The sequence below is a fragment of the Cyprinodon tularosa genome, unplaced genomic scaffold, assembly GCF_016077235.1.
Source record: "Cyprinodon tularosa strain WSP-4 unplaced genomic scaffold, ASM1607723v1 ctg122, whole genome shotgun sequence".
Classification (NCBI taxonomy): Eukaryota; Metazoa; Chordata; class Actinopteri; order Cyprinodontiformes; family Cyprinodontidae; genus Cyprinodon; species Cyprinodon tularosa.
In genome coordinates this window covers 1,539,722-1,611,810 of record NW_024038026.1, presented here as the reverse complement: position 1 = coordinate 1,611,810, position 72,089 = coordinate 1,539,722, and the positions used below count along the sequence as shown (strand labels likewise).

The following is a 72,089-nucleotide window of genomic DNA, read 5'->3' as shown; positions in this document are numbered from 1 at the left end:
CTTTTAGAAAGACTTGAACATTTTGTTGGAATTAAAGGAACAGCATTAGACTGGTTTAAATCTTATCTATCTGATCGATTTCAGTTTGTTCATTTTAATGATAGATCTTCAACATGCTCAAAGGTTACCTGTGGAGTACCACAGGGATCAGTGCTAGGACCAATTCTATTTACTTTATACATGCTCCCAATTGGTAGAATTATTAGACAGCATGGGATTAATTTTCACTGTTATGCTGATGATACCCAGCTATATCTGTCTATAAATCCAGATGAAGCTAACCCATTACATAGATTACAGGCATGTCTTGAAGACATAAAAACCTGGATGACTCTTAACTTTCTGCTTCTGAATGCAGACAAAACAGAAGTTATAGTCTTTGGACCAGAGTCTTTGAAAAATAAGCTGATTAGTCAGTCACTTCATTTGGATGGGATTAAACTGATTTCAGATAATAAAGTAAAAAATCTTGGTGTTGTTTTTGATCAGGACCTGTCATTTAAATCCCATATCAAAGAGGTTTCTAGAATTTCCTTCTTTCATCTGAGGAACATTGCAAAAATTTGAAATCTCCTGTCCAGGGGTGATGCTGAGAAACTAGTCCATGCATTTGTTACTTCAAGGCTGGACTATTGTAATTCTTTACTATCAGGAAGTCCACAAACTGTAGTTAAAAGCCTTCAGCAGATCCAAAATGCTGCAGCCAGAGTTCTAATGAAAATGAAAAAGAGAGATCATATCTCTCCTATCCTGGCTTCTCTTCATTGGCTTCCTGTTAAATCAAGAATAGAATTTAAAATCCTCCTTCTCACATATAAAGCCTTAAATGGCCAAGCTCCATCTTATATCAGAGATCTGATTGTTCCTTATGTTCCTAACAGAGCACTTCGCTCTCAATCTGCAGGTTTACTAGTGGTTCCTAGAATTTCTAAAAGTAGAATGGGAGGCAGATCTTTTAGTTATCAGGCTCCTCTCCTGTGGAACCAACTACCAGTTTTAGTCCGTGAGGCAGACACCCTGTCTACTTTTAAGGCTAGGCTTAAAACTTTCCTTTTTGATAAAGCTTATAGTTAGAGTGGCTCAGGTTATCCTGAGCTATCTCTATAGTTATGCTGCTATAGGCTTAGACTGCTGGAGGACATAGGGACCCCCATTTCATCATTCTGCTTCATTCTCTCTCTGTTCTCCTATTCTGCAGAATCTGTTAGTTCAATCTCTAACCTTCTGCTCTATCTGCTTTTCCTCAGAGTAGCTTTGCCTTGTCTGTTCCTGTTTGGCTGTGACGTCATCCTGGAAAGAAACATCAGCTGTGCTGTGACTGGGTGGATGTGCTTTCTTCGTCCTCTGACATGGGAGCTGGCTCGGAGCTCGTCTGCCTGGCTGTGTGTTTCCTGGACGGGGCCACCTATTACAGCTGCTTTTGTGTCTCTGCTTCCGTCTTCTTGAACCCAGTCGGCCTCGGCAGATGGCCGCTCACACTGAGCCTGGTTCTGCTGGAGGTTTCTTCCTGTTTAAAGGGAGTTTTTCCTCTCCACTGTCGCTACAAGCATGCTTAGTGTGAGGGATTGTATTGAGTCAATGAGTCGATGCAATCAACTGGTTTTCCTTAGATGGAGAACTTTGTATCAATTTGACTTTATGATCTGGTTGAACTGTGAAGTGCCTTGAGATGACATGTGTTGTGAATTTGGCGCTATATAAATAAACTGAATTGAATTGAATTGAATTGCATGTGTCCAGATATAATTAGAGGGAAAATTGCATACTTATTATATTTTTTTTAATAATCACATTGCAGCCATTTCTAAAGACAATGTATAAACATTGTCTTAAGTTTAGACAAAGTTTTTGATTCAGGTTGAGAATGCAGCCAGACAGAGAAAGACAGGGACATAATTCACCTATGTGTAGAGAAAGTGGAATGTAGGCACAAGAAAAAAATATTTGACAGAAGGACCTTTTGTCTTTTTTTTATAGACTAAAATGGTAGTTTTTTATCTGGTGCCTCAGGACAACAATGCGCAGTTAGACCACTGTTGTTTGAACAATAACATCCTCATGGATGAAGATGTGCGGAGATGCATAGTTATCGCCATAATCTTTTTTTATTTTGCTGTTCTATCTACAGTACCATTACTAAAAGAAAATGGATGCACACATATTTATGGGTGTAAAGAACGGGCTCAAAGAGTTAGACTTGTTCCCTCTGACAGTGAAGACAATGAGTTTAAGGAGAAACAATGAGGCAAAGTGAATCTCAGAATCAGGATTGAGGGAGAGTTAAGAGATAAGGGTTTAGTCCATTAAAGTAGAATACTGTATGAAATGAACGTCTGTTTTCATGTTTTTTTTAATACACTATAGGGCCCATTTTCCCCATTCAGAGGAATTGCTTTTTTAGGGTCAGGGGTCACATTGATGACTAAGGTGTGAATTAAATTTAGGTTGGGGTTAGGGTTATGTATACACCTCTAATGGTTAGGGTCAGGGAAGGGTTTTGGTTAGGCTGTAGAAATCAATGTAAGTCAAAGGAAAGGCCACACAAAAATAGCGAGACAAGTTTGTGTGTGTTGGTGGAGGCGTGGTCGAGGGTTGCCGTGGGGGGTAGGGGGCTGGGATTATATTCTCCTACGAGGCGAGGATAATCTTTTGTTGAACTGCTGCATCATGGGGACCAACCGTCCTTATGGAGACCTCCAGCAGGTCCCCTTGGGAGATATTATTGTTTTATGCTACATTCACACCACACGTGCTTGCTGCTTCATTTTGGAAGCTTGTACACATTAAGGTCAGACACGCATCAAGAGCATCTTTGGCGCTTCAAGCAAAGTGTGTCCTGATGCATCTGATTCTTCTGCAGCTCACGTGTTCAGTGTCAGAGAGCAGCTTTGCCATATTTGCTGTGACAAGCTGGTAAAAAGTACTTCTAATATCTTTTTATGTGAGAAACTACACCTCAGAACATCGTCTGTGCAGTCAGTTCACCAAGATTACTGTACAATCCTGCCTCCAAATATTATTTCTCTGTCGGAGCCGCTCAGATCCCCACATACCTGCGGCGAGCTTTCACTGGGAATCCCCAGCAGATGAAGGGTTTCCTGTTAATTTTTGTTGCAGCTGGAAGTAGATATTAGTGTTTTTCAGGTATGTGGTACAATCTGAAGCTTCCAGAATAATAAAAGCGACCATATTTTGCCGGCAGGTTTTGACATTTTAAGTTAATTTAAGCGTTTATAAATTGTTTCAGAGGGGTAATCATAGCGCTCTGCATTAGCAATTCTGTATCTGTCTCCCTGCCTGCCCCTCAGATCAGCTTCTCTGATGTGACGCGTCGAGCAGCAAAAGTTAAATTTTTCTAACACCATCAGCTGCTGCATGTGAAGCGCGTCAGATGCTCAGAAGGCGCTGCTTCAGCTGATCAGATGCGTCAAGATGCGTTGCTGCTGTTCTAGACACGCAGCAGGACCTTTTTATTTATTTATTTTTTTCTGCACTACGACTCGTTTATTGTAAAGTGGGCAGACAGAAAAACGGGTGCAAGAGAGGGGGAGAGACATGCAGCAAAGAACCACAGGCCGGATTCAAACTCTAGTCAGCCACGTTGAGGACTAAAGCCTCCATATATGGGTTGTGCATGCTAACCACTGATGCGTGTCAGCCATAGACTTTGCATGCAAACCAGCTGATTCTGCTGCTTTAATCGCTTGCGGTGTGAACAAGGCATTATGCTTAAGTGTTAGGTTTGAATGAGTTTAAATTGAGTCTAAGGTGTGAATTGAGTTTTGGTTAGGGTTAGGTATGTACCTGTAATGGCTAGGCTACGGGCAACTGTTACGGTTCGGCTGTATAACTCACCCTAAAATAAATGGAGGTCAATGGAAAGTCCCCACCGGAATAGTAAAACCAGTATAGTGTGTGTGTGTGTGTGATGTAGGGTGTATTTATTATATGTCGGGGACCCTTTTCCATAAAATCTTAGCACATGGTTAGATAATGACTAATGTATGTCATATAATGCTCAATGAATTAGAAATTGAGTTTTAAGAAAAAAAATGTTATAATTCCTGTCAGCCATGAAAAACTTTTTTAAATAAATGTACATGGCCAAAAGTAAAGAAGATTAAATGTTGAATGTCAGTGGAAGGAGTCATTGATTTTAAACTGGAATAATTTTAAGGTAAATAAGGAGGTTATTGTAAAAAAAACATTTTTTTTTTACTTTTACAGTCATATTCTATGAATTACAATTCACTTAAAAAGTTTAGTTATTTCAATCAGTCAGTTTACTCAGTGGAGCACTCTTAGATTCATTAAACACAGACCGATGCTTTCAAACCTTTATTTCTGCTATTTCTGATGATTTTCCATTTACAGGTAATAGAATAAAACAACATTTAACATCTGATATATGGGCATGAAAAAAAAAATTTGATATCTTCTTAAAGATTATTAGTTTCAAAAATACTTTTTAAGGGCAGGCGTATATATGTATTAAAATAATACTACAAAAATTTACAAGAAATACATGGAAAACAATGCCTTATTATACATTGAGGAGGAGGATGAAACAACCCTTCTACTGCAGTAATCTAGTTGCTATAAAATTCTAAGCATACCTGTAAAACACTTGGAATATAGATAACATATTTAACTGGATGTATAGCATTGTTGGGGTCGCATATAACACAAAATAAAAACAATTAAGTTATGAATACATCTGATCTAACAAACATCTTGACAAAAAGAAAGAATCACCCTATAGCCTTTTTTAATTGCTGCCGGTTTTCACCTTGGCAAAGACAACGGCACTATAAAGCTGAGTGTCATCAGGGATCTGAGAAAATATTTTTAAAAATTAGTTTGTATTTTTAATATTTGGAAGAATTTGCATGAACTTATATAATAATATCTTACCCATTTTTTGTGCATTATACTAGGGTCTGATTTTGCATTTGAGAGGTCATCATTTAAAAAAAACATAGAATGATTTTTGGTTACCGACAGTGTTTTCATTAATCTAAAAAAAATTACAGCTACTACTCTAAAGAATTAGTAGGATTTCTTACCTTTGAGAAAATTACGCTTTGAGTTTGTGATGTAAATCATTAGGGCAATGAACAACAAAACTGTCGGCATAACGGCGCACAGCACAACAGTCAAAGTCCTCTGTAAGTTAAAATTGAACCAGGGGTCTGGAAATTAATTGAATACAACAGAAGTTATGCAATATTGTATTAATATCAATATCTAATGTTAAATTATAATCATTATAATATTCATATGTACAACAGTTTTTTTCCTACCTTTTATTTCCAATTTGGTTCTGTTTCCAAACAGCATCTGTCCACATTTGGCCACAGCACAGTAATACGTTCCGGCATCAGAGGATGAAGTTATAAACCAGTGAACCCTTGGATGATCTGAACATGAGAGGCTGTCAGCATCAGAGATAACTGAACACCTAAGGGTCACAGAGTCTCCTAGAAGCACTGGAAGGGATGGAAGCTCTTCAACAATCGTAGATATTTTAGCTTCTGGTTCTGTTAAATAGAGAAACAAAAGTTTAGTTTATTCTTAAAAATCAACATAAAATGCATTGAATATCTACATCATCCATTTAAAGTGAGAAATCAACCAGATTACATCAGCAGCACTTTGCTGCCTCAGGAACATATTAGATACTAAAAACTGAGCTTCAACAATGGAATATTTATTTTAATTACCTTCAACACTCAAAAATATTGTAGTTAAAATGGTTTTTCGTAGCTCAATAACTTGTTCGCAGTAGTAGAAAGCGGTATCACTCATTCTTGTTTGCTGTATTTGGAGAAGAAAAGTTCCTGGTTCTTGTTTGGTTATAATATGTGGAGTTCTATTAATGGCGAAGTGGTTAAAAGTGAAAGTTGCTCCTAAAACCTTGGGTGAGTTTCCAACATCAAATTTCATCCAGTAGAGAAAACCTGTCAAATTAGCACTTCGGGGACATGTTAGAGTGACATCTTCTCCAGCGGTCACAGTTTTTGCTGTATATTTTTGTGTATATCCTGAAATACAAATTAAATGCATTTAAAATTTCATATCGAACACCAAAATAATGCAAGATTGACAACAATACTCACCTCCAACAGGAAAGAGGAGAACTGTACATATTATGATCATCATTGTTCTGGTATTTCAGCTGAGGCGTCTAATTAACATTTTTATAAGCTTATTTAATGGGAGGAGCTCATATGGGTGGCCGCTTCTGAAAACAACAAAGTTCTGTCCAACCCTCTTCTATTGAAATATACCACAACTGTGGAAATAATCATACTTCACACATTGTGGGGTCCAGTAACTTTACTGGTGTAGCAGTAAAAATGGTTTCATGTTAATATGTGTCACTGCTAAATATAGCAAATTAAATATAGCAACATGAAGCAGAAATAGAAGAAGATATATCTTGATTTTTTTAATATTGGTTATGTTAATTCAATTTTTTTGTCAGATATTAAATATGTTTTCAATATAAGGAGACCAAAATACAGTGTTTTGTTTTAAACCTTTGAAGACACTGTCAATTTCAATGCAATGTATTAATGATTACATTTTGGCTTAGTGTAGTTATGTCAAATAAAAAACAAATTACAGTGACCTTAATGTTTCCTAGTTCTATTATGATCTGCTGTTTTGTTTAAAAAAATAATCGACTTTTAAGTAGAGTAATATTAATTAACTTTGCATAATCCCTGACCCAAGCAAGTTTTGGTGAAAAAGAACTAAGAAATGGCCTGGAAACCCAACTTTATTCCAGAATTTACAAAAATCTCTAAAATGTATTAACCAGGTCTTGTTTAGAATCTATATACATTTTGCTCTGTGACACCGCCTTTATGCTGTTAGCCTGTATTTCTCTTTTACTTTGATTTGCTGCCACCGTTTGGTGAAAATGTTACACAGGCGATGAGAGACTCAATTAGTCGTGTGTAACAGAGGGCCTTTATTATGTGAAAACAGATCAAGATTACAGAATAATGGCTGCACTGTGCAGACTTAACTGTACAGGTTCGACTATATCTAAACTGAGCTGCTTCTGCACTTATGCTACATAAACTAATATCTCAGTAATTACCCTGTTTTATGCAGTTTCTGTTATTCATTTGCAAAATAAAACATGTTTGTCTTAAAACAAACTCAGAAGCGTAGTTTATCACATTTGTCAATTAATAAAGGTGAATCTGCAGTCTTATGAAGCCTAGTTGGAAGTCCCCCTAAATAAACTGAATTACTTACCCACATTCAATCAGGGCCAATCAGCATAGAACCTCACCTCCTTGAATTTCAATCAGCATTCTAAGTCCAACTTAAAAGACATAAAATCCACACCTCAGTCTCCTACCTAACCGAGCTCCTGCACAGCTGGATTGGATGTCAGGTTTTTACTATGGTGATCCTGATTCAACATAATTTCTCCATCATCGTCTCCAATCTTTGATGGATTTCATTTGGGCTTTTATCTCAGCCTGTTGAATGCTGGATGGACAAGCAAGCTTTAATGAATAAACACAATCTAGTTTTTCTGGCTCATGATCTAGCTAAGGGGTGCTGAAGTACAGTCCCCAAGAGCTACCACCCTGTAACTTTTAGATGCATCTCTTCTGTAGCACACCTGAATCTAAAGCCTCAATCCCCTTATTTAGCCCAGCAGAGGCGTGGTAACGAGCCACTCATTTGATTCAGGTGTGTTAAAAATGGTTGCATCAAATAGTTGCAGGATATTAGCTCTTGAGGACTGGACTTGAGCACCCCTGATCTAGCTACTCTTCAATGCCAGTTTAAAATGTCAGTTTCATAATGAAAATAAATACATTTAAGAGTTGTATTTGGATTAATATTTTTAATAAAATAACTGTCATTTAAAAAGTGTTTAGCTAATGTCCTTATATTCGCAATAAAAACCGCTACAGGTGCATGATGGAAAAATCCAACAGGAAAATTAATTAAATTAATTACCAGTCTAGGCTTCCAGAACAATAAAACTCACCAATGATGCTATCCAACATGCACATAGTTTAAAACACATTTGTTCACCGTGCAGCACGATTCTCTGTTTTCTTTCTTTCTTTTTTTTTTTTTTTTGGTAATTCAAGTACATAACGAAGCAAACCTTAAAAGGGGTCATCAGCACATTCTCTGAGATGATGGCTGCAGCCCTTACGTAGATGTGTGGAGCTACAGGAAATCTGACAGTTTGTAGATATTTAAGCTACATTTCAAGCCCTTTTGCCCTTTTCGGGCCGACTTTCCAGTCCAGCGAGAATTTTTCGGTCAGGATCAAAGAGTTAGACTAATTCCCTCTGACAGTGACGACAATTAGTTTAAGGAGAAACAATGAGGCAAAATAGGACCTCATAATCAGGATTGAGGGAGAGTTATGGCATAAGGGTTTATTTAGTTCATTAAAGTAGAATACTGTATGAAATGAACGTTTGTGTATTCATGTTTTTTTTTTATTTTTTTATACACTATAGGGCCCATTTTCCCCATTAGGGGAATTGCTTTTTTGGGTCAGGGGTCACATTTATGGCTAAGGTGTGAATTAAATTTAAGTTGGGGTTAGGGTTATGTATACACCTGTAATGGTTAGGGTCAGGGTAAGGGTTATGGTTAGGCTGTAGAAATTAATGTAAGTCAAAGGTAAGGCCACACAAAGACAGCGAGAAACGTTTGTGTGTGTGTTGATGGAGGCGCGGGGGGAGGGGTGGGGTTTGTGCGGGGGTTGGGATTATATTCTCCTACGAGAATTTTCAAACTCCAGCAGCTGCTGCCTGTGAAGCGCATCAGATGCTCAGAAGGTGCTGCTTCAGCTGCTCAGATGCATCAAGATGCGCTGCTGCTGCTCTAGCCACGCAGCAGGACCTTTTTATTTTATTTTTTCTGCACTACGGCTCATTTATTGTAAAGTGGGCAGATAGGAAACGGGGTACAAGAGAGGGGGAGAGACATGCGGCAAAGGACCACAGGACGGATTGGAACCCAAGTCAGCCATGTTGAGGACTAAGGCCTCCGTGTATGGGCTGTGCACGCTAACCACTGATGAGTGTCAGCCGTCGACTTTACATGCAAACCAGCTGCTTCTGCTGTTTCAGTCGCATGCGGTGTGAAAAAACATTGGGCTTAAGTTTTAGGTTTTAATTGAGTTTAAATTGAGTCTAAGGTGGGAATTGAGTTTTGGTTGGGTTAGGTATGTACCTGTAATTGTTAGGCTGCGGGTAACTGTTATAGCTCAGCTGTATAACTCACCCACAAATGAATGGAGGCCAATGGAAAGCCCCCACTGGAATAGTAAAACCAGATTAGCATGTGTGTGTGTGTGGTAGGGTGTATTTATTATATGGTGGCAACCCTTTTCCATAAATCTTAGCGCATTGTGGGGATCAACTGGATTTATATATATATATATATATATATATATATATATATATATATATATATATATATATATATATATATATATATATATATATATATATATATATATATATATATATATATATATATATATATATATATATAATTAGTTTATATATATATATATTATATATATATATATATAAACAAACTTTATATTTTTAATATATAAATATAAAATTAGCTTATTGATTTAATTATTATTATTTGTCCTTTAGTTTTCTTTAGGAGAGGTTTGTCGCTCCAGGTAATGACTAATATATGTGTATATAATGTGTGTCATATAATGCTCGATGAATTAGAAATTGAGTGTTAAGAACATTTTTTAGAATTCTTGTCACCCATGAAAAAGAAAATTAAATGTTAAATGTCAGTGGAAGGAGTCATTGATTTTAAACTGGAATACTTTTAAAGTAAATAAATTCAGAAGGTTATTGTAAATAACTATTTTTTTTTACTTTTACAGTCATATTTAATGAATTAAAATACACTTAAAAAGTTTAGTTATTTCAATTAGTCAGTTTACTCAGTTGAGCACTTTCAGATTCATTAAACACAGACCGATGCTTTCAAACCTTTATTTCTGCTATTTCTGATGATTTTCAATTTACAGATAACAGAATAAAACAACATTTAACCACAGCACTTAAAATCCGATATATGGGCATGATCAAAGATAGATTTAATATTTTCTTAAGGATTATTAGTTTCAAACATACTTTTTTGGGCAGGCATATATGTATTAAAATAATACTACAAAAATTTACAAGGAATGCATGGAAAATAATGCCTTATTGTATATTCAGGATGAGGATGAACAACCTCTCTTAGCCAATCTGTTAATCTAGCAGCTCTGGGATTCTAAAGCATACCTGTAAAACACTTGGAATATAGAACACATATTTAACTGGACATATAGCATTGTTGGGGTCGCATATAACACAAAATAAAAACAATTAAGGTATGAATACATCTGATCTAACAAACATCTTGACATAAAGAAAGAATCACCCTATAGCCTTCTTACTTGCTGCCGGTTTTCACCCTGGCAAAGACAACGACACTATAAAGCTGAGTGTCATCAGGGATCTGAGAAAATATTTTTACAATTAGTTTGTATTTTTAATATTTGGAAGAATTTGCATGAACTTATATAATAATATCTTACCCATTTTTTGTGAATTATACTGGGGTCTGATTTTGCATTTGTGAGGTGATTATTTAAAAAACATAGACAGATATTTGGTTACCCACAGTGCTGTCATTAATCCAAACTACTACTTTAAAAAATGTGTAATATTTCTTACCTTTGAGAAAGTTGCGCTTTGAGTTTGTGATGTAAATCATTAGGGCGATGAACAACAAAACTGTCGGCATAACGGCACACAGCACAACAGTCAAAGTCCTCTGCAAGTCCAAATCTGACCAGGGGTCTGGAAAATAATTGAACACGACAGACGTTAGGCAATATTTTATTAATATCAATATCTAATGTTAGATTATAATCATTATAACATTCATATGTAAGGCTTAAAAAAAATAAATTCATGATTATTATATTTATGATAATTATGAAAAAGTAACATGTAAAATGCACAACTGTTTTTTTTTTTTACCTTTTATTTGCAGTTTTGTTCTGTTTCCAAATAGCATCTGTCCACATTTGGCCACAGCACAGTGATACGTTCCAGCATCAGAGGACCTGATATTGCTCCATGAGAAGCTGTAGAGACATTTCATTGCAGATGGAGCTCCAGGAAGCTGCTCACACTTATCACCAGTGTTTCCATGAACATAAATCACATTGGGTTGAGATTCATCAGATGAAGTTTTAAACCAGTGAACCCTTGGATGACCTGAACATGAGAGGCTGTCAGCATCAGAGATAACTGAACACTGAAGGGTTACAGAGTCTCCTAGAAGCACTGGATGGGATGGGAGCTCTTCATCAATCGGAGTCATTTTAGTGTCTGGTTCTGTTAAAGAAACAAAAGTTTAGTTTATTCTTAAAAGTCAACATAAAATGCATTGAATATGTACATCATCTATTTAAAGTGAGAAATCAAACCAGATTACATCAGCAGCACTTTGCTGCGTCAGGAAGATATTAGATACTAAAAACTGAGCTTCAACAGGAGAATAATTATTTTAATTACCTTCAACACTCAAAAAAATTGTAGTTAAAATGGTTTTTCGTAGCTCAATAACTTGTTCGCAGTAGTAGAAAGCGGTATCACTCATTCTTGTTTGCTGTATTTGGAGAAGAAAAGTTCCTGGTTCTTGTTTGGTTATAATATGTGGAGTTCTATTAATAATGATGTGGTTAAAAGTGTAAGTTGCTCCTAAAACCTTGGGTGAGTTTCCAACATCAGATTTCATCCAGTAGAGAAAACCTGTCAAATTAGCACTTCGGGGGCATGTTAGAGTGACATCTTCTCCAGCGGTCACAGTTTTTGCTGTATATTTTAGTGTACATCCTGAAATACAAATTAAATGCATTTAAAATCTCATATTAAACACAAAAATAATGTAAGATTGACAACAATACTCACCTCCAACAGGAAAGAAGAGAACTGTACATATTATGATCATCATTGTTCTGGTATTTCAGCTGAGGCGTCTAATTTACATTTTATAAGCTTATTTAATGGGAGGAGCACATATGGGTGGCCGCTTCTGAAAACAACAAAGTTCTGTCCAACCCTCTTCTATTGAAATATACCACAACTGTGGAAATAATCATACTTCACACATTGTGGGGTCCAGTAACTTTACTGCTGCAGCTGTGAAAATATTTCAGTATTGTTTCATCTAAATACGAATCCCTGCTGTGATCAACTGTTTTTTCAAGTATAGTAACTTCTAGCGGTAATAGAAGAGATAAGGTATTTTTTATTTTGCTTATTAAATGTGAGTTTTATGTCATATTTCAATACGTTTGCAACATTTGTTTTTAAAATGCGTGTTTTATCCATCTTTTGAAGACACAGTCAGTTCAATTGAAATTATTATTGATCGGAATTTAGCTCAATTAAGTTATTTAAAATAATAGAAAAAAATTTATGGTGGCTTTGACGTACACTAGCTCAAATGTTTTGTGTAAAAACATTACGGATCAGCTCTAAATAGTTAGAGATAAATGGAGTAACTTTACAAGTTGAATCAGGTAAGTTTTGTAAAAATGAATTAAGTAGAGACCCGATAAAAGCCCTAATTTAACTTAGAATTATTGGTGTTAGTAATTAAAAATAAAGTGCTCCAGAATCAGAGGTGGATAATACAGGGCCAGAAAGTAAAAACTCTGCCTTGTTTTCCTTTATCCTGTTAACTTAGCCAGGTGATTTATCCCTCATATGATTAGTCTGTATGGTGGAGCTAGAAATCGAGATGTTGGAACTGATCTCTGTTTAGGCCTGGATTATCCACCTCTGTCCAGAATAATGAAAAAAATTTAATGTAAAGATCATAAACAGGTCTTCTTATCTTATTTAAATTTTATACTCTGACACCATATCTCAAGCTGTTAGCCTGCCTTTCTCTTTCACTTTGCTTTGCTGCCACCATTTGGTGAATATATGCTCATTGGTCCATTTAGTAATTGTGAAGTGTATTAAGCAGGCAGCAACTCAGCGGTCTTTGGTTCAGAACTGCTCACAGCGCAGAAAGGCACACCGGACACAGAATGTCTGGCAAGGACAGGAACCGGGGGTTATCTTGGTTGATCAACAGGCAAAGATATAACAAAAACTCCTTATTTGTTGTGTCAGAACGGGCGTACCAGCAGGCAGTGCTAGAGTTTTAGCTGAGAGCTCTTTCGAGGATAGTCCTTTTTTGTTTAGAAAAAAATGGACTATGGTTCCAGAGATTGCACAGATTGCACCAAATGTAACGTGATGTCCAGCTGAAATGTTCAGGTCTATCCGTTGCATCCAGACTGAGATCGAGTTGAAGAGAGAGAAAAGAGTTTCCTCTTTGTATTTAAAGAAGCCACAGGGCACAGTTCAAGATGTGATGTCAGGAGGACTGGCTGCATCAAAATACAGCCTAATATGACAGCCTCCGGGAAATTTGTGATTCTGATCCATAGATTCTAGTCTTTCGGTGCCTTTTGTGTCCTTTTGCTTGTTTCAAGTATTTTTCTTGTTTAGGCATTTATCTTGTGTTTACTTTTAACATTCCATGAAATGTTAGCATCAACATTCCAATTATTTGATGATCTTTTACTATTTCCCTTTTTTCACATGTCCCTGTTATTTCAGGCATACTATATAGAGAAGTTGTCTGCCTACATGTGTCTCTCTCGAGAACATATAATAAATACAAATCCAGCCCTTAGATGATTACATTAAGTATCCCAAAGACCACATCTGACTTGCAAATGATTCCACAGGGACACAAAGAAGGCCAGGCAAAGCCTCTAATTTATGGAGATCATATTGATTCTCCACTATACACGTGTGTTCTATATGTGGGGATAAGTTGATAAATTAGGGACGTGGCAAATATTGTAAACTGCAGGAGGTAGAAACCTGAAGAAAACATCTAGAATGGAATAATAACATTTGGAGAAGCCAGTGAAGTTCTGCTGAAATAATATGGTTAGATTTGGGGAATAATGAATTCATTCACTGTATTGTGATTTGAATTGAATAAACAGTTTTTGTTTTGCATCTTTTTTGCTTTAAAATCTTATCACAAAATGACAATTAGGCTAAAAAAACACAAAACAGTCCAGTAAGCTGCAATGAGTCCAGTATTTTCAGGGAATACTATGAGGCAAAATTATTTCTTTATAGCCCATCAAAAAGTCAATATGCTCAAAGCGAAGCTAAAAACATGTCTTCTGATATTAATGATATGTTTGTCTACATTAATTAAAATGCAGAATTGCTGTTATTTTGATAAAGCAGTCCTTATATCATTATAGTGTATACACAATCACACCCGGAAATAAAGATTTAATATCTTCTTTTATTGAACAGGACAAAGAGAACCACTTGAGCCAATCAGTCATTGATGACTACAATATCTCCGTCATAGTGCACAGGCAAGCCTTGCTCACATTGGATGGCAATTCTTCTGGTACGTATAGCCCCCCTGTACTGGCAGTGTGGTAGTCTTGCTCCTTGGTTTTTCAAAGTACAGACAACAATGTCAAAAGGTTGAAGGCTCCTGATCATTCCCCTGTATGGCTCCCCTGCCCTCTCACAAACTGGCTTAACGAGGCCTACGGTGGCTCGAATGAAAGTGTTGGTTTCCTTGCAAAGGTTGCTGCCGGTTTGTGAGATTTGTCTACTGGTTATTACAGCATCACACTGATTTTGTGTCATCCTTGCATTTATATGCTGTTCAATAAATTTCCGGTAACAAGGGTTACCAGTTGATTCCACATAGAGTACAGTGGTAGAAAGCAACAGCAAACATGCAAGTGGGAGCTTCATTATTACCTATAGGAAGAAATGTAGAAAAAAAAATAATTGTGAAATAGATCAAACTTTCAGCTCCTCAGAAAACTAAAATAAATAAAAATACAAACCAGTTTAAAGACTTGCTCTTTTCTTAAGACGTACTCTTTTAGCTGAAATACAACAATAAAAGTTCAAACAGATATATATTTTTTCTAAATATGAAAAACAGTAATATAATGCTGTTGTTACCTCAGTTGCTGGAATAGATACTGGTCAGTAAAATGTGTCAGTAAACCCGAATCATTTATAGGACTTGCTTTGGACTTTGACTTATTGACTGACAAACAAAATGGAAGCAGAAATCAGGACAAACCTTCTAAAGATGGGACAAAGGTGAAATGGGTTAAAACCTTTCCTAAATCCTTGTAACTAGGCTACAGCAGTGTTGAATAGTATAATTTTTATTTCTTGCACCCAACAACCATGTTCATTTAGATAGTTTTAAGGGACATTTGTAATAGGAAATTCAACAAACCTCAAAGAATATTTCTGAAAAATGTGAAGTCTATAGTTTGGTCAGACATTTCCAATGGAAGAAAAATTTCAGCATAATCTATTTTTTAAGGTCATTCATTAGTTTGATCAGATGTTGAATGTTATTTTCAACATTCCAGCATTATTATAGGAAGATCTCATTATAACATCTGTTTTGCTCACAGCTGAACTGTTTGTCTGTCAACATTTGAATGACCTGAAGCACAGTTACCTTAATTTAACTCAACTTTGTTTGTCAGAAATATGTTGAAAACGTTTTCTGCTGCCTTTTTTTTGCTGACTGCCTTCTTCTGCCATTTTTAAATCAGCTTTTACAGATCACCTCTTTGATTTAGCTTTTAAAGCCACTAATGGACGTCACTAATACCCCTGATAACTCGGGAATTTAAGGTTGTGATCCAACTGTTTTACTTCCTTTATCATGTTTTTTTTTATGTACTTGCCTTTTTCTGCTTTTATTTTTCTTCTATTGTATTATCTGATTCATATAAAGCATTTTGAATTGTCCATATATTTAATTGTGCTCTACAAATAAAAATTCCTTGCCTTGCCATTGTTTTAGTAAATAGTCTTCCAGTTTTTTGTTTATAAACAACATATTATTCTGGCAGTTTTTCTTCTCTTTCTACAATTTTATTCCTAATTTTTTTATTTATTTTATTTAACCATATCAGATATTTGGTCTATTTTTAAAACATGTCATAATTACATGAGATGTAATTTCCATGGTGGAAATTACTAATCAAATAATTAATCTTCCCAAATATATGTAAAGGAAAAGAGCATGTTGATATTTTAGAAGAAAATAAATGGCTTAGATGCAGTTGTACGCTTTTCTCTCATACAGGGGAAAAAATAAGAGGAGCAATTATTACGCCAACTTCTCTGTGTATAAAATCCAAACACCTGCTATGTTTGCCCAGGTTAAAGTATGTACGCAGAAAAGATCTGGTTGTTGTAGTTTAGAATACAGTTTGGTTAGAAAAACATTGCCCTTTAAACATAGTTAAAGATTGTTTGCATGTTATGTTTGTTTTTCTTATGTTGCAAATAAAAAAAAAAACTTTTAAACTTTTCATTAAAACTTTTTCCATCAGCCTGTGTATGTTTATGCAGAAAGATGTTATGATACTAATTTCTGATTTAATACTGATCACTTAGATTTATCATTTTTGTTTGTGAGTTTTGCTTGAGGAAATCAGGAACAAGTTTTTTCTAAGCACAAACTTACTTTTAAAATAAGGCTTCTAAGAATAGTTTGTTTTCATGTCGAATTATGTTGACTTCATTTGCAAAATCTGACATATCTGTTACTGCTTTTGCCCTCAATGACATTATCAATAACTATGCAATAAAATATAAAACAGCTAAAATTGTTTAAGGCCGTTAACAGCTTCTAAGGATGGGCGAAATCATTATTTGTTTGATCTAATCTTCTGTTCATCCCTTTCTCTAGAGGAATTACTTATAAAAAACAAAGGCGCTAAGTAAAGAAATAAATCTCTAAATTAGAGGTTAATATAGTTTAGCAGAAGCTTCAATATTACTAAGGTATTACCAGTAAAAAACAATCTCCTTATAAATTGTTTCCTTGTTTTCATGTCAATATGTAAGATCATAAAACAAAGTTTATCCAAAGTTAACAAAATGAAATATTTATAAAAGATGATTTTGTAAATTTTGTTAGATTATTTAGAGTGTTAAATTAAATCAGTTAACTGTGTTGCATCAATGGAGTTGTGGTGGCCAGTGTGTTATAAGGAGAGACTGGAAATGGGTCCAAAGCTTTTTTTTTTTTTTTTTTTTTTTTTTTTTTCTGAACTGATTGGACATGCACCATTCTTTTATTTATATACTAAACATTATAACTTCAAAGTAAAACTAAACAATGATTTAATCTAACTAAGTTGTAATTAATTCATTCAAATGGTCAGGACAGTGTGGGCGAAAAAGATTTACTTTCACAGCTACAATAAATTTAGAAGAAGATCTTGAATTTTTCTGTCTAGTTAGTGAGAGAGAGGGTCCAACTAGGCATGTCAATTTAGCTGGCTTGTGATTGGAGAAAAAAAAAAGATGGCTTTTTGCATCTGAACCATGTCTCCTCTACCTGAACACGTTGTTTCAAATAGATGGCCAGTTGCTCTCATTCAGGATATTTTTGTTAGAGCAGTTCTCCTTGTTTTATTAACTTAGGTGATTTATGCAAGTTTTACAGCAGCAAACAAACCTAGGTGAAAAAAACTACCGTCCCTACTGGCTGTTTAAATATTAGGTAAGTTTAAAGTCAGATGTAAAGGAAATAGTCAAGGTCCTGTTTCTCAGAGTAGGCTTTATGTAGCTACTGTGTTTAACCAGCAGGTGGTGCAAAATATCAACGTTGGAAAAGACCCTACAGTCACACTGTTAGTTCAATGCTCTTCCACAAGGTGGTAGCATATCTTTATTTTTTTCTTTATATAACTCATAGGCACGAAAATCTCGAGATTAAAGACAAAAAATAAAAATAAAAACGGATTATAAAGAGTATTTGAAGATAAACAGTATTTGGATCTCTGATCTGTGAACTATCTACGGCAGCCTTCCCATTTTCAAAACTATTTATTCTGTCACATAAAACTTCTGATGTTTCTGTTTTGCTTGGGGTTATTTTTCTTTCAAACCAAACGTGTCACTCAATAATAGGAGAGCTGAAACATACAAGGAGAGTTACTCAGCGAGAAAACAAGGCGACATTTGTTGCCTGCAGCTAAAGAGAGATTTATTACACTTATATTTTTCTGAGAAATCCTTCAGGCACAATTTGCTCAAATTTGCTTAATACACCAAAACAATGTCACATGTTAACTCTGAAAGCATGACTAAATGTTGACTTGCTTCAGGGGTAGTCATCCAGAAAGATCACATTTACACCTTTAACTCTAAATTAATTAACCTATTTTCATCTAATTATGGGAAATCTGGTTGTAGAAGTGACATCAGAGGTTAATACACCATTCTCCACTGCAATGCAGGTCCTCTCTGAGGAACCCTTGGCTCGTGACAGAGTCCTGAGTTTTTTCTGTGTTTTTTTTAAAAGTAGGACATGCCTTAAAAAAAGAAAACAAATAAAAAAAAAAAACTTGAAAGTGACGCGTCCAGGAGGTATCCTGAGCCCCTTTGATGTGCAGCCTATCTGCACAGGTCAGTAGGATCCAGAGGTCAGCAATGCTGACACCTATACCTGCATGGAGCCATCTGCTGACTCACCTGATTTTAAAGTGGCTTGAGTGTAAAAACAAGAGGTGCTAGATTTTCTAGTTTACATAACTCCAAAATACAACAAATAATGTACCCAGAGCTGAATGTATTATTTGAGATAACACATCAGGGATAAATACCAACCCTTAAAAAAATGTCAAATTGTTTAATCAATTCTGCCTTTTGCTTTTATTTATTTTTATCCCAAAAACATGAGAAAATGTCAAAACTTGGAGCTTTATTCATAAAAATCATAGATTGAATTTAACTGGATTAAGTGTAACCTGTACTCTATTCTCTGCCTCCTGCTTGTTGGACATCCAGAGTCCCAGAGGAGCATGGGATAAAAGGATAGATGATTGATACCCAATCCTGACACCCTGATTACTAACTGCTAACCTGATATAATTTCATAACATTGTTTTCTTACACTCTTGTATTTTTTTTTCGGAATCCTGTTTTAGATTTGAGGTTTGTAACCTCAAGTCTAAAACCTGCAGATTTATCACACAGGAATCCGATTTTGGTCCATAGACTGATTTTTTAAAGCATTTGCAGAACCTAAAATCTCCATTCTGCCCGGTGGTGCAGACTGAGGTGGCCTCTCAGGTTAAACTGTTTAGATTTTCTCACGCTGATCTGTAATCTGCTCCACAATGACCTGCAGGGTATTTATAGAGCTGTCAGGGCCTAAGTTTATGTTGGGATCTGCAGCCGGTCTGTACAGTACTGCACCCTGACAGCCTGAAGTCTGAACATTATCACCCCCCAGCCCCAGCCCCACCCCTTCCACAGACACTAGGACGGCATCAAGGCTGGAATGTGAGTTGGAGTGTATTTTTAGAGCGTTGTCGTCGCCGTGGCAGAATCAGTCGCAGCAGTTGTTGTTTTCAGCGTCATGAGAAGTTTCCATCCAACAACAGCTGCTTCACTTTTTTGATGGCTGCTGTAAGGCTCCGCCCACACTGACCTCATCCCTCAATGATTAACAGCATGAAGTCTGCTTCATATTAGACCATCAACAGAAACATCAAACTCCAAATGAAATTAATGGGAAGTTACTTTTAAATGCAATTAGATTAATTAAATTGTTGTTCGGTTTGAAAAGAGAATGTTGGGAAAAACCTTTGGGACAAATATTAGATCATGCATGAATTTAATCATCATATTTATCAGTGAAGGTTGTAGATGGATTTAATTAATGTGGGAAAAGCTAATGTCGTTGCTGTGTTTTATATCTTTGCTTTAAAACTTCTCCTAAGAAGGAATGCATTTAATGTCATCCCAATGCTCCGTGGAGGATGGGACTGTAAAAAGGCTTTTACATAAAGATGATAAACCAGGGATGTTGCTTACTTGATTGTTGCTTGAACTGGTTTCTAATTTGTTCTATAAAAACTTTGAAAAAAAACAAAACTATTTAGTTTACCAGATGTTGAGAACCAGCCTAATGGTGCTCCATTTCCCAACTATAACCATTTCATCCAGGAAATGTTCCTTCTCTGTTGTAGTCTGAGCCTTTAAGAGGATCTAAGGAGACAGTCATTTACTGAGATCCTTTGATTTGTCCTGTTATCCCTGAAAATAAATCCCTGGAGTTTAGTTTTAAATGACAGGTATTGTTTACAAGTGTTGTTTGCTACAGTATTTAAACGTGAGTTCGACAAACTATAACAGTACAGATTACTTGATTATTAGATTATCAGAATATTAAAAAGTCCCTGGCCAACAGCATTAATTAACAGAGTTTGAGTTCATACAGTAGATCAGTTCAGTTTAATATATATATATATATATATATATATATATATATATATATATATATATATATATACAAAATATAGACTCTGACACCAATCTATTTCTACCTCTTCTACAGGCTTGTTTATGTTGTAAAAAGGTGAACTCATCAACCGTTAAATACCTGATAAATAAGCTGTCAATTAATGTCTAATAGAGCCATTCGATTGATTTTATTCAGTTTTGTTTTTGTTTTGTTTTTCCAGTATCAGACAGAAAGAACCAATGTTCAAACAAAAAGCAGTCTTTATATTGGGACTGTGTTTATCAAGTTTAAAGGCTGTCTATCAGTATCGCCCCTCTCTTTAAATAATAAATTAACTGGGATTTTTTTGGCATCAAATATTCCCAGCTACAGGCATGATAAGAATAGTCCTAGTCTCTCCAGGCCATTTAGCTGAATTATTGTCAGCATTCATTATGCAACAAAAAGAAACACCTAAAGTTTTGTTGTTGTTTTGACTGACAAGACAAAAGTTAAACTGTTTCATCCAACACAAAATAAGATTTTTCATAAAAATAACATTAGACAGAAAGTAAGCCATTGTTGCAGCGTGATGATCTGGGACTGCTAGATTGCACTAATATAAAGTAGCAGAGCAATGATGCAATGTATGTTAGCAAGTTCCAATCTGAATGATCAATGGAAAGAACTCTGAAAGCCAGTTAGCATAAACACGTAATGGTGGCTGCTGTTGACAAAGGTTTTATACCCAGTTTAGGGAAGAATTACATATAGCTTTATTTCCAAGAACAACTTAAATAAAACTTAGATTTAGACTTAGACAAACTTTATTGTCATTTATTTTGTATAAATTCAGATATACAGATTTCAGACAGTGAATGTGCAGCAGTTTCGCAGGGAAAATGAACAATAAAGTCCAACAGTGATCAAATTGGTCAGTATGGGAGAGACATAGACAAATAAATAAATAGGTATGCTGCGAAATGCAGTAAAAACATTTAAGTTGAATTCTATTTTGAAGATTCAGCATGTATTGCAAGTATTATGTGTAATGCAGAGTCTTGATTTTTGACTTGGGTTTACAACAGTTTAAAAGTCTGATAGCTGTGGGGAAAAAGCTGTTACAGAACCAGCTAGTCCTGTATTGAATGCTGCGGATCCTCTTCCCAGAGGGCAGCAGGGAGAACAGTCCATGGTGGGGGTCTGAGGGGCCATTGATGATGTTATGGGCTCGGGACACAGTGCTGGGATGAAATGTCTTTTATGGAGGGGAGAGGAGCCCGATGATCTTCTCTGCGGTTCTCACCACTCTTCTCACCTTCTTCCAAAACCTTCTCATATTAAAATATGATTAATAGTCTGAAACTTTTATGAGTAATAAAACATATCCCCAAAAATGTGTAAGGACATTATATTTTGCACAGCTCTGTACCCCATGGATTGATGTGCTTGATTTACTGTTAAGTCAATATGGTCATTCTTTCATAATGCTGGGAAGTGGTAGGATATTTCCCTGTGTGCTACATAGAGAGGGAGTCAAAGGTTCCCGGGGTCCTGGGGTCAGATGAGGAGAGGGACCTCTTGGGGGAGATAAAGTCTCTTTTCTCAGTCTAGTTCTTTCAATCATGTAGTTATTATGTAGTTAATTGGAAACAAATCTGTATCACACGAATATATCTCTACTATTTCATTCTCCTTAAGACACTAAGACCTTAGTCTAAAATAATATCACATTTGAACTTCCTCCTCTTCTTGAAAAAGCCTAATTCAAGACAATGTGTTTGGATATTATATATCTTTTTAAGATAATATGAAAAAATGTTTCCTCTGTAACAAGGGAAGGATTTTATATAGTACTTGTGAAAGCATCTGTTCTCTTTGTTCTGTGTTTGTTACAGTTGTGAATTAATGACTCATGAAACTATGTGGTTAGAGGTGGCAGAAAAGCTGAAGATAAGGAAGCCATCCATCCATCCATCCATCCATCCATCCATCCATCCATCCATCCATCCATCCATCCATCCATCCATCCATCCATCCATCCATCCATATTCTGCAAAACTCATTTTTGTATTCACGTGACCTTGTAACATTTTCCAAAATACAAAGTTCTTAATGTAAATAGCTGGTCAGCTGAGTCCATGTAGGACACTATTGATGAATGAAGGCCTAAAGATAAGGCGGAACACGGAGCATTTATAAGTAGTCAGCAAACAAAGCAGAAGTACCTGATATATAAATTTGTACAAAAATGATAATTCTGATTATTTTTCAGAAGTTTCAATTTCTGTTATTAAATTGACCCTGACAATAGATGTTAGTACATTTAAATGTATTAGGTTGATTTTAGGGAGGGGTTCTTTAGTTCCATGACAAAATTAATCAATGCACCCCAGCACGTCTGCAGAGATTACATTAATCACGTATCGTCTACTGGATTGAACTAATAGGAAAATAGTGTTTCGAAATGTCTGTGACATCAGCAGGCAGACATGTGGTGAAGTCATTGTTTTCATAAGGCGAGGCAGACAGATGTCCAACTTGAATTTGAGGTGCATCATTAATAGGGTTGTGAGCTTGATTCACTCAGATATATCAAGTGTTGCTTAAAAGAATAAAACCAGCGCAGTCTGACAGGGGACATGTTGAAGACGAGGAGGAAGAACTGGTGCCAATTCCAGCCCCAGTGGAACTTAATGACAAAATAATTGGATGTTTTTTCTTGGACCGAAGAATAGATCACTTATTCTTATAAAAAAAAAAAAAAATGTTGTCAGATCCACTCAAAGATGTGTTTTAATGTTTTAAGAACTCTTGGGTAGCATGTCATTCAAGTTACCACCCGTATATATGTTATCAGTAAAGCTGTAGCCACTTAAAAAACAAAAACAAAACAAACAACAAAAATCACTAAATCCTATTCGAAATCACATGAGGCAGCTCAGAGTATTTTGATAACAGAGGGAATCAGACGTGTCTGCTAGATAAATAAAGGTTTTATTGGCTTGAAAGTCACAACATGCTCACATTTTTCTATGATTAGTTAAAGGTTTGAAGCAAACAAACCGAACGACCTTCACAGGGGCGTTTTATAAGCCAATTTTTTAACCTCTAAAGACCCTGCAACAACCTTAACTGCTTTTACAGACAAAGAAGTGCTGCTGCGCATGTCTGGCTTTGAGGCACTGCTTCAGGCGCTGTGAGACATTATACAACTTTAGAAGAACATGTCAAACTAATGTGGGTAAAAATTAGGTCATTTAAATTTGTTTCCTGTTTGACATAATTTTCTAAACTTCATTTCCAAATTTATCCAAACAACATGTGAAGCATTCAATGACTCTCTGTTAATATTAGTCAGATCTGCCCTTTTACATGATATAACAATTAAAAAATCTTTGCAAAATAATTCAGTTTCAATTCAGTTTATTTATAGGACCAATTCACAACACATGTCATCTCAGGGCACTTTACAGTTCACCAGATCATACAGTCAAATTGATTCAAAGTTTTCTATCAAAGGAAAACCAGTTGATTGCATCGACTCATTGACTTGGATGCAATCTCTTACACTAAACATGCTTGCAGCGACAGTGCAGAGGAAAAACTCCCTCTTTAACAGGAAGAAATATCCAGGAGAACCAGGCTCAGTGTGAGCGGCCATCTGCCAAGGCCGACTGGGGTTCAAGGAGACAGAAGCAGAGATACAAAAAGCAACTGTAAAAGGCGGCCCTGTCCGGGAAACACACAGCCAGGAAGACGAATTCTGAGCCAACTCCCAAAAATATAATGTCTAAAAAAGAATGAATTAGGTAGGTTAAGTAAATAACGTATTTAACAAAGCAAGGAAATAATGTAGAAGAAAATGTAAATCTTAAAATAATATAACAAAACGGGTTAACAGTTAAAGAGAATGCAAAAATGTTCAGGAAAAATATAAAATGATGAACAACTTTCAAACCAAATTGTAAGCAAACAATAAAAGATACAATTATGCTGTATATTTTATTAACGTGTACAATAATTAGTCAAGAAAAACCCATTAAATTATATAAAAACCAAACTATATGATATCTTCCTGAGTTTCCCTGAAGGCATCACGAATAAGCCCCACCCCTCGCTTTGCCTCTACCGCGGTGCGTTCAATTTTTTTCATCAGTTTGAAAGTTTGTAAGGAGGCTCAGAGCAGCGGTTGTATCAGGACGGAGCGGCCGAGAGGAACCAAGAGCAGAGCTCCGAGGAGGTGGAGGAATGGGCTGCACCCACAGTAAGGTGAGAAACCTTTAGTACCGCTAAAGGACAAAAGGAGAGTCACAGGAGGAAGTTCTGCTCGTTTGTTCGGATGCTGCTTAGCAGGCGGGCTGCTGCTCCGTTAAACTCCTCCGCTGGACCCCACCACATATGTTTGCCGACCTGTAGCCCGGTACCAGGGGTTCAGTTCGGATGCTTTGGTCGTTTTCCGCCCAGCAGATAAGCTGTGACATAAGCTGAACCTGAGAACATCTGTTTTCAATCTGCTTCGTGTTTGAATCTGAGGTTTTTCCCACGCTGCCCCCCCTTAACCCAGACAGACCACCTCAGATTTATGGTAAAAACACAAACCATCTTATTTGGGATAAACTGTGTTTAAATTAGGAATAATATAAATGGCAGATTAATTTGCATCATCCTGGGGTTTTTTTTTTCTTTCTCTCTTTTGTCAGAAAACAGACCAAACACTGAAAAAATGATTGCTGTGACCAGAACCTGGATGACATTTAATCTGGACTATATTCTCTACTTGTTTCCACATTTAAATCCAACATCAACATAATCTGTAGTTTAAAAATGTGCTAAATATGCTGTGATAAGCTGCTCTCCAATGTTCTGTCAGCCTCCTACAGGAAGCTGCTGTGATTTGGTCTCACTGTCCTGCAGAGCTGCTGGCTCCTCTCAGAGAAACATTAAGTTTGACAGCTGCCGTCCTTTAGTTATTGATAGAAAGTGACTCCATGTAGAGACTAAAAAGAGTCCCAGGGACCTGTTGTGGCTCAGTCCAACTTTGATTTGGACTTATGTGAATCCTTTCCAATCCTCAACTAAACTGCTTGTTATGTAGATCTCTACTGCTGTCTTTGTTTAATTTATCACAATTTTTTATCAGTTTAGTTTAAGTGAGAAATTCTTTCAATTGATATTTAGTTCCTGCTTGAGCCGCATAGCAAAATAATTCCAAAAGCATTTTTTTCCTGCCAACAACCGGATCTAAATCTGAGAAAACTGCTGAACATCCCACTTCACCAGGGTGAGTGTCACTGATGTGACGCCTTGGTAATTTGTTAAAAAATGTCTTGGTTGTAAAGGAAAACTTTGGTTTTAGGACAGAACTTTTTGATGTCAAATGATGTAGGAGGGTGCGGAACATTGTTCAGGTTTCTCCACCTGTTCGGTTCGTTCAGCAACGACTCAGTGCAGATTGCTGAAATGAAGGTAGGGTGTTAGGAAAGTCCACACACCATAGTGGAAATTCACTAATTTAAAAAAATCTACAATACAAAATGGATTCTATTGCTTTTTCTTTAAATATCTAAGCACAACTAAGGTGAAGGATCTGCAGTTCAGGAGATTTTTATTTTAATGCCGATGATTTTGCAGATAAGATCATAAATGTGTAGCGCCTCAAAGTTTAAGGTCATTATCTCCAGGGACTCGAATCAAAGGGAGCCAGTCTGATTGCATCATCTGTCAGAAAGGAGACCTTGTTGTAGAAACTGTAATTACTGGAGAGATGTTATCCTAGAGCTGCATCCGTCATCAGATTCTGATCGCCTTTTTAAGGAGGCATTTTGGATATTTCCCTCTGGATATATCACCCCCCAGATTAGCTTAAAGTTAAAGGTGGATGGGGATCTCTGCTCTCATCATAAGCCTACATCTTTAATAGGTATTACTAGTAACAGTTTATGCTGTTTGTTCTAAATTGGTGCAGTTACCATTGACGACTTGTCTGATCAAGTCCTCAGAGATGGATAAAGAAATGCTAAAATATTGTGGGGGTTCCACTGTTGAAAGGTAATATTCAGGATGTGTAGATGAGTTGCTAAACAAAAGAAACTAGGACTGAGCTTTTATTATTTCTCAACCGAATTTGGGAACAGCAGCACAAAAGCAGATGGATTTCTACTAGGAGGGACAGATTTGTTGGACGCCACCTGGAAGCTTCTGGAGTCTCAATGAGGCATGGAAAGGTTTTCAGATCAAGAATTTTTTAATGCAAACCAGACTGAGAGCGTGCACAGGTAAGATTAGGAACAGCTGCTTGATGCTCTGGAATGATGCAACAGAAATCTGTAGAAAGTGGACAGAAGGCTGTTTAGATTTACAGCTCTGTGATGTCTGAGTTTGAAATGGTTATTTTTAATCTCTGATAGTTTAAGGTCCTAGTTTGCTCTTTCTCTTTTTTTTTCTTCTCGCTGACATACTCATTTGGAAGAAGCAGGGACATTTAGCTGAAATCACAGATGATAAAATAAGATATTCTGTCAAATTGTTTGAATCTTCAGTATCCTGTTATATCTTGACTGTCTGATACAAAATCACCAATTTTAACCTGCTCTAGAGATGCACCAATATGCCAAAATGTTCAGATTTTCCTTTGACGAGCACTGATTGATTATAAAATCAGATCAAACTGGAAAAAAAACAAATAAAACTGCTTTCCTACTTGCTTCACACTTTAAAATGAACAGATAAACATTCCTTGTATGTACTTTTAACTAGTTTTAGTTCAGTAAAAATCCATACTTTGAAAGATGGATGCTTTGTTGACTAAACAGAGTTGGACATCCAAGAACACCGGAAATCTTTATCTTCCAGGGAAAGCCTGATCTTTACATTTCTATTGGGCACTCAGAGAGCTGACAATCAAAGGGAAGATTTCAGTTGAAGGGAACAAAAAGGGATACCTTAGCCTGTTGACTGTTTCCTAACTCGTTTCTTCATCAGAGAAGCCGTCTCCACAGGCTGTTGTGTAACAGGAAAGCCGACTAAATCCTTGATAAGCTGAGAACAGAAGCAGTTCAGTCCAACAGGCTGAGAGTCCCACCCTGGTGGATTTAACTGGATTATTGTTTGAAACAGACCAGATAAGTTCTGACATCTCGGATGTAAACACTGATTGCACTGTGGCTCTAAAAAGGTCAGGCCTGCATTACGCTACAGGTTTAACTGCGTTCATGTCCAGTCAGGTCAGGGACACCTTTGGCCACCCGTGTTTAACAGTCTGAACCCAAAGTCTTGAAACATATTGGAGAACCTTGTATTAATCGGTTGTGCAGGTTACAGTTAGAACCTGGACGTTTGCTCCCAGTTAGACTGAACTTTTCCATTATAAACAGTCCGCTTGGTTTCAGAATAAAACGGGATGTAGAAACCTTTGAGAAATGTGTGTTAAGGTACCACAGAGCTTTTGTCTGTGGACTGTGATTGGTCCAGATCTGTCTTTGTTTGGATAGTAGCTCCTTCATCATCTTTGTTTCCAAACTGAAGTCTATCTCTTGTCTCTGTTTGGGCTGCTGCTCTCTGAGCTAACTGTTTAAAGAGAAGGAAGGCCCTGGCACGAAGAAGAGGATTTAACTCGGAATGATGAAGCAGCCTCCTTGAACGCTCCAAAGCTAAACAGGAGGACCAATGGCTTCTAAACACTAGGCTGAACTTTGTGACCTTTGAAACCTTTCGGTACAGGAAGTGAAGAAAACAGGAAGTTAAATATTTCTTAGAGAGAATACAGGGTTCATCAGCTTATTTGGTGGAATAAAGCTGGGCTGACGTTTTGGTTATAACTTGCTTCATACAGTAATACTTTATTATGACAGGGCCAACTCCTCCTCTTTGAATGTGTTCCTTTTCTCTGTTAAAATAATTAGTGTCTATCCATGCAGAGGAGAAAATGCATTTCTCTCTTTCCAAATGGATCATTAGAAAAGTCTGTCTTTATTAAAATAAAGAAAAAGAAAAACTTGCTGATTTAAAACTGAGCAAGAGCCTTTTATTGATTTTGTTTATTCTCTCTGAATAAACAAAATATACCGTAGGTGGATGTAGAGGATAAAATTCCAGCTACACATTGGCACAGAAAAGATGCTGCATTGTATGGGGAAGAAAAAAAATCTCTGGCCATTGGTTGGTTCAGCTTTGAATGAATGTGTAGTCTTTATTATAGATTCATTTGTAAATACAACTCAGCGGGGAGAGCTTCTCTTGAAGCAGAGCTGGGATAATTGTATTGAAGGCAGAGCTGAAAAACAAACAGAATCTTGGCGTAGGTACCTGCGGAATCCAGGTGCTGGAGGATGTAGGGAAGGGCCAAGTTGACAATGTTGTCTACCGACCTGTTGGCTCTGTTAGAAAACTGGGGTTTCAGGAGGGGGTTAGTGATCTTTCAGGTGTGAAAGCACAAGGCGCTCAAAGGACTTCATAACCACAGAGGTCAGGGCGACAGGTCTAAAGTCATTAAGTCCTGTGGTCCTTGGCTTCTTGGGAACGGGGATAATTTGAAAGAGGTTGGCACATGACATGTCGCCAGTACCACCAGTCGTTCATGTATTGGGGGGTGGGGGGGCGGGGGGCCGGGGGTTCGGCATGTAATTTGTGATTTGTGTAAGTCCTTTCTTGAAGTGGTTAATTTCTGCCTCAGTTCTCAGATAACAAAGAGCGTATGAGCAGAATCCGTCATCTCCTTAAAGTCAGCCTCCGTAATCATGACACTTCAGACATTCATAAAAATCCTAGCTTCCCTACCGTGTCACACGATTTCCAGTGATGTTTCTGCTGAGCAGTGTGATGAGCCTGAACATCCGTCATTGTTTCCTGCATCTGTAAGCCCTGATTAGACTATCGTTTGTTGTATCCACTTCCCAAAAGCCGACACTGTTAAGTAAATTCACCAAAGGCTGCCTTTTTCCCCTGATTCTCCGCAAACAACAAATTATCACAATTATAACCAACGTTGATACATTTTATGGGCGCCACCATGTTGGTTTACTTGTTTACCTCTATGCCACTAGGAGGCAAGGCACCATGCTAGCTTGATGTGTAAACGGTCGTAAGGAACCAAGGACAGCACGGTTAAATGATCCAAGCTCGGCATGGAGCGGTTTTCAGAGGGTAGTGTAAATGTGGGGTAAGACGCTGTTCTCATGCAGATTCCCCTCTGCTCCTGACAGAGCTCAGGAACGCCATCTTCCCTTACCTCTATTGTCCAGTTGATTCATCCTCCTGTTTTGGGCACTCTGACAAAGACAAAAATCAACTGAGGGCAGGAGAAAGATGCAAATCTAATCAAATATGCAACAACCGGCACTTGAAATCGGGCGTCTTCATAACAACTGGGTGGTTGTTGGTTGTGGCTGGTGTAACTGTCGTATTCATTGAACATTTTATAAATAGTATTTGATTAGTGCTTAGGGTGGTGTATAGGCTTAACTTGCTGCAATCACATTTGGGCATAATGGAGATCTCTATAGTCACTAGTCTCTGTGCTGCTGTATGGCAAAAGATGTCTGCCTTTACATATGCAAACCCACTCTTATGTTATGATGAGTAGCAATTTATAAGGCAAACGTAAAGATTGAGACTTTCAATTCACAAGTAATAATAATGCACATATTGATAATGTATTAAATTTATGTCAGTAAATCCCTATGATTAATAAACACTGTACCTTTAAGGCAGACCTGTTTTTTTTTTTTTTTTTTATGAAAACTGGTTATTAAAAGAAGCCTAATCTTTTGGCTTAGCTCCTGTTTTTTCCACATTTTCCCTGGTAATCAATCTCATCTATGCTTCAGCTAGGCTACCCATAGAAGCAATATACCAAAATACTCAGGGACTCGTTTCATGCTAAAGAGAGAATTCAGCAATTTCCAGATTTAGAAATGTTCAAACCGAATTAAGTGTTTTCAAGAACTCCATCAAATAGGGTCAGAAAGGGACAGCTCCAAGAGTTGGGTTTACATACAGATTTGAATATTTTGTTGCCTTTTTATTTAAAAGACATTTTCTCATGTTTGGTTTTCTGTCTTGACCCTCAGAAATGAAATAGATTTTATTTTTTTATGCATACGTTGATGTGATGAAGGATGACAAACTGTCCATCGATGAGTCTTTTCTAAAGAGGCTTCAAAAAAGAAAAAAGCTTTACCTATAAATGTCAATCATTCTACTTTGCTTTGTAACGTTTATTTTAGAGGACCTGTTAAAATATCACCGAGTGAGGTTCTGTGGGCGATTAGAGGTAATAACCGTGTAGATTTGGAACTTAAGCAGCTGTCATCTTAGAATAAAACAGAAACCAGAGCAGATGCATTGCTGCTCCCTGATGTGTTCACATGTCCAAACATGTCGCTCCCCCTCCTTGTTCTTCCTCCATGAAGGAGGACAGCTCCACACGACCTACGGACTTTCTACTGATGGCTCAGATAATTGGGAACCCTGGTAAAGCCAAAGATGTTATCCCTCAAAACATTATGATCAAATTCAACCCAATAGCTTTATTGTTTCCCACAAATGCTTAAATGGAGTCTAAATCTAATAAAGAATTAGATTTTCTCAGCCATCTCTCGAAAACTTAGGAATGAAACATCTGCATTTAAAGTCAGCCGCGTTAAAAATGTTTCTGCTCTTTCAGTGGATTACATTTTCAGACCTCCAACATCCCATCAGCCGACTGTTTACAGACAAGCAGCTGGGAGTTGTTGGTTGGTTTGTGAAGATGCTGCTTCAGAAGCTCAGGATGTGGGCCAGCGCAGATGTTTACTGATTAGGGACAAGATATCTTCTTGTAAACTCAAAATGAATTATTTTCTTTAAGTACTAAGCTTCTTTACAATTTTAATAGGGGAACTCATTTTAAAAAGAGCTGTGAACGGTTCTGCATAGATTTCCACTTTACTTCTCTTATCATGAGCTTTCAATGACCCAGCTGTGAAACCTCTTGCAGTCTGTTGAGTGAGAATCTTTTGAAGAATTTCATGATGGTTCTTAATTTTTTCATCTCCTTCATGCAGTGTTTCTAAATACTGCCACTGAACCAGCCCTGTTAAATGATGCTACCTATATCATGATTGAACATTGGTACAGCATACTTAGGTGTTTTTAAAAATCACTCTTAATCTGTCTATAACCCTAATGCACTTCTTGCCATTGTGGCCAAATAACTTACTCTTCCTCTCATCTAAACATAAAAACTTTCCTCATAAAGAAATGTTATTCATCCCAGTTGGGATCATTTCCCAATCATACTCTCATATGGATCATGGAATCTGCAGGAATCCAAAATACTTTTAATTCCTTCCTTGATCATTGTGTGATTTCTCTCCACGTTGCCCAATCCAAGAACTCCTGTCAAATAAATATTCATGTTGGCAAAGATGAACCACCAGCTGGACTCTATCATATCACTAACTAGAAGTTAAAGCTGAGTATTACCAAACCTTGATCCCTGAGAGCCGTTAAAGATGTAACATCTTAGTTTTTGTTTAAGGTGGTATGAATAATTCTGAAAAATTTACAGATTTTAGAAAATTTAAGGTAAATTAACATTGCACTAAGTTTTTAAATATCTCTTAAGTTAAATAGTAATCACATGATGCTGTAGGAAATGTTGGTGAGTTAAGTATCCATGATAAGTGGATGAAAATGCCTTCCTGATGGTTACTTTTAGTGTATTGAGCTTAATTTAATAGAAATTTCCTCATGAGTCCTTTTTTACAGATCATATTTTTCTTTAGTTTTATTTAAGCGCCACCCATGATTTTTAAACGAGCCAATCAGACGGCTGCCTGGTGGTTCTCCTGCATCTGGCTTCTGTACTCAGCTGAGCCGAAGCTGTACTTTGTTGAGATTTATGGCCTTTATGAAGGGCCCCTGCTAGAACACATGCTTCTCCTCACCACCACCTTCTCCCTCCTCCTCCTCTTTCTTGCCTCCCTTCTCCACGCTGTCGTTTTCCAACCTGCAGATGTTTATTGTTCCAGCTCAGTTTGAATAAAGTGTTTATGGAATGTTTGAAGGGAGCAGCAGGTTTAAGGTGTGATTGTTTGACTGACCAGATGATTTCTGTGTGTTTGGATCCACGCCTCAGTCAGTGTTTGTGTTACAGAGAGCAGAGCTGGGTGGGTTTTAGAGATCAAGAAATATGCTGCTATGCTTTTTTTGTGAGATAATCCAGATCAACCTGTTCATGGAGCATTTGACTGAAGACAGAAACTAAGAAATAGATTTACAAAATTACGTTCATAAGTAAAAATCAAGAACCGATGTGTTGTAATAGCTGTCGAGCTGATATAAACCATTTTTTAATAGAAGTCTCATTCTGATATCATCTGATACTGATGTCCCAACCAACTATTGGTCTATAACAAATTTAGTTGACTGTTGTTCAAAGTTTGAATATCACTTTAGGAAGCTTTTTCTAACGTAGGGATGTCCTGATACTAGCTACAACTAATGGTTGTTTAGGTAATCGATTAATCTGTTGATTATGTTTTCGATTAATCATTTTATAATTGGATAGCAGAAGGTTCCTTAAAGATGATTTTTAAGGACAGAAACCAGGTGAAATTTACTCTTTTCCACTTAAGTTCTGGAAAGAACATGTATCGACAGACGAAAATGTTTTTTTTTTTTTTTATCTTAAATGCAAAATTTATATTTTTTTTACAACTTTTAACGGTTAAATCAAAGTCTGGGTAATCCTCCAATTAGGGCTTGCTATAGGATTTTTATAGTTCATGAAGATTTAAACTTCCACAGCTCAGTGACATCAGTTCATCACTGTTTGTGATTAAACTAGCTCACTCTGTGATAACATCTTCTGCTAACATGTATTGTTATATTTTCATTGTTTGTTGTGTGAGATGATTATTTTACAAATATGATTAATTAGTGTAGAGGATAATTAAAAGCACAGTTAGATTTTGAAAGCCATTGTTTTTATGAAATCTATTTGAGAAGGAAAAGCTTATTAATCTGATTTCATAGGAAATAATTGGAGATTTTTAAGCCCAATTGCCCAACCCTACCTCCAGTGGAAAAAACACATACAAACTATGTACCGTAATCTCTTTGGCTTGTGCAAGTACTTTCATAGTTGTTGTTTTTTCTCCTGAAACCCTCACTCTTTACCTCCATTTGTTCGGATTCCTACTTTCTTTCAGCACACACTGCATTTTGTGCTGATAAGACCAGACACAAGACTGGACTGAAATTGAGTGGAAAAAGTCCAAATTCCTAAAGAGAAAAGTCTGAATGACCTTCAGAAATGATTGAGAACTGTTGACTAAGGCCACCTTAAAAAGATTAAAAGAAAATTGGAATAATATCAGAGGAATCAGACAGTATGAGAAAAGGAGTCTCAATCATAAAATGATTTCCACGTAGAGCACCAATCTGAATGGCCAAATATTTACTTCTAGGTATCTGGAAATGGTTGATTTTCATAACGAAACCTTTATAACAGCTCTTGCTCGACATTTGGAGACATGTTATTCTCCTTCTACTATCAATGGGTCTTTATACTTAGAATAATGGGTCTGTGAAAGTAAAATTATTAAAGAAAAAAACAGGACTGGAAAAGGTTTGTATAATTTGGCACAACATGTGATGCAATACAAAATCTTCTAATTTCAAAAACATTTTAAAATTCTTTAACCGCACAGTCTTCCCTCTGGAATCAGGTCATATGTCTGAGGACTCCAATGTTTAACAGCACAAAACATTAGTTCAGCTCTGATAAAAATCTTGGCTCATTTATGTTTTGTCCCATGATTTTTTTTTTTTTTTATGTTTTTTCTTATTGGAATCTTGTTTCTTCTGCCTGCCAGTAACGAGAACACTAACAGTGCTCTGCTGTCCTGGAGCAAATAAAGTTACATAATTCCTAATAAAAGAGGGAAAGTTACAGCTTCATTCATGTGGAGCACAATCAGACCCTCCTGTTAAAATTTGACTCCCAACAATCTGGCCTTATTCAGGTCTTCCAGCTGCACATCAGTGTTGAATTAGTTCAAGTTAAATAATTGATCCCCGTTTTTCTTTAGATGGCTTCTCGATCAGATCATACAGGATGCTAATGGATCAAATAGCATTTCTATCCTAAATACTTTTTCATGCTTAATTTGGGTGAAATAATGTCTGGGCAACTCTCAGTAAGGGACTTTTTATTGGTTCTAAATTGTTTTTGAACACTTGTGGGGGTTCAGCTCAATGTTTGACCATAACTACTCGACCATATCCCCATAGATACAATGCCAGAATAGGGCTGGAGTTGCATTTACAGGCCATCTCATATCTAAATAAGGTAGAAATCAGTCACTTTGCAGGTTGACTGCCTCCTTTTTCCATTCACATACAAGGCTTTTGTTTTGTCTTTAAAAGGAGAAAGTGTGTTTGTTTCTATGGGTTTGCAGATGATGTTGTTGTGTTGATATCGTCAAGCCATCATGTTGGATGTGCTAAAGGATCAGTATCTCCATCAGGAACATGTGTTTAAGAATCCATGGTGGAGGATCGGTAGATCTATTAAGGTCTTCATCTGCCGTAAGGAGGTTTTGGTCTTGTCTATCAGAGAAGAAGCAGCTCAACTAATTGTTGTTCTCTTCATTCTACACCTAACCTCTGTGTACCTGTATTAATCGGGACCAAACTTTGCTAAATAGATGTCGTCTGTAGGATAGCTGTTGGTTCTCTGAATTGAAGGAGAAAAGAAAATGGAAGACTCAAAAAATGCATTATATTTATATTCCTTCTTTGCTTGATGGAGGAATGTCTTTATCTACTAACATAATGAGTGTTAAGTCTAAGTGGATGTAGTCTTAAAGATACTTACGTATTTACATTTGCTATATGCAGTTATATAGTTGTATAGCATAATCTTAGTTTTAAAAGCCAGTTAAAGTTATCAAAATTGCTCAAATTTAAGGGGGAAAACACACTTAGTGGGTTAATCACTGAGCAGGTGATGTAAACCATTATTTCTTTAAACCACATGCCTTTACCAAACACAACACTATAGATGCACCAATGTATAACAGACATGCTCTGCTAATCTTTTTAGCAATGCTAAAGTTGCAGCTAACTTCCCTCCAACTATTGAAGCTCTGTGTGTCGCCGTTGCTCTTTGAAATTGTCCCAGAGGGGATGTCAAAACTCCGTCTCCATGGCTCTGACTCCTGACCCCTTTTGTAGTCTCTGTTCTGAAGAGATAAAAAAATAAAAAAATCAGGTTCTTTTGACATATGCTGACATAGAAATCATAAATCACTGGTCTCATGGACCAGTTTAATCTTTAACCTTTACAGTTTTACTTCAGCAGTCATTTTAAAACAAAGGTTATGTTGTTACCCATATTGTCAGATATGGCAACCTGCAGCTGCAGAGCTACAAGTGGTTCTTTGGCTCACTTATATTAAATCAGAGATGTTAAGGCCTGGTCCTTAGGGCCCACTGTCCTTTAGAAATGAAACAAACAAAAAAAAAAAAAATCTCCGCAAAAATGTAAAAGTCTTATATAAGCACAGGCTCTAAGTCTATTATCCCACTATAAAAAAGGACTACATGGGCTTAAATGTATAATAAGCATTCATGATTTGAGGATTTAGGGAAAAAACGGGAGAAAGTTCACATCCCTGCTTAAGAGAACCACCTGTTTGATTTGTGGGCGGTTTTCCATGCTTGCAACTCAACTAGTAGCAGTAGTGGAGTTTGGAGATCCAATCAAGTTCTTAAATCTGCTCTTTAGCTCTTTTCAAGTATTTTTTATTTTAATCTGGCTTGCAGGAGGTCAAATTTAAACAATAAATGTAAACATTTCTTTCAAGGAAAATTTGCGTCATAGCCGTAGAGATCAGTGGTCATAGGCTGTAACACACGTTTCAGCGCAGCGCTGTGCCAGGCAAACGAAGCAGCGGTTGTGTCTCGGACCATGGATCCAAAAAGGGAAAAAAGGAAGATAGCTGATGAGAACAGAAGATTCAAAGAAGAATTAATTTGCTTTCATTGTCAAATGCAGAAGGATTGCCTACCTTTTTGCTTTGTAATGACAAGTTGTTAAAAAATAAAAAGTAATTTGGAACGGCATTTCCAGGCTGGTCTCATGAGGTGGAAAAGCAAAGATACAATACATGACCCTTCTATGGTGCCTTTTGGATTCTGTTCTAAGGAGTGTTGCATTAGGAGCCCCTGCAGTGCAAAGCCAGACATGCTAATTACTAGGGGTGTAAATAATAATCGTTTTGTATCGATGCATCGATCCAAAAGCCGACGATCCGATGCATCGACACGTCCGCAAGATAATCGATTAATGTTTTTTTTTTTTTCCCTCCGGTCTATTTTTATCAATTTTCTCCTGGGCGTAACTCTCCTCCCTCCCTGCGGTGGCGCTAAACTTATTTTGCCCTCCTACCGCGCTTCCTGGTTATACTCTTACAGCAGTTTGTTGCAGCAAGCTTCACACAGACATTTTTAAATTATGCTCAATATTGCAGCGTGGTCTGGGCTACACGCTGTGGGTCTAGATACGGCCGAGGCGGCGAGGAAGTGGGGGGCGAGTTTAGTCCGACGACGGAGGGCAAAAAGAGCGGAGATTCAGCTGGAAAAAGGCTCCCAGCGTTCTCGCGCACCTCGCTCTTCTAGCGGGTCAAACTTCACGAGTTGTTTTCCGCAATTTCGGTCATAAAAACAAAACAAGCCGGCCTCCTGTCTGGTGCACTGTTTGCTGTCAGCTACAATCTGGGAGAGGAGCAGCGGAGCGTCTCTCAAGGGGTCGGTGACGTCAACACTCTGGAGCCTTCTTCTTCTTCTTTTTTTTAATGGCGGTTGGCAAACAACTTATAGGTGCATTACCGCCACCTTCCAGAATGGAGTATGGACCAGACAAACTATTATATTCTCCCTAAAATACCCGTTCTTCTTAGAAAATTAAAAATACTACCAAAAACTACATCCCCAGATGACCTTTGAAACAATTCCCTTATATCTAGTTTACTTTTATTCCTGTCTAACTCTCTACACAACATCTCTCTTTCCTGAGTATATTTATTAAATTCTAAAAAAATATGTTGGACAGTTTCTTTGGAGCCGAGGTATTGCATTGAACTCATTACACTGATATTGTGCAGTATTTTTACAGTATTTTTTGATGCAGCTTTTCTACTTCTGTTATTTGCTGTTGTTTCTAAAGAAAATGCATAACGATATTACAGCTTTCATTGATTTATTTCAAACTTGAAACTTTGTTTAGCCTGTAAGGTGTAAAAAAAAAAAAATAATAATAATAATAAAAAAAAAATTAACCGATTAATCGATTAATCGAATCGAATCGAATCGTGGTGTATTCTTAAGTATCGAAAATAATCGAATCGTTGGGTCAGGAAATCGATACTGAATCGAATCGCCATGATGGATGTGATTTACACCCCTACTAATTACTAATGATTAATGGATGATTGCATTTAACCCTTATTTGACCAAATATTTTTCCACAGCCTTCTCCTCATATTTCATCTAGTAAAATCCAGGATTTTTGTTTTATTTGGAACACTGGAAACCTTTAGTTGCACTGTAAAATGTCAGAGCTTTACTTGTGAAAGGCCAACAGATTCCCATCTTGCTGACACCACTCTGCAGATGGTTATATGATTTATATACACTTTCTGTCTAAAGTGATCCAACTTTACAGCTGTGAGCAAAAGCTTTCACCTCTTGGGGTAGTAAATGGTCTCAAAATGCGGATAAATTTAATTTAAACATCTACTTATTTTCTCTACAGAGAAGGAGCAAAGGCAGGAAAGGAGAGAAGAAAAAGAGAGACAGTGGCCGTCAATATGAAGAAGGTGAGTTTCCGTCTGGTTGGACAGTTTTTATATCCAAATAGATGAGGTTTGGAAGAAGGCATGCTCATAAACTTTTAATTGCTTCACTTTTAAAGCCAAGATAACCATCAGCTGTTTCTCAGTAGATGTTAAATCAAACCAGAGGTGAAGGATTACTAATACAGTCCCTAAACCAAACCAAATGGAAAAGCAATGCAAGAAAATCTGTTGATTTAATTTTCTAGTAGCTCTTTGACCGACAATTAACAGCAGTCATCTTCTGCATGACTTTAAAGGAAGGATCTCCCACACATACAGTTGGGAAAATAAGTATTTGAACACACTGCTGTTTCACAATTTCTGAAAGTGGAGGGGTCAGAAATTGTCATCGTAAGTGCATGTCCACTGTAAGAGACATAATCTATAAAAAATCAGAAATCCCAATGTGTGTGTGTGTGTTTTTATTTTTTCATTTTTGTATTTTTATTTGTCTGATACAGCTACAAATATGTATTTTTTCCACCTGAGAAAATCAATGTAGCCTTTTTTTTTGCAATTACAGATGTTTCCTGTAGTTTTTCACCAGGTTTGCACACACTGCAGGAGGGATTTTGGCCCACTCCTCCACACAGATCATCTCTAGATCAGTCAGATTTCTTACCTGTCGCTGAGAAACAGAGTTTTGGCTCCAAAGATTCTCTATTGGGTTTAGGTCTGGAGACTGGCTAGGCCATGCTTCTTCCAGAGCCACTCCTTGGTTATCCTTGCTTTGTGCTTTGGTTCATTGTCATGTTGGAATGGTAAATGGCATGTACTTATATAGCGCCTTTATTCAAGTCAGGAGACTTGACCAAAGCACTTTACACTACATTCATTCACACACACACTCGCACATTGATGGTGGCAAGATACATTGTAGCCACAGCTGCCCTGGGGCTCACTTTTCAGGTCATTTCAGGTCATTGACCTGCTCCTCCTGTCTAGCTGTGGGCTGATTTCTCACCTTTCTTAGTATCAGAGACCCCCGAGGTGAGAACTTGCACGGAGCCCCAGTAATAGGGACAATGACACTCATGTTTAGCTTCTTCCATTTTCTAACGATTGCTCCAACAGTGGACCTTTTCACCAAGCTGCTTGGCAATTTCCCCTTGGCCCTTTCCAGCCTTGTGGAGGTGTACAATTTTGTCTCTAGTGTCAATTGACAAATCTTTGGTCTGGCCTATGTTAGTAGTTGGATTCTTACTGATTGTATGGAGTGGACAGTTATCTTTGAGCAGCTAATGACCTCAAGCAGGTGCATCTAATTTAGGATAAATGGAGCATAGGAAGACATTTTGAAGGCGGACTAACAGGTCTTTTAGGGTCAGAATTCTAGCTGATAGACAGGTGCTCAAATACTTATTTCCTCACTGTACCTTTCTGTATTTTTGATGAGCTTTTTTAAGGTCATAACAAAAAACACATTTCAGTCAGGTTGAGGTCTTTAATTCGACCAGTCCATCACAGAATTTAGTTTCTTTTATCAGCCATCCTGTTTTAAATCTGCTTCTCCTTTTAGTTTTGGGTTATGAGCAAGCTTCTGCTGTTGTACAAGAAGCCTCAATTCTGCTGTACAGAAAGGTCATGGTTGACTTCATGCTGCAAGGTGTCCATTTCTGTTGCTCTGAATGAACTGAAATAATTTCTTTTACTGTAATATAGCCTAGAGCTGACAGAGCATGAACCTTCCTTCCTCTATGACTTTGAATTTGAGCATTTCAGGCTGTGGTTTCCTCCTCTGACTGTTTTCACATTGCTCACCTTCTTCACTTCCCGTTTCTTAGGTTTCTGTAACGAGGAAAAAAAAAACTTTTGATGTTTTTGTTTCACTTTAAGATAAGTTTAAATACCAAATTGATTAGATTGATTAAGGGTTAAATGAGTACTGTTATTTATGTATTTGTTTTGTTTTAACATATTAGGTCAGTGATGAGTTTATACTTTCATGGTTTATAATACAAGTTAAATCATGAAGAAATCCTCTGGAAGGCATGGGTTGTAAGCCTGACCCATGCCTTCCCTCACCAATTAGATGAAATGAAGATGGTTACCAACAACAGATCTTTTTATTGGGCTGTTGGAGCCTGAACCATCTGCTGTAAAATGTGACTCAGTCAGTTAAAGCTCTCGTTTCCTAACTTCCTGCCGTTTATGAGCAGTTTAAACGGCAGCACAGAAACCACTCATTTCATCCGGGACACGCCGTCATCTTGATAAGAATCAGCTGCTGCCTGCTCACACATAGAGGTGTTAGCAGGCAGCCTTGGTGGGGGGTGAAGGAATATTCCAGTTTTTATAGAAACTATTCAGGATGTGTTTTAATCAGTGCAGTTTAACATCCAGAAGCAACTCTTTCTCTGGATTTCATTCTGATTGAAGTCTTGTGACGCCGTTAGCTCACCTGTAGACAGGCTCCAACCTGTTTCCACTCTCACTTTGTTCTGGGATTATCAGAAAAATACTATTATTTGATTGAAAAGCCCAGAAGTAGAATTTCCCTGATTTTTAAACACTAATCTTTGATTTTGGAGTTATGTCTTTGAAGGTGTTGCATATTTTGAATGAACTGCCAGCATTCATGTTGAGTTGTACAGTCATAATTACAGCTTTGGTTGAACTTGTGACAGTTGTTGTTGAGCTCATCACAGTTCACCAAAACAGGCGACGTCATTGGAAATGAATGGTGTGTGTGTGTTTTAGTCATGTCCCCTCATGTTCAGGAGGTAATCAATTACAGTCAGGCTCCCTTCCTGAATGGTGTGGGGCTGAACTGCTTGACATTTTACAGTAAAACTGTAAGCTGTTGGTGTAGCTTCAAAAGTACTGAAGCTCAGATTTTTGCTTGAAGAAGAAAGTCTATAAGTTGTTTTTATGTTTGGATGTCATCACAATCATTTCCTCTCTCTGCCTGTAGGGGGCAGTTTTGCCTTCTCTTCTATGTATCGAGTGGGGAGGGTTTCACTTCTTTCCCCATTCACCTGTTGACAGATTAAACGACTTTTACATTCTTTTCAATTTTCGAGAAAAATTTTTCTTTACAGCAGGATGTGTTTGGTTTTGCTTCATAATCGAAAGAAGTTGGATCAAACACTGCCGGCAAAGGATCTCAGACTTCAGAAGTTTTATGACCCAAATAAAGCCAGCTATTTTATCCATATATAATTTCTGGTAAATTTAACATCACTCCCTAACAATATGAAAGATATGGATTGAAAAAAAACTTAACCCCGAAGAGAATATTATTTTAATTCTATTGACTGTACTTAAAAAAACAAATTATGTGTGATTTACGGATTTGGGAATTAGTGACGTCCTCATGCAACTTTTTCATTTCCGATATTGATCCAATCCGATATTAGCGTAAATCATAAATTTTGTTATTCATTTTATACTGAAGAAAAAAGGCTTGATCTAAGTATTACTAAAACAAAAAAATCAACAACAAAAGGTATTTAAAACAACTAACCCATGTAAAATGAACCAATGAGTTACAGAAACATTTAACAGAAGCAGAGTTTCCATCAGCATAAAATAAAATCCGATATCCATTAATAATAAAATTAGACCGATATCATCTTCCAAACATTCAAACATGTTTCCTTACACTTGAACTATGGTCCGATTACAATACAATTAACTGTATTTGCAATATATTCGCAACAACAGCAAGTAGCTACATGTTTCACTCCAGCCTTTTAGGTGGTGGTAATAATAGGCTTAAAGTGGGGGAACAGCCACACAAGAGAGACACACAGCTAGCATTCAGATTCATGCATGCAAGCACCTTTTTCACACCACACACACATATATATATTATATCATGTTAGTATGATTGCTAGGGCTCCAACTAACGATTATTTTAAAAATCGATGAATCGGCCGATTATTTTTTCGATTAATCGATGAATCGGACAAAAAATATTTTTTATATTAACCTCTTTATTCCAAAATAAACATTTTAGACAGAACAAACAAGCACACAAGTACAGGTTGCTCATTAACTGTACTGGTGCAATATGAAAAATAAATGTTTGTGTCAAAACTACGCAAACTTACATGAGAAATGTAGCTGAACATCCACAAAATATAGGGTACTTTGTTTCATAAAGCGCAAAAAGAGACAGGCATTTTTGTTTTTTAAAGCCCCTAAGGGGTTCAAACAATAGGCCCCCCCCCATTTCAACAGTTTAGTTTTTTTTAGACTAGAAGAGTTCTGCCTTTTAAGACAGGAAAGTATAGCAGTTAAAGTTGCTGCTTGAGAAAATACTGAACCATAGAGATAAAAATAGCCCTGTGATTCAAATTATAAATTGTATTTGGAATAAAAATGAGAGAACTAGGGGTGGTAAAAAACACATCCTCCAAAGACAGATATTTACATGGGAATGTGGCATATAATTAATTGACATATTACTGATCTTGCTGGATTATATTCTGCTCTACTTCCATAAATTGCAGGATCTTATTTTCTTTATCTTTGCCAGAAGATTTAAACTTTAAAAGCCTTGCCCTCATAATTTGCAAATTAATTTATTTATAAAGAAAATATAAACGCTGCTTAAGCTAATTCAAATGAAATTAAAAGTAAAATAAGTAGCCAACCTTATCCCTGTCTGTAACCTACTAACACGGTAAGGAAAGCATCAGATGAGCTACCTGAGAAACTAACGTTACGTTTCCCCACTTTAAAACCAAACAAACATGGTTACTCATCCTGCTGATCAGCTCTCTTCACTGCCATTGAAGGCTCCAACGTGTTTTCTTTTCAGGTGCTGCGTCATAACAGTGGTGGTTCCGTGCCATGTTCATTTGTTTTTACAAAAGTTGCATGTTACGACTTTTTTCACTTTACAAAGCGCAGGCTATTTTAATTATTGTGATCAATTTGCGCTGTCAATCCCGGCGCATGCGCGCTTCATTTGCAGTCTGGACGCTGAGGGTAAACTCCTCACTAATATCCTGCGGCTCTGACTGCACGCTGAGAGGGATTCCCGTGGGAGAGGGAGAAAGGGGTTGGGATGGGGGAGGCGCCCCGCGGCAGGCAAAAGCCGCCAGTGACACCGTAAAAAGTCGCCAGATTTGTCGCTAGTCGCTTTTTTGAAAAATAGTCGCTGGAGGGGTCTGAAAAGTCGCTGACTTGGCAACACTGCAACTGCGGCGCTGACTCGCTCCGCCATATTTTTTTTCTTCCCCCGGAGGACGGCGGCGGCGGCGGCGGCGGATGACGCATTAATCGCGCGACACAACTAATCGATGATGAAATTCGTTGCCAACGCTTTTAAAAGTCGATTTTTATCGATTTTATCGATTCGTTGTTGCAGCCCTAATGATTGCACTATATAAAATACAACACCCCAGGTGCAGACTGTGCAAAGAGGCCACTGATACAATACAGTACATAACTGCAGGGTGTAAGATGCTAGCAAGGAAAGCTTACATGGAGCGCAGTGGGTGAGGAAGAGTTTTTTGTTTATTTTTTTTATAGTAGAAAAATGTCCTGTTTGTTGCCATCTCAAGCTGTAAGAGCTTAGTTTTGTTCTTATTTTCTTAATCTTTTTTTTCTTGCAGGTAAACGTTCTTCCAGTGAGCTGGACGTTGGTCTGGAAAAGCAGCTGGAGCGCTTTGAGTGGCAGCTGAAAATCTTAAAGGAAGTGCTCTCAGCCAATGGGAGCTCAGAGAGGGTAGAGCTACTGAAACGTCATACTGACGAAGAAGTGTGTGCCCTTGTTCAGAGCATTCTCGATAAGGTGAGACAGCATTTGGCCCTTAAATCCTTTCCATTGCTGTTACACTATGATGTTTTGGATTTTAAAACATGTTTTGGTATCAGAAAAATAGAACCAGAGTAAATACTAACATTTTAAAATGATGGTTTTATTTATTGAGGTTAAATAATCTTATAAACTAACATGAGACCCTTGAAAAGAAAAAAATGTCCTTTCTGTTCAGCTTAGATTAACTGTGATTTAAAACAGGATTGTGGAGCTGAGAGCTCAGGGCTGGTTACAGACAACAAGAATCTAAATGTGATTGGTCTGATAAACGACCAATCACATTCACTTTATTCACTTTTGTAAAGTCGGGCACCACAATGCAGAATTTGGAACTGCAACCATTGGAACAGGCGCTTCGCTACGACTTTGAAGGAGTGAACAGATGAAAATCTAATGATTTAAGTGAAGGCTGTTGACATCCACATAAATATATTTTCCTATTTCTAATACATTTTAGCAACCAATTTTTTCATATAATCATTAAGGAAATTGGTGAAATTTACAATAAAGGCTGTAACATCACAACATGTGGGGAAAAATGTGCATATTTGGAAATATTTCTGCATGAACTTGAAATAGAGAGCGTTTTTCCTCCATAATTACAATGCAATAGCATGAAAAGTGCACTTTGTATTTAGTCATTAATTAAATTGTTTATTCATTTCAAATTTATAATTGTGAAAAAGAAAAAGTCAGTTTGTTTTTCACATCTGTTTAGTAAAACTTTTAAAGGTCCAGTCAAGGTTAACCTTAAAGTGATGTGGATATTTTTAATGGATATTTTAAAGATTCATGTCAGGACTGCATTTTAGTTCATTTTGCCAGAATAGAAAATATTTTACTGAATGTGAAATATCTTTATCATCCATTCTAACGTTAGCAGCTCCTGTTTGTTGCTGTTTTCCGTTTTCTTCAATTCTGCGGCTATTTGCATGCAAGACAGCAAGCCTGGTGCTCTTGGCTTTAGTTGAGGATAGGAAGCTTCAGAAATCCTATGTTTGCAGCCAGGAGTTTGTTTATTCTGCATGTGATTTATGTCTGCAGCCTCAGCTTTGAGTCGGCTGTGTCCTGACTGTGACCCCTGGTTTTAAAAGATCCCCTGATCCAACAGTCATTCCTTCTGATTTTGCTCCCAGTTAACCAGAATTGTTTGTAATCGGTTAATTAGATCAATTAATTTGCTACTTTATTCCAGTCTCTCAACTTCCCGAATATCAGTTTAAATTCCTTGTCTTTTTAAATCCATAAGAAAATACCTAAACTCTTAAAAAGCCCTTCAGAAAGCGTGGAGAGCGATTAACTCAGATCACTCTTTCTGTTTTTTCCTCCAATCCTTCATTCTTTCTGGAAACTCACTTCTGTTGTATGACCTGCAGGTAAAGACTGAGACAACAGCTGATCTAAACGTTCTGCATGAACGCAAAAGTAAATCAGCCATAGAAGAACATGAGAGACACGTAGAAGGTAAACACTCACCGCTTCACAGTTTGTCTTCCATATATTCGTTTGTTTTGGCTTTATTTACCTTCCTTTCTATGTTTTGATGACTGCTGTCTTCACATTTTCGGGGATTTCTTTTGTAAAGCTGCTCTCAGGATGGATGACAACACTTCCTTGTTTTTATTTCAATAATCTTCCTCCCAAGTTTCAGTTTGATGTTCTTCTGTTTCACTGCTTGTCATGTAGCGGTAGAAAAACAAACAAAAATACAGTGCAGTGGAGAAATACATGGAGAGTTTCTCTCCATGTATTTCAACAGTGCATCAGTTAAATACAGACCCATGGAGTTCCATAGTTCAGCCCCCTTTAACACATCACACAATGTTTACAGAAACACTGTTCAGGTTGTATTGTTTATCAGGTTCTATTTATCTAAGTGTCAAAAATGACCTTTAACCATTGAAATTGTTAAGTTTTTGCTCATTTAACTACTTTCAGACCAGCAGTTTTTTCTTTTCATGGAAAGCTTATGTGTGGAAACAAAGGCATTTCCATGTGTCATTTTTGTCTACCTATCGTCTCACTTTGTTATTTACTTACATTATATTTAATCTCATTAATCCTCTTTTGAACTTGTAATTGAAGTCTCTCCTTACAGTCTCCTTTATCTTAGCTAAAGTGAGAAAAAACCAAGCTGTAGCCATCAGAAGGTTCTGACACTTTTTAAAAATACCTTTGATACGATTTCAAGTAGGGATTGTTAAAGGAGTAATGATGGACTCCATTTGTACGTGGAAGTTGGAATTTCTATCCTCAGATTAGTCAATTTAATCTGGAAAACTCCTTCAAAGTTCGAATTCTGGGTTTAAAATTTAGGGCAACAGGATTGAAGCCCATTAATGATGGTCATAAAAAATTATTTTTAGTACATTAGGTCAGTTTAATACATATTAGTTTTCACTCTTTATAAGTTAATCTTTTCTAACCCTGTTTATATTTGCTAAATACGCCATAGAACAGTGTTTTTGTTAAGTTTGTAACAGTGGAGAATATGAACCTCTACAAGCCGGGAAACTGGAGCACTAGAACTTCATAGTTTAGGTCAGTTTAAGTGTTTGCAGATTGTTTTCTGTCAATAAATAGCAAATTGGTGTCTTGTGAAATGGCTTTTTGTACAGTTTCCATTTTTTTATGTATTTTTTTTTTTGATGCCATGTTTTATCATGTGTTGATGCTTCAATACGTCTGTTTTTGCAAATTCCTTCAGAGCTTCAGAGCAAAAACGAACAGGAGAAAACTGAGCTGACAGAAAGGTTTCAAGCAGCTGAAGACATCCTGAAGGTAATCATCTTAATACCAAAGTTTTTTTTGTTTCTTTTTTTGTTAGCTAATTAAAGGCACACCACTGACTTTGTGACCTAAAGAGTTGAGGCATATGATATTTTTTAAAATAATTCCTCAGGCTGGTAATATACAGCGCTTGACACCATCACTGCTACAAGCAGGTAGTCCTAAACCTTAACCCCACCCACATCAAGAAAGGAACATTTCCAGTTGTTGGTCTGAACAAGTACCTATAAGTCCCCAAAATGTTCCACATTCCTGGGAGATTGTCCCCACAAGGTTGCAGAACATGGCCACCGTATCACAAACACAGTTTTGTTGTGTCCCTTTCAACAAATCGACAAGATGAATAAAAAAAAAAATCAATGGCCTACAGGCATCAATGAATGCAGTCATTCTGCATCACACTTTAAGATTTCAACATCTTTTGTATATTTTCAGCATTTATAATTGGAGGCACTGATGGCAATTGCCTTAATTCAGTGCTTCTCAATTATTTTCTGTTACGCCCCCCCCAGCAAGAAGAAAACAATTTGCGCCCCCCACTCCCCACCGTGATTGTCCATCTCTGCATAACATTTTATCCTTATTAACATTAAAATAAAGAAAAAAAGAAAGGCATATGGTGACAGAAGAACAATGAGGGCGCAACTGCCGCCTACTGTAGTGGATGCGCAATTACAATTTATACTAGTACGGCCAAAAAAGGCTTTTCCCCAGGGTCACACACTATTTGAGAAGCATTGCCTTAACTAAGGAATATTTTTTTTATATTTTCATGGTTTCTCATGTGATTAAATGTTTTGTCTTGTTAATACAGCTTTTACAACTGTTTCACACGGAGCTTCAGGGACAGACATCTGAATTTTAGCTGCATGTCTGTAGTGATATCAAAATATGAAGGTAGAGCAACAGCTGATAACTGGACTCGATTTAACTGATATTTTTTTTTTTTTTAAATATATTTTATTTTGATTTACTACTAACTCCTTTTTGAGCCTGCTGGATTACACCTGACACACATGTCAGTCGCACACATGTATATTATTTTTATTATGTTAAGAAAGTATAGTGTTGATCATATAATATTTTTGGCCATTGCTGTGATAAATCTCCTCACCTGGCAGCAGGACCAGGTTGGCATTTCCTCATCTTCACCATTCATGTTTGTGTTTGTTCTTGACCTGAAGGCCAAAGTGGAGCAGTTAACAGCTGAGCTGCAGGTCTACAATGACCTGAAGAAACGAGTGGAACGATCAACCTTTAAGAAGGACTTGCAGAGAAATATTCAGGTAGTTTTCACAAAGGCAGAGTAATTGAAGGAAAGCCTTCATTTTTTTTATAACTGTTCTGATCAAAATGATTAAATTGCTGTTCAGGAGCATGGCAGCCCAGGTGCATTCTGGGAGTCAGAACAGGAGTCTCTGCTGTTTGTTATTGAGATGAAGGCTGAGCGTGTGCTGGAGCAAAACAGGAAGCTGCAGCAGATGGATGATCTGGTAGGTTCAACAGGTTTTCTGAAATTCTTTGAGCTTTTTTCTTTTTTTATAAACGGTCTCACTGAAGCCATCTGGATTTTCTGTGTTTAGGTGGAGAAGAATCTGTCTCTGGAGGACCAGATAATTCACGTCCTGCAGCAGAATGAGGATTTAAATGTTCGGATAGACAACTGCCAGACTCTTATTCAGTAAGTGTGAATATGGCACCACCTGCTGGTCATAAAGCCTTCCAGCTAAACTAATGTTGCTATTTGTTTTTATTTTTTTATTTTTTTAAGGGGTAAAAGCTTTTTTTTTCTGGTCGGTTAATAATTTAACAAAATATAAAATTACAAGGTAAATTAATCTTGCTTGATGTAATGATTTAGACAACAAAAACACTTTTTTAACTCACTGTACAGGTTTTTTCTCCGAAATTTAGGATGTTGTGAATGAATTAATAGGAATTTATTTCAGACAATTTTATACAGACAATTTGACAAACATCAATAAATGATCAAATACTCACAAAAAGACTAGATAACATCAACCAAACCGAACACCAATTTCCAAACTAACTAAATTCAACCGAACATAAATAGAAACATCATTTCCCTTTCTCTCACAGCAGTGAGAAACATCGAGTAACAATTTCTGCTGATTCTTGTTTCATTCAGAGCTCCAGTGGTTGTAGGATCCAGGATTTTTATTTTTTTTTTTGCCAGTTTGGGTCTCACACTCACAAAATATTTACTAAAATAATGAACGTCATTAATGTCCTCAAAAATGTTATCGTTGTTTACAAAAATTGCGAAAATTTCATTTTGCGCAGTTTTTCTTTATAAAATGAATCAATACATTCAAAATCCATTTAATATTTTTCTTATTTCTATCTAATAATTTACTGTAATAATTCTGTTTAGCTATTCATAGAATAACATTTAATTTATTCTTCCATTATATTTATTCTCTCCCCCAAAGACCTATGCATTTTAAAATTTCTGTATGGTTTACTCTTTTTCTTGCAGGCATTTTGTAAACCCTTTGTCATCCATGGAGCTATTTGGAGTAGGGATGCACAATTTTGGGATTTTGGCCAATATCCGATATGCCGATATTTTAAAACTCATGTAGCCGATAATCGATATCGATACTGATGTTAAAGCTGGACAAAAATAATTAGTTTTGTTATAAGTTTTGTTATCCATTTCTGACACTTATATTTTCATATGCTGATATCAAATTGATTTTTAAAAACGCGGTATTGATCTATTTTACTTTCAAAATCTCGTGAAATTTCATCGTTCTGTTACAAACTCTCGTGATATTTTGCAAATTCTTGTGAGATTTTGTTAGTAAAATAGATCGATACTGCGTCAATATATCAACATATAAAAATATGTTGATATATTTTTTAGACTTTAGAAACTCAGAAGCTGATCAAATATCAGGTTAAATATCGGTGGGGTGGCCGATGTCCAATATTCAGTTTTAAGGCCGATACCGATAGGGGGCCGATTTTGGAGTATTTGTTTTTATGAGAGAATATTAATAATGGAAATTTTTTATTGTATAAGACTTTAAAAGATATTAGGAAAATGATTATATTCTATATCAACATTATCTTCTGGCAAAACAGACTCCTAGTTATGTTTTAATAAATCATCTTTGAAAGATTTGAGTTTATATTAAATTTAGTGCAAGGCAATTTTATTTGTACAACACAATTCATGTTGAGACAATTCAAAGTGATTTACATGAATTAATAGTAAAATACAAGGAAAATAAAAGCAAGTAAAGATAAAATTGATTAAATCATTTAAAAAAATTTTCTATTGAAGCTTAATTTCCAAATAAAATGTTTTTTTTTGCTCTTATTGCTCACATTTTTTTTTAAAGAAAAATGTGTAATCTGTTGGGAAATGTCCTCCTTTTTCATGTCAATACTGATATTAAAAGACCTATGTGTTGGTCTGCCTCTGCTCTACCATTTTTATTACTGAAGGCGTCACTAGGAAAAGTATGGATTAAAAAGAAAACAACAGTCCTTCAGCAATCAGATGTGCAGCAGACAGTCAAACCATGAGCGATTCATCTCCAGTGTGAAAAACAAAAGCACTATCAGTGAAACAGACGGCTTCCAGGTGTCAACAGGCTGACTTGGCAAGAATAGATCTGGTTTAAACCGGACACTATTATGGACAACAAGCTGATTTAGGAACTAGCAGTCGTATACATTTAGACCATAATAAAACATGTATGAGTTAAAGATCATTGGTCATATGTAAGATCTTTGAAGAGACTAAACTTTATTTGTTCCAAGTCGAAACACATTGTTTTGAATGTAAAGAATCTATATGAAAGATATAAATTTTTATTGTCTAATCAAATTAGTGAAACTCACTTTTGTACATCTGGAAAGCAACCTAAACAACCTCTAAAACTCCTTATTAATTTCCTCACCTTCTCTGTTTTCTAGGCAGTTTTCTAAGGAGCAACAGGACCTGAAGGTGGCGCTGGAGAGGCAGATAGCAGTAAACCAGAATCTTTCTCAGGAAAAGGAGCAGCTGATGTTTAAACTAAGACACAGAGATTCATGTCCAGGAATCCACCTTCCAGCCATGATGCAGGAGATCGCCCCTAGATGACCCCAAAACTGTGACTCTGTGTCATAGAAGCTGTTTTACTGCTCAGGATGGAAGGTTCAACCATCTGGGATCCAGTTTATAATCTGGAGTTGCACTGTTACGCATCAGTGCAGGACATTGAAATCAATGCGGGGTGCTGTCACACAGGCATTTTTTTTTTAGGTTGTTTAAGTATTTTGTACAGTTGTTTCATCTTTAACTGAAGTCGTTTCTGAAACTGGGAGACAGAAGAAAAGAGCAGCACACCTTAGAGAAATGCCAGCGGCACAAACTGCTTTGGTTGTTTCTACAAATACTTTATAAACATGGATGAATATCCAACCATAATGAAAACTGAAACCATTTCCTCAAATCAGGGGTTTGAGCTTTTAAAAGCCATAGTTCATTGTTTTTGTTCTGCCAATAATGAACGTGAGCCAATGACTGAAGCAAAGATGTGAGGCCTTCCTCGTTGGGTTATCTTTGATACTGCTCACAATTATTATTTTTTCTGGAGGACTAAATGCTCATTTAGAGTTTAAAACTTTTGACACTGAAAATGAAACATCTGTTGACTCTTTGTCTGAATCTATTGCGCCATATTCTGGGCTATCAGATGAACTGCCTTGTTTATCTACAGACACGATGCTGTAGTTTCCCAGTTAAAGAGTTAAAGTGTCGGTTGTCACATAAATCCATCTTATGTTTTTGTGAAAATATTTTAGGATTTTGGTTGCAGAAGATAAACATTATGATGTCAGAATATTACTTTATCTCTGGAAAGGTGATTTATTGTGCATTATAAAATCCAAGCATTCAGCTTCGACCGTCCCACTGCAGATCTGCTATTTTGGATCTTTAGACTGTTCTATCTGTGCCTTTATACCATGCTGGAAGGTTTGTTACTCTAAACTGAACCAATGTACCTAGATTTAGTTGTAGTTTTACATATTCAATTCATCATTTGCTTTTCCAGCTAAATCCTCCATTCCCCACAAATCCACCGTGTGCCTCTGAGACATTTTCTTATTCATTGCAAAAATAGATATTTAAAGTATTTTGTCATACAACAGTTTTTTTTTTATATAGGGGAATGATTGAATTAGTTGCATCACTATTTACTTCATATGTATCTAAATTATCTTTTTTTTCTGGCTTCATTAAAACGTCCCAGATGATGGTAAGTTTCTAGCTATGCAGTGCGGTTGGATGGTTACATGCAGCATTGAATAAATACACCCTGGAGGATTTCATTTGTTTTAAATACAGGATTATTATTGATCCAGTTTATTTACTGTTGTCAAGGTTATTGAGTTCATTACATCTAATTAAATTCAGAAAATTAGCTTCAGGTTAGCATGATACCTTCCTATTTCATTTATGTTGCATTATTCATGTTTACTGTCTGGTGAAATTAAGTCAGGAAATATTTACTAGATCATAAAAACAGTCACTGCATTATGTTGCATTTGTAATTTGAAATATATTTTTGAACTTTTTTGTATGTAACATTTGTATTGCCAAAAAAAATATAATTTCAGTGTTTTTTCAGTATGCACAAGCACTTTGACCAGGATTTTACAGGAATTTGTACTGTAGATCTTTTTTTTTTTTTTTTTTTTTGGTGTACTGTACAGCCTCAATATTTTGGCTTGTTAGAAAAGTGCATTTTATCTTTTCTCAGCAATTAGTGCAGCCTTTTGTTTATATGTTCATGTAGATACACTTTGTACTTTTTTGGCTTTGAAAATAATAAAGAATGCAAGCTGTAAGTAAGTTTAATATTTTTCTTATTTCTGTTGAATGTCAAAGCCTATTTAAGAGACGGTCACTCACAAACATCTCTGTTCAGTAGTCTTGAAGCTGATCTCTTGTGTTGTTCTTCAGAATTGTCAAAATGCGTTAAGACTTCAACCCTGGAGCTTTATGCTCACAGAAGCTGCCTGAATGATTGTAAACAAGTTTTTTTGCCAAATTTAAACATTTAAGTACAGCTTTTCAAGTGAGCAATTATTAGTCAAATTAACATTTTTGGGTTTTTGAATAGATTTGAAAAGAAATAAATTTTCTTTTCAAGTTTTCCTTTACTTTTAAATTTGATTTTGGTAATAAAACTCCAGCAATAAAACTACTGCTGCAAAGTGCAGGTAAAGAACATGAATGCAGAGTCTGTGACTTGATTTAGAGTTTTCTCAACATTCAGCGGTCTGATGGCGGTGGGCAAGAAGCTGTTTCAGAATCTGCTGGACCTTCATCGGATGCTGCAAAGCCTCTTCCCAGAGGGCAGCAGGGAGAACTGTCCATTCCATAAACTTCAGACAATAAGTTTTACAGCAGTTCAGGGCAATACTTGGACACTTTGATCTGATCTTTCTAGCCTTAAAGGACCAGTAAGTGACTCCAAATGGAGTAAATAAGACCAAGTTTAAGCAGTGAAACAATCCTGATTTAAGCTTAACTAAACTTGGAGTTAAAGGCGCATCTTGAATTCAGACTTCCAAATTATGTAATACATTATGTTGACCGCTAGATGGCGGCAGAATACAAATAATTGTTGAATAACTGACAAACTTTTACCCTGAACTTACAGGGTAAACAGCTGAACCTACAGGCTGTAAGTTCAGCTGTATCTTTTCCACCAGCTGTGTAGTAGAGACAAATCCTGCAGCCTTACTTCAGGTTCTGCAGATAAACAGTGCATGAAGCCCTGCTCTTCATGTTCTGTTTGCTTTTAAGACAAAGTAACACGATATAACATTGGTTTGCAAAGCAGATAAAGTAGAAGATTCCAGTCATTCAAAAACTATATCTTGTATTAAAAGTTGGAAATAATTCCAGACTGGAAGGATTTTATCTCCAGAGGACGCTTCCTTACATCAGGAGGTGTAAGATTTTAAGGACTGTATCTATTTCCCTCCTTTCTCCCTGATGACATCACAATATTTGTAGGTCAGTACAGCTGAAGCTGCTTCCTGGGTTTATGATCCACCTGTAGTCACTGAGGAGTCCAAGGCTCAGTTTGTCAGGGACTTTAAAGAGGTGGCACATAACCCAACCCACGCAGGAAGAATTACCCCCTAGAGTGCATGGCCTGTGAAATGAAACGCCACACACAGGAAATCACAGGTGCATCTTAATTTAATTAGGGATGATGGAAAAGCCTATTACACTGAGAATAATTACTTTTTAAAAGATGATGTTTCTGGTTTGCAGCTAATGACAACACTGTTATTTTTCCTAGAATATTGGAAAATGATGTCAGACCAAATATAAACATTTATAAAACAGAAATACATGGTTGATACATTTTTCCCATAATAATAATAATAACTGAACTTTATTAATCTAACAATGGAGAAATTCCCATATACGGTACAGTGTTTGTCTTTAGTACCTGGGCTGGGCTCTGGATCATAGAGGATGGCATGGAGGTGATCAGCCTGTGGTTCTGCTGAGGAATTATTGATGCACCAGTTGCTTTCATTGAGTCTTTCATTCCTTCTGCCTTGTTTGCTCTTTGATCTTCCTCTTAATAGTTCAGGTCGGTTTGCTGATCAATTAAAACAGTAATACTAATGTTGATTAAACTAACTACCGATGCTTTTGGTGAGTTCGCAGTAGCCAACACCTACCACACACATACATGCTGTGTCACACTGTACCTGTGGGAACTTTCCATCGACTTTATATTGATTTCCTACTCCTTTACACAGCCTAAGCCTAGCGATTACCAACACATGCTTGACCCAAAAAATAACCTAAACTCAATTCATACCTTGGTTGAAAACCTTAAATAAGAGTAGGGTCAAGGATCTAAAATTGTTATTCGTTGCTGTGATAAATTTCCTCACCTGGCAGCAGGACCAAGTTTGCTTTTCCTCATCTTCACCATTCATGTTTGTGTTTGTTCTTGACCTGAAGGCCAAAGTGGAGCAGGTAACATCTGAGCTGCAGGTCTACAATGGCCTGAAGAAACGAGTGGAACGAGCAACCTTTAAGACTGGCAGGGAAACATACTATATTATATTAGAAATATTATATTATTATATTAGAAATAGGCTGTGCAGTGGGTAGCACTGCTGTCTTGCAGCAAGAAGGTTGTGGGTCAATTCCCGACCCGGGGTCTTTCTGCATGGAGTTTGCATGTTCTCCCTGAGCATGTGTGGGTTCTCTCCGGGTACTCCGGCTTCCTCCCACAGTCCAAAAACACAACTGTTAGGTTAATTGGCTTCTCTAAATTCTCCTTAGGTGTGAGTGTGTGCATGAATGGTTGTTTTTCCTCTTTGTCTCTGTGTTCCCCTGCGATAGACTGGCGACCTGTCCAGGGTGTACCCTGCCTCTCGCCCATTGACAGCTGGAGACAGGCACCTGCACCCCTTGCGACCCCACTTCGGATTAATCATGTCAGAAAATGGATGGATGGATGGATGGATGGATGGATGGATGGATGGATGGATGGATGGATGGATGGATGGATGGATGGATGGATGGATATATTAGAAATATTATATTAGAAATATTATATTACATCAGAAATATTATATTAGAAATATTCAGGTAGTTTTTAGAAAGATAGAGTAATTGAAAGAAAGCCTTCTTTTTTTTTTTTTTTTTTTTACATATCTGTTCTGATCAAAATGCTTATTATTGTTGTTCAGGAGCATGGCAGCCCAAGTGCATTCTGGGAGTCTCTGCTGTTTGTTATTGAGATGAAGGCTGAGCGTGTGCTGGAGCAAAACAGGAAGCTGCAGCAGATGGATGAACTGGTAGGTTCAACAGGTTTCCTGAAATTCTTTGAGCTTTTTTTCTTTGCTAAGGTCTCACTGAAGCCGTCTGGGTTTTCCATGTTTAGGTGGAGAAGAATCTGTCTCTGCAGGACCAGATCGTCTACGTCCTGCAGCAGAACGAGGACTTAAATGTTCGGATGGACAACATGAAAGCAGGTAGCACAGCTAATTTATTTCAAAAATTGAAATTCTTTTTTTAATTATTTTTTATTGAAGCTAAATTGTCAAATTAAATGTTTCATTTTTTTCTTATTTCTAACATTATTTAAAGAGAAATGTGTAATTTACTGGGAAATTCCCCCTTTCTTAATATCAATATGGGTTTTTACAGATTCTGATACTCCATATCCGTATTGATTCTGTTGTACAGTACAATCATTCACTGCAAATATATATATATAATTATTCCCATATACGGTTTATTTTTTTTAAGTACCTGGTCTGGGCACTGGACCATAGAGGATAACATGAATCTGATCTGCCTGTTGTTCTCCTGAGGGATTAAGGAAGCCCCAGTTGCTTTCATTGAGTCTTTGATTCCTTCTGCATTGTTTGCTCTTTGATCTTCCTCTTAATTGTTCAGGTTGGTTTGCTGATCAATTAAAATAGTATTACTCATGGTGATTAAAGCAACTATACTTTTTGTTAGTGTTCACCTACTAGAAAATTTGATAATTAGTAGCATATAGCTAATCAACAAAGGGAATCATGACGTGCTTTATAATGTCTGATAAGCAGCAATGCTTAACCTAAACAAACGCAGAGGACAAATAAAGTCTTATATATGACCCCATATTATTACTCTTGTGTCAACTTCATTATGGACTTCAATCAACTTAGATGCTGTAGCTCTCAGCTGCTCCTCAGCAACATTGATTTCCAACTAAAATGCAAGGTTTACATTTACCTTTGGGCTGCTGTCCTTTTTTTTTATATCCATCGCAGTTAAGACATTTCTGAACCGAAGGGATTTGGTCAATAACATGACAGAAAAACAAAAACAAAATAAAAAATTAAATACCGGTAAAGCACCAACATACAAACTAAATAAGGACAAAGAGCATAAAAAGATTATAAAATAAAACTATAGAGAAAAGGCAGTCTGATACTTCTGCTCGAATGGAGCTAATGAAAGATGTTGATGACTAATAATTAATTATTGCTGAAGTTACCAGAAATAAACACTTAGAAAGTTTATCTCAAGCTGTAATCAATCTATGTAAGTCGAGTCACTTTTTAAAAAACTAGATTCCTGAAACATACGATTTTGGGTCATTTTATGGAAAGAAACCTGCATATGAAAATGCAGTTAGAGAAAAGTTGTGGACTGCTTTTAAACATCCATTTAAGATGAGTTGAAGTCAGCAGGAAGTTGATATAATGTCCTCTGAAGTGTTTGTGTTTTCATAGCTATGGGTCAAAGCCTCTGCTGTCATGTCACGGCTTTCCCATGAAACCTCACAGCCACCTGGTCACACCTGAAGAACTGATAGAGCTAAAGAGGGGAGGACGGAGGAGCTGGTAAGATGAGACAAACTCAAATCCTCACAAATTTCTCTTTAGTTATTCAGGGTTAATCCAAATGAGACTTTGTAACTCTTCATCATAATCAGAACCAGATTTTCTGGTATCCTAATTGTTATAATAATAATTTTATTCCCTTCTTCTTTGAAAATATGACAGACATAAACAGCATCTTCCAGAATGTGTGAGATTTATTAGCTCATCACATACAGAAGCTGATTCACACCCAGAAATACTGAATCAGCAGAATAAACTACTGGAGTTCAAAAGCTTTGGAGCCGCAACTGAAGTAGATAAACATCATAAAAGTAAAACTTTCTGTCATCTGGTTCTAATCATTTCCACTCAGAAGTATCCGTCACTTACCATGGACATGATTCTCACGTTAACTTGCGGCTTTAATCGAACTGTTGTTATTTCTGCTTGCAATAACAATACATTTTTGATGATTTAAAAAGACACAAAGTTTTTGCATGAATTTGAATGTATTGTAGGCCCCAAATGCTTTTCAAACATTAATGAGCATCTAGCCTAATTTTGCTGAAAATTAAACTGGTCTCCATGTCAGAAACAATAGGTAGCATTCATGTATTTGATTTGATTTCACTACATATAATTCATGTTTAGCAATAGTAAACTAATTCCAACATGGTTAAGGTTGGGACCAACACCGAACCTCTGATGAAGCATCTGGCTGTTTATATGTTTATGCATTTAGCAGACACTTTTATCCAAAACGAATAAAAAAGTAGACACAACTTTACAATTATCATCAATATGACAATATTTCTCTGGAGGAAAATTCCTAGTCAGAATCAATGCTGAATAGATAAAGGGAAGTACAGAAAGAATAGTAGAGGGGTACAGAGCTCTGGGTAAGAGTAAGGATAGGACAGGGGTCTTCAGCGTTTTCCAGGGACCCCCAAACTGATCATGAGATTTAGCGGGGATACGCTAAATATATATATAGAAATTGACAGAGGTGTCAAGTAACAAAGTACAAATTCTTTATTACTGTACTTAAGTACACTTTTTAGGTATCTATACTTTACTTGATTACTTATTTTTCTTCCTACTTCTGACTTCTACTCATTAAATTTTCACACAAGTATCTGTACTTTCTATTCCTTACATTTTTAAAACAAATGTTACTCGTTACTTTTGGCTTCGGTAAATTATTTAGAAATATTTATTTCACGTCATGTGCATCATCCAATGCAGATCATTGGCGCAATCCACATCTAGTGAAAACTAGTGTAATTGGATGAGTCATAGAAACCAAACACTCATTGGTTAGCTATTCGTCAAATTTGTGCTGACGCCAAAGGAAATCATCAGAAGAAAGCAGGTATTCTTTAAACTGAAAACACAAATTGTCTATGCTATGCTACAATGTTGGATTCAGAAAAATATGTTGAAACGTCTGAAAGGTCGGACGCAGGCGAGAGCGTATCTGGAGACGGAGACCAACAAGACCTCCCTCATCCTTGGCCATATCTCAAAGAATTTTACAAAACAGTCGAAAAATGTATCTTTAAAATTCATATAGTGGCATCTGGCTGTTTTTTTTTTAGAGGTTACCTTATACTTTTATACTTTAAGTAGTTTTATGGCGCACATACTTTTTCACTTTTACTTAAAGGGATAGTTCGGGATTTTTGACATGAATCTGTATGGCATCCCCATCACCAGTGTCATGCAATCACACTGACTTACCCCTGGCACCGTCCTGTGAGCAGAGTTCTCGTCCAGCTTTGGTCAAGCCGAAAGTAGTCCGGCAGGTTTGCTAGACCCAGCGAAATAAAACGTTTCTCTTCCCAAAACATTATGTGTTCAAAAGAGTGATATTTTTGCATCCCAAAAACGTTGTAGTGGAAAAAGTCACACTTCGTTATCACTTGGTCCTATTTTCTCTCTGTTCGTATCAGTGCGCGCCGTCATTCTGACAGCGAGCTCAACTTTGAGGAGGGCAGGGAAGTCGCTGTTGTTTGTGATGCAGACAGCAGCTGCTGCAACTCCGACATCCTCATCAATGGAAAGGTTCTGTATCTCGGGCATTACTAAATCCCACTCGTGGCAACAGTAGCATCCACCTCTGTCTGCATTAATTCGCACTTGAAACAAGTGCACCATGATTTGTCGGCCACCCTGGATATCGCAGCTCCAGCTGAGGCTCCTGCGGCTCCGGCTTCAGCTTCCATCACTTCTCTGTCCACCCTCTCTCTTTCTGCCCGATCTAACTCCATTTGTCGAAGTTCATTGTCAGTGTACTCGGGTTCATAAAGATATCCCTTTGGCTCTAAGTGGAAGTCGATGTTTTCCTCGTCGCTCTCGTAGTCAGACATCTTCCCCAGTAGTAAACAATCGCGAATCAAACAGGTAGGCCCTTAACCTGACAACAGCCAGATGCATGCCTCGCTCCGCCCAGCTAGGAGCTAGGCGGAGCGAGACATGCATCTGGCTGTTGTCAGGTTAGTAGGCCCTAGCTGTCAGGTCATGGTGTCGCGCGCACTGATACGAACAGAGAGAAAATAGGACCAAGTGATAACGACGTGTGACTTTTTCCACTACAACGTTTTTGGGATGCAAAAATATCACTCTTTTGAACACATAATGTTTTGGGAAGAGAAACGTTTTATTTCGCTGGGTCTAGCAAACCTGCCGGACTACTTTCGGCTTGACCAAAGCTGGACGAGAACTCTGCTCACAGGATGCTGCCAGGGGTAAGTCAGTGTGATTGCATGACACTGGTGATGGGGATGCCATACAGATTCATGTCAAAAATCCCGAACTATCCCTTTAAGTAAAGAGGTCAAGTTGTTACTTCAACTTTTACCAAAATGTTTTTAAACTGCAGTATTTATGCTTCTACTTAAGTAACAAATGTGTGTACTTTGACACCACTGGAAATTGTGTTATATCAAACTGGTCCTATAGTCACTCTATTACAGATGGAGTAATGTAACGAAAGTAATTTGAGTATTTCTGATTCTGATTCCTAGTTGATGGGACAGGTGTTGTGAATGAAACGGTGGCCATCCTGAATGAGCTCCTGTGTGTCTCTGAATGTGGGCATTGATGACCGAGAAAGACATCTTCTGCCTCCATTTATCTGTTTACTACAGTGTGTTGAATGCACGTTAATGTGTATTTAGACGCATTTCAATTAGTGGAAAAAATTGCAGGAGGGAATATTAAAAAAAGTCTAATCATCCAAAACTTTCGCAAACCCAATGCAGTACCTCCACAGAACCCCCAGGGGTCACGGACCCCCTGTTGAAGACCTGCGGGATAGGAGATGCCCTTTGAAGAGGTGGGTCTTTAGCAGTTTCCTGAAGGTAGACAGGGATGCTGCTGTTTTTGTGCCACTAGTTAGGTCATTCCACTGTCTTGGAACAACACCTGAAAACAGTCTGTCTTAAGCGTGGTGAAGGTACTGCTAGACGACAATCCATTGCTGCTATTTACTATGAACCCGAAGTAATACAGTCAGTTGGGAAGTATTTGTACTTCAATTGTGTCTTGCCTGGTTATAAAAATGTCTGTGAAAAGGATTTAGCTGGTCCATGTTGGCGTTAGCATTAGACAGCAACCTCTTAGTCCTGGTTGTAAAACTGTCATCACTGTGGCATCGATGCTGCTTTGGTTCCTGGTGAATGACAGACTGAGCCTTGGCAGTTGTTCCAGTGCATTCAAACCAATTTCAGTTAATTGGGTGGGTGGGAGGGGTTGAGTTTTTCTACAGACCTTGGTATGGTATTGAAACATGTCAATTACTGCATGAATACGATTGGCGAAATAATTAAATAAAAAAATAAAAAAATAAAAAAATAGATATAAAGTGTAAAATTAAAAAACAAAAGAAGTTGCTTGTTGTATAACCGGTTAAACCAATAAATACTTAAAAGTCCACAGTTAATATGTGATTGATGTCTTTAATGGGTCATAAAACTACTGAGCACTGCTGAGCATTATCAAAGCTCCAATCTGACATCCAACAGCTGGAATAAAGCATCATCACAGCAGCAGGTGGCCCTCAGCACTTGTGCTCCACTTTTACATCTTTATGTTCTTAAGTGTCCTCTTCACAAGGAAGGATTAAAATGTGGAGAAAAAAAAGAAATTTGCAGCTACTTCCTGTTAATATATTTCTGTTGTTGGGCACTAATGAGGAGGAGTTGCCCCCTTCACTTTCAAGAGGGTTTAGCAGCAGTTAGCAACAGCTCCAGGCTGCAGGACATAATCACACTTTAACTCAGCTTCACAATGACTCACACCACTTAATTCTCCTTTTCAGTGTCGCCGGAGAAACGCCAGAGGCAAAATTAATAGATGCTAATGGCTGCCTTCCATCAAAGCGGGGCAGGATCCAAATATGCCAGCGAGGCCTATTAATTAACATGTGGAGCAGGCAGGAGGGGTTTGGGGAAGCAGAATGGGGAAGTAAAAGGGGCACTGTGGTTCACACGGGCCTCTGCAGGGCAGCCCATTCAGACTGGAGGCAGGGGGGCTTTGAGGGGCTTCCCAGGCCACAATTAGCTGCTCCTGAATAGGCTGGCATTTGTCCTGCAGGTCCCAAAGCTGCAGAGTGAGAGACTGGTCCAGGCCAAGTCCAGTCCTGAACTGGGCTAAAATGAACATCTGGGTCTGGGCCTTACAAGACCAACAAGGCATCAGTAATGTTTAAATCTGATGGCCAGGCGTTTAACTCCTCCCAGCCAGTAAGTGGCGCACTTCTGTACTGTTTGCCAGCCTGTTTCCAGGTTCAGAGCTACTTCCCTATACCTTCTAGAGCCCTTTCATTAAATGTTCCTGATATCCTGTTTTTTATTATAAATTGAAATATATGTATTGAAAAAAATAACAGATCAAATACTGTTAAATACAGGCCTCAATCATGAAATGAGTAGTTGTTGAAAAATATATTTATGATGTGGAAAAGGAACATCTGCTGACTGCCTCTGCAATGCAAGCAGTGAAGAATCTGAAGTTTCTTCAAATATATTTTTAGTCCCTATTGGAGATAGACAGCAGAGTAGAAGAATGTCTGCTGCCATAACATAGCATAGCATAATGTGCATAGCATGTGTTCAAGTTCTGTTTTTATCTTTAAAACATACCTTAACTCTAAAGCATATATATCTATATGTTCATACCATAATCACAGCATGTACCAGTAAAGGATCTAATGTCATTTGTAGTCTAGATAATGATTGGGCTTTTTTAAAATGTTTTTGAGGAATAGATTTAGAATAATTGGCCTGTGGAGCTGATCCTGATTCTAGATTTTTCAGTCATATTTGGGATTTTTCACTTTTAACAATAGGTGTTAATCTCTTAAATTACTTCTGCAACACGGATGTAATATTACCTGCTGAGCCTTGATCCATCTTGTGACAGTTTTTTTTAATTTATTTTTGATGAGCTTTTCATATTAGATGCACTAAACACATGGAAGTAGAATCTTCCTTAATCTATCAGGCCCTTTGACAAAGCTTCTCAGTAAATTCATTTGTTTTTTTTAGGTATGTTGCAGATCAAAACAGCTGTACTTGGTCAGATCAGGCCAACTGTCTGTTTTCTTTTACAGCTTCAATCCAGCAATTCTCCTCTTCACTCCAAAAAAGCAGTGCAAACTGATGTCCAGTGTCCAAGTGTTACAGTACCAAGCAGCAATGTGCTGTTTTACACAACCTGCTGTCTACCTTAACTGGTTGCAAGTGAACTTCCCTTTCATTCTCATTTCCAAATAACTTTGGATTGTTAATTTTTAACAAAGAAATATTCAGCTAGGATCCAGCAATGCTGCAGCTCTGACTCACATGACTTAAACCTACTATTCCTTTTGGTGCAGAATAATTTTGTGTGGATGCCAACATCCACACAAAATCAGAAGAAAAGCATAATCAGAAGAAAACATTTCTACATTGCTGAACTGTCAATTATTTATATAAACTTTTTTTCCCCCCAGTAATATAAATACTTGTATTCAATAGTAGTGTTTTTTTTTTTTTTTCAAAAACATTACATCAAAAGAACACCAAGAAGTTATTTTGAAGTGTAAATATTTGATTAAAAATGTGTAGCTTTGGGGTTTAACATTATAGGTCAAATTTGTGTGCAAGGTTCCAGTCCAGGAGCAAATCTGTTTTCATGTTCAAGACTGTTCAGACCATATGAGAGCTACGGGTTTATTCAGGATTACAATATTGTCAACATTTAAAGCATCACATCTCTACTGAAAAATAGCAATACAAAAATAAACAACAATAACCTATTAATAATTATGGACATGGGTATAACCAAAACTGAAAGTATGATCACATGGATCCATTTTAAATGTTATTTATAGCTGAGGACTGCTTTCTGTTTTGCACATTTGAAAAAATTAAATGAAACTACTTTGATTAGAATGCAGTCCTCAGAAATACATATTTTTTCTGTAAATTAAGCTTTTCAAATCTCTTTATGAGAATAATTATAACTAATATCTACAGATCTCATTTTTCACAACTGCAATTAAATTAATATCAGAAATAACTCATTAACCTCAAAGGGAAACTAACGTTGCCCTAACTCCTAACATGGTCGTATCTTTAACAGCTTGTTAAAGAAACTGAGCAAATACAAATAAACTTTTTTCCCCAATTTACATTGTTTTTTGTTTGGCATTTTTAAATAATAATAAAAAATAATGATGATAATATTAATAGTAATATTAATAATAACGATGATAATCAATTAAAACTGAGATCTGTAGGCATTAGTTACAATGATGATCATCATCATCGTCATCATCATCATCATCATCATCATCATCATCATCATCATCATCATCATCATCATCATCATCATCATCATCACCATCATCATCATCATCTTTATTATTATATCTTTAATTGACTTTTTTAAACCTTATACTTTATATACAGCAGTTGGTGATTTTGGTCACTGTTAGCTACACTTTGAGTTAAAAAGCCTCACTTCAAATTAATTAAGTTTTAACAACTCCTGTGTATGAATGGCCTAGAATTTAATAAATTGGTCTAATTAGTCCTGACTAGTGACTGAAAGAATAAACTTTTTTCCTGGTGTAAAAAAGCTGCACTTTGTGCTGAAGAGCTGAACCAGCTGTGTTTCTAGTACCATTTAGTTAAAGTTTTTGTTTTATTTAATTTCATTTCTGTATAAATGTGTTAAATATTTCTTTTCATATATATATATATATATATATATATATATATATATATATATATATATATATATATATATATATATATATATATATATATATATATATGCTTTCTGTTATAGTCTTTTATTATTCTTTTGACTCAAAGGTTTGGGTAACATCCAGTTGAGTTGGTTGGATTCAGTTTTGATTGATGTGAAGTTAATTTGTCGACATTAGCCACAACACAAGACTCTAACAAGGCAACAAGAAGTGGAGGAGGAAATGGATCTGACCTTTGACCTGCAGGGTCACTGAGGGATGCACAGACCTGCTCGGCTTTCCTGCTGCTGTTTTGTATCCAACTTTAAATTTGCGTTACATTGTTTTTTTAAGCTAAATTGTAATGATTTGTGAGAATCTCTCGGAGTTAAACTCTTGTTTAAAATGTATAAAATAAGTAAATCAAAAGCTGGTATCAACCCAAAAAATTTGACTTCTTTTTGTTTTTGTTTTGTGTTCTTAGATTGAGCGACTACAGCAATGATACAAAATAAGCTGAAAGTATAAAAAAGCCTTTAAGACAGAGAAAAGCAAGAAAGTAAGAAGGAACTAAAACATGTTAACAAATAGCCCCTAAAAAGAGATAGTGGAATAAAACCCTTTAAAGAGGCTCAGAGAATTAAACACAAAGAACAAAAACAATTTGAAAAAGGAAAAAACATTTTTCGCAAATAACATAATGAGGAAACTGTATAAAATATATATAGAAAAACAGAAGTACTGAGAGTAAACGAAATTAATACAATTAAAATGTTTTTTATTTCATAAAAAAAATCAACATAAAGCTTTAAATTTAAAGAATAAATTTGCCATGACAACAAAAATAATGAAAACGTCTAAAGTATAGCAAAGCTGAATCTCAAACATGCATAAAATGAAATAAAAATCTAAAATTGTTTTGGTTATTTCAGAAAAACATGTATTTCCTTCAGCCCTTACAAATCTAACAGGAGTCACTGATTTGTTTTAATTAGCGCGCCTATTAATAATGTTTGTTAAGACCTCATATTAATCATTGTCATCATCACTGTCAGTCATTATCATCACCACCTTTGACATCCTCCTCCTCCTCATCCACCCTATCAACAAAATGGCTCTAACAGGGGCCTCCTCTGCGCATGCGCACAGCACACCTCCGGCAGGTATCTGCGCTCCTCCAGACTCTCCGGATTCATCAGACTCCAGCATGAGGAGGCAGCAGGCTGGTGGAGACGCGCTCTGATCCGAGGCTGTCACACAGACCCATAACAATCACTCTCCATCTCTCCAGAGGTTCGGACACTCCGAGCGGAGCCAGGATCCGGATCAAGTTTGACTTTCTTTTTGTTTACCTGCTACAGCGGAGGAGACAGGAAACTTCAGCCGCTCCCAGGAGCTCAAGTCTGGAATTTACGCACGACTGGTGCGCACAGGGCCGACTTTCGGGGAGAGTTATGGAGGGACTAGGAATCTGAGACCGACCAAAGTAATTCACTTTCCTGTACATCGCGTCAACATCAGGTTTCTCACCATGTTCCAGCACAGCAGCAGCAGCAGCGGCGGCGGCAAGAAATGCTTCACCATAGAGTCTCTGGTGGGGAAAGATGCCAGCAGCCACAGCGGAGGCAGCTCCGGGGATGAACCCATCCGGCCCACTGCGCTCCGCTTCCCGGACTCTTTGCACCCCGCTTCAGCCACCGGGGTCTTCGGTTCCTGCTTCCAGGGGGGGAGCGGGAGGACTTTGTTTTCTACCGGGCCGGACATGATGCTGCAGGAGACCGGGGGGCACGCGCAGAGCCCCGGTGGGCTGCCGCTGCACCCGCTGCAGATCTCACCGCAGAGTTTCTTCAGCCCGCAGCACCGGGACGCGCTGAGCTTCTACCCCTGGGTGCTGCGGAGCCGCTTCCTGGGACACCGCTTCCAGGGTGAGCTGCTGAAACCAATTACAAATATTTATGCGCCTATCAAAGCACAAAACAGGCTTTCTCTTTTCTGAAACTCACTAAAACGTTTCATTTTCCCCTTTAATATTTCAAGCGCACACATTAAAGCTATGTTTTTTTTTTTGTTTTTTGTTTTTTGCATCTCAGTTAAAATTTAATTATTATTTTTTTAGAAAGTTTACTCCGTCCATATAAGTGATCTGTGTCCATCATTAGAGTTTAGTCCAGTAAACGTTATTAATAAGATTCAAACTCCTTAACTGGAGAGGATTTAGCTTTATTTGTGATCCGAAACAAGCGTGCTCACTTAAATGAATCATTAAATGTATATATTATATTTATCTATTAATGAATAACTCAGTTAAAGACGCACATGCAGCTGAGCAGAAAGTGCGCGTGAAGCGCATCAGCTGATCCAGTCCAGTTCAGAGGTTCTGAACTAGGAATAGGTTTTTTACTAAATATCAATATAAATGTCTCTGTGTTTTTTAAAATATCAATCAGTAATGCGCCTTTACTCTATAGAAAACATAAATTACATAAAGTATTTCACAATAGAATAAAAAATAAATTAATATAGAGACAAAAAATAATGTACATATTTTGTAAAATAAATTATATCTTAATTCGGTGTCTTCAAAAAACGAAATAAACTAATAAAGAAAGAATAAATAGATGGGGAATTATTAAAGCAAACTAAAAGAATCCCGTTTAAATTTGAAAGATTTTCTGCTGATTTAATTTAGTTTGGATAAATTTGATTGTTTTGAATATCATTTGCCACTTTTATTTGGGATATTTATTTATTTATTTATTAGGTTTTCGTTTTAGAAATGAAAGACAACCACATTTTAAAGAAGAGGAAAGATGATCAATATTTTATTACAAATTAAGTGATACGTTTTTATAACAAATAACAAAAAAAAAAAAAAAAAGAAATCACACCATGACGAGAAATATTAAGTTTACTTAAAGTTCCCTCACACCCCGTAAACCAAATATCCTCCGTTCTAGAATATTTTGAGCTCCCTTTTATTATCAATAAATAACGTTCTGAACTATTTGAGTCTTTTAATGATTTTTAAGTTTTTTTATATATTTATTTAAGATTCTATTATTCTTTAAATTGTTTTGTCCCCAAATTTAATTAAGTATAAGTACATTCATGAATAAGGAAAAACATGAAATGCTAAGTAATAATATACCCTATAGGCTACTGAACTTTATTGGGCAAAGGGTTTTGAAAGTGTAATAATGTAATGGCAATTAAATTACATTAAAACATAAATAATTAAACAAGCTTTTAGAATAAAGACAAAAACACCTTTATTGTGAGTTTTAAATGAATTGCAAATGATAAAAACAAAAAATATATGGGCATATATATGCAATTATAAAAATATAAAAAGGAAAAAAATCTTTAATGTTACAATGGTAAATATTCTGTTTAAAAAATATCTTAAGTGTATATTTGCTTTAAGTGGGTTATTCTTTCAGCTAATGGTGTGTTTTAGATTCTGTTTATCATTAAATTAGGTAATGATTTGATTACCAAATTAAATGAGGATTATTTTAATAATGATTAATCACAATTACTTAATTAATTGTTTCCATCCTATTTACTTTATTTCTTAAACCAATATGTTTTTGCAACTTGATATTTTAGATAAAATTGTAAAAAGGTACTTTAATTTATGTTAGAAAATATTCTTCTTAATCGTGAAGTGGAGACCAAACACAATTAAATCTCTTATTTTGAAAGTCAGGATCATACATTTTTGAAATATATTATATTATTATATTTTTTTCAATTTAAGGTTTGTTATTTTTTCTTAAAGAAATGTAGCAACTTCTCATTTTATTTGTTTGGCAGCTTCACAAATATTCACAGAAAAAAAATCTGTTCCCATCAGCCTTTTAATTTAGCTGTTGAAAATGTATTTTTATTTTAGTCCAGGCTGCAACATAGTCCCATAAAAGGTTATGACAGCGGTCAGCTTAGGACATACTCAGCTTGTTTTTTAGGAAATCTTTTTAGAATATTTGTGTAATGTTTAGACTATTCAAGCATGAGTTAAATCTCATATTTGAAACCTCTGTTTTAAAAAAATAATTTTAAAGCTGGTATTCTCTGGAGTAGCATTAATTATTCATAAATACATGATAAATATTCCAGTTTAATAAATTTTGTTAAACTCCCCCCCCAAAATAAAAACAACAAAAAACCAAATCGAAAGGCATATTCTAAAATGTAGGAATCATATGAATAAATTTTTGTTTTGTGTTTCATGCCTGCCTTTAATCTATCTAAAAAGAAAATATTTGTTATTTTCAACTGATCTGTTATGACAAAGGAACTACTTTCAGCAGCGGATGATTATTAATCTCTTTGGGCCCAAACTTATTTCACTGCTTCCAAATTTCAGGTGTTTCTTTTCTGATCCCTTTCAGTTGTTTCCATGATCTCTTCCTGATTCTCCTCCTCTCCCTCTGTGCTGCACCTCCTCTCTTATAGCCACATTTTCCTCATTATATATGGAAGTAGCTGACAGCCTCACTTTTCCTGCAGCTCCTTCTCCTGCAGCTTCAATTTACCACAAACCTGTCTTTGTTTATGATATGAAACATCAACACTTCTTATTTATGAAAAAGACAAGACATATTACAGTGTTTTGCTCTTAACAGAAACTAAATCAATGTGCAAAGACCTTTTTCTGTTCTAACTTCTTGTAGAAAGACCTTTTCAATAAGTCAAAGGACTAATCTTGTCATTATGCTATCTGGATTGTCCGTAGTTGTTTTTGCATGGCCCAAATTATCACCCAACCACCGCTGTGCTTTTTTATTTGCTTGCTTGATCTATCCTGGAAAGAATTACCGTATCTATCTGCTTTTATTTTTTAACATGCTAATTTTAACCTTTATAGTCTGATATTAAGTTTTTTTTTTTTTAAATATTTCAAATAGTTTACAAATATTCTTACAATCTTTTTTTTTTTTTTTTTTTTTGCAGTTTGATGACGTGGCTTCTCATGTATCTTATGATACCTATTTGTTAATAAATGTATTTGTCCAACAGCCCTTTCCCCTCCTAAATTATATGGAAGCAGAAAGAGTAGAATAAGAGTGCAGGAAGAGGCAAAAAACCCCAACAAAAATATAAAACCACTGGACTATATGAAGCCCCAATTAGAAAGTATTTTTAAAAATCCGAACAATTAAACATTAGAACTTTCCCTCTTAATTTAATCAATGTTTATTGAATAATATATATAAAAAAATACACCAAATGAATAAAAAGATTATAAATAAAAGTTATAAATTTGAATAAAACATAAAGCATTAAGCATAAAGCTTTATGTTAAGACTTTTTAGTATGAGTTTTTTATATCGTTTGAACTCTAAAGAATTTGTGTTGCAAACAATTCCTCAACAGTCAGAGCTGCATTCTTATTTGCAAAGTAATCTGTCACTTTGAATGCCTCTTACCCAATAGTAAACTGCTGTTATATTAATTACTACCAGAGAATGGTTAAACCATGATGAAAAAGCTGAAGTAACAAAGCTTGATTTTATGTTGCTAAATTATTGCTACACATTTCTGCTTCATCTAATAGTAGAATTCTAAAACAAGCTTAGATCAGAATTTTCTTGGCAGGTTCTGCTTTCCCACTCACTCTAAGGTCTGACATGTTATTACTGATTTGAATTAATTCCAACAACTATACACATATAAAAGATATGAAAAACACCATACCGGCGTTTTGATAGATGTAATATTTTGAAATAAATGTTTGGGAATTAAAGATCATCACAATGTGTGCCCCAAAACACAAGTCTTTTATGTAATATTTTACTGTTTTCATTTATTTTGTTAAAGTGCATGAAAAAGCCCATGGCTAAATATTACGCATTAGGCAAACTGAAGTTCACCCACTGATCAGCTGAGGGAAAGAAAGTTTGGTTATTTCTGATCTTTGGATGATCAGTTTAGGTTAATTAATAAACACTTTATTAAGATAACTGAAAAAAAGGAACTCCCAACACTCACAAAGTAGTAAAAAAAAAAATCAGTTTTCGTGACTGATGAGATGCTAATGATGAAAACCATTTGAGTCTATTTGCGAAGGAAGCACCAACTTTCCGTCCTGCAGGCTGTTCTTGTTCAGGAGGGTTTATCATCCTACCCGATCACCTGCTTCATCCTATCAATCCAATGCATTAACACATTGTAGGATATTATACAGTATTTGGCTCCTAGTTTAAGAGCAAATGTGCTGCAGCACATGAAGCTGCAGAATGTGAAGCGAAATCATCTGGATTTAAAGTGACAGAAGTTTCTCCTTAACCATTTTCAGCCTTATTCACAGATACTTTTGTTATCCTTTGTGTGCTATTGTTAATGTCCTGCTCCTGTAAAGAAGTTCTGCTCAGATCCAACTGGTCAAGAGTTTTCAGGACTCACAGCTACTCTAATTGAAAAGCCTAATCCGAGAACAGATACTGATTAATCTGCACAAAACTTAAAGCTCAGCTCTATGTCAGACCAGCTATTTGCTCTTTTTGCCGCTCATCAGAGCATTGTTAAATATTTCTAAATCCTCAGGCTTATTCCCAGTCGTTTAAATTTCAGTTTCTGGTTTGAGTTTGCTGTCCTTATTTGTGTTTTTGCGTTCCTTAACTGCCAACCATGATGCCAACCATCATTTACTAAAACTTTTTAAAGGTCTGCAGCTTAATTTTAAACACCTGCAGCACAGTAAAAAAAAAAAAAAAAAAAAAAAAGGAGTGGTAATATTAAAAATGTGTGTTGTAATTTATATTAATTTTATTTTCGACTCGAGTAGTAGCTACATTAAAGCATCGTTTGACACTGAGCAGAAATATTTGCAAACCATGACGGGCATTAGTCACGGTTCTGAATTTGCATGTGAATAAGGCGACTAACGCCATATAAAAGGTGCCCGGAACGTGCCGGCTCTCCGCCCGCCATCATTGTCGCTCAGCCCGCTCTTTTGCGTAGAGTGTGATGGTCGCGGTGGCTCCTTTTCACCAGGCTTAAAAGAACCCAAGCGCATATTTGTTTTTATGTAAAAACTTATTGATACATTTACGTACGTTTTCAATAACCTGTCAGGAAAAATAAAGGCAGAAGCCGCGCGACGGTTTGGGGCGAAGAAATTAACACCAACCCTTTTAGCATCACTTTCACTTGTATTATACGACCACTTTGTCTCATAAACAAATCAGCTTCATGTTCGGTCCAGAGGTGCGACTCGCTTCAACACCTCAGTAAAATCACATAAACCGAGACGATCCGCATGGAAATAAATTCGATTCGCTTTTTAACGGGCGGGTTTTCACATCGCTTCGTTTGGAAAAGCTGCAGCTGGTTTAATGTTTTACATGTGAGGTTTGTACATTATAAACCAACGTTAGCCTATGGCTAACACAAATGATAAACATTTGGTTTAAAGTTTGTTTAGAAAACAAAAATTACAAATGTCAAAAACTAGGCTGTTCTTATGGCTAAAATACATAAAAAGTTTATACTTTATAACATTACACATTTTGACCTTAAAAGCTAAACAAGCTCAAACTAAAGCCATATGTTATCTTAATTTCTTATAACTATTTTCATCAGAGGTGTTTGA

At 36.6% G+C, this 72,089-nt stretch overlaps 2 protein-coding genes across 2 annotated transcripts in view; both read left to right on the top strand.

Annotated features, from left to right (window-relative positions):
* Nucleotides 1-24,541: 24,541 nt before the first annotated feature.
* On the top strand, nucleotides 24,542-52,750 carry ccdc69 (coiled-coil domain containing 69). Its single transcript, XM_038276139.1, has 9 exons — nucleotides 24,542-24,690; nucleotides 38,225-38,288; nucleotides 43,874-44,052; nucleotides 45,456-45,543; nucleotides 46,787-46,860; nucleotides 48,054-48,155; nucleotides 48,243-48,362; nucleotides 48,453-48,550; nucleotides 50,821-52,750. Exons 1-9 carry the CDS (start codon nucleotides 24,670-24,672, stop codon nucleotides 50,987-50,989), a joined length of 915 nt encoding a protein of 304 aa, XP_038132067.1. The 5' UTR covers nucleotides 24,542-24,669; the 3' UTR covers nucleotides 50,990-52,750.
* Nucleotides 52,751-65,672: 12,922 nt separating this feature from the next.
* Nucleotides 65,673-72,089, top strand: part of emx3 (empty spiracles homeobox 3) — a 17,832-nt gene continuing 11,415 nt past the window's right edge. Inside the window, exon 1 of the mRNA XM_038276138.1 lies at nucleotides 65,673-66,417. Within this exon, the coding sequence (XP_038132066.1) occupies nucleotides 66,024-66,417 (394 nt within the window). The 5' untranslated portion in view covers nucleotides 65,673-66,023. The remainder of the gene's footprint in view (nucleotides 66,418-72,089) is intronic.

What these genes read in the sequence shown, in the direction of transcription:
- ccdc69 (XM_038276139.1), top strand. Translation starts at nt 24,670, where the DNA reads ATGGGCTGCACCCACAGTAAG. An exon ending in CAGCTGAAGACATCCTGAAG is followed by an intron (nt 46,861 to 48,053) that starts GTAATCATCTTA and finishes CTTGACCTGAAG; the next exon opens with GCCAAAGTGGAGCAGTTAAC. An exon ending in ACTTGCAGAGAAATATTCAG is followed by an intron (nt 48,156 to 48,242) that starts GTAGTTTTCACA and finishes ATTGCTGTTCAG; the next exon opens with GAGCATGGCAGCCCAGGTGC.